At 40.0% G+C, this 63550-nt stretch overlaps 2 protein-coding genes across 15 annotated transcripts in view; both read right to left on the reverse strand.

Moving 5' to 3' along the window:
* Nucleotides 1–25274: 25274 nt before the first annotated feature.
* On the reverse strand, nt 25275–60416 carry elac2 (elaC ribonuclease Z 2). The gene is made up of 24 exons (XM_017708103.2): nt 59951–60416; nt 58675–58725; nt 58479–58549; nt 54760–54824; nt 52281–52338; nt 52065–52133; nt 50776–50889; nt 48303–48358; nt 48155–48213; nt 45815–45887; nt 44501–44613; nt 44284–44376; nt 43533–43671; nt 43001–43086; nt 41714–41835; nt 40362–40458; nt 39880–40018; nt 37433–37471; nt 37102–37211; nt 35364–35463; nt 35158–35278; nt 33264–33342; nt 29997–30141; nt 25275–28524 (listed from the first exon to the last, which is right to left on the reverse strand). The coding sequence occupies exons 1-24, from the start codon at nt 60265–60267 to the stop codon at nt 28303–28305; spliced, it is 2538 nt and encodes an 845-aa protein (XP_017563592.1). The 5' UTR covers nt 60268–60416; the 3' UTR covers nt 25275–28302.
* Nucleotides 60417–62234: 1818 nt separating this feature from the next.
* Nucleotides 62235–63550, reverse strand: part of map2k4a (mitogen-activated protein kinase kinase 4a) — a 30538-nt gene continuing 29222 nt past the window's right edge. For all 14 annotated transcript variants that reach the window (XM_017708090.2, XM_037539358.1, XM_037539354.1 and 11 more), the window contains one exon: nt 62235–63550. This exon is cut by the window's right edge and continues 979 nt beyond it. The gene's annotated coding sequence lies outside the window, so the exon portion shown is untranslated.

Below are 63550 nucleotides of genomic sequence, written 5' to 3' on the forward strand. Positions count from 1 at the left end.
ACTCCAGAGAACACGTCTCCACTGCCCTAGAGTCCAGTGATGGCACTCTACACCGCTGCAGTCAATGCTTTGCCTGAATTCAATGATTTGGACGGGTGAGTGAATACTTTTGGCAATATAGTGTATGTAGAAGCCTAGAGTCATGTTTTTTTCTCCTGAAATTGGTCTCACCCACTGGAAGTTCTAACATGGTTGATGTTAGTGACATATTCTAGCCTTCTGTTCAGCTCCTGAAGTCCTAATAAATTAGAGAGCTACCTTGGTTGTATCTACCTAGATGAGTGTTGCAATAATTTAACTATTTTGTTTCCAATTAAAACTTAACAATTAAATAAATGTATTACTACAATAATTAGAGAGTTTAAATACAACAAATATGATGACACTATAAAAGTACAAGTGCTTACAAACAAAACAACTGAAAAATTTACAGATGTGTATTTTTACATAAATCATTAGGCCTTCCCCGAGTGACTGTGATTCTGGCTTGAATTTTTAAATAAATAAATGAATAAATAGATAAGAATAAAATTCAACTGGTTTCTTATTTAGAACACATAAATAATAAGTGCAACAGTGACCTGTTGTTCGCCTAACAGTGAACCCTCATTCATTTACACTGATAAACCTCAGATTTTACTGGTTATTTATTTTACTTTTTCTTCTTCACTGGTCAGCATTAAATGTGTCAGCATCATCAGATACTGAAGTGTATCAAATATAACAGGTCACTTTTGCTCTTTATAGGAATGTGTCATAATTGTTTATTAATGATTTTGAGGTATTTATGACCAATCACAAAATACTTTAAAACCATTCATAAACCTTTATAAGGGTCATGGTACTAATGAGATGGATGTGCTGTTTTACATAATGCAGGGGAAAAGAAATTTTAAATTAACTTTAAATACTTGTGAAATAATAAAATAATTTTGCTGTTTTTTCCTCACTGTAATGTTTGTGTTTAACGCAATCAATTAAGTCTGAAATCATAACATTATATATAAAATATTATATATATTACGTATAAAATATTTTCGCCTTACAATGCAGTATATATAATTTAAAAATATAATACTCTCTGTATAACACAAAGTATCATAATTATTATTATTATTATAAAAAGTATCATAATACATTTTTTAAAATAACATAAAATCTTTATTCTGCTGGTTAAAAAAATCAATCATGAATTCAAGAAACATACAACCAAACATCGCTCTTTAAGAAATTAAAATAGTACATATTTTGAAAAACCTATAAACTCTCAAGTTAAACCGTTCTCACCAAGAGTTTAAGTCCCAAGACTTAAGTACAGAAAAGTGTTCGTCTGAAAGAGAACGAACATCCACAAAGCAAAGCAATGTTTCTGAAGCAGCTACATTTGAATGAACAGAAATGATTTCAGGTGAGCTAATTATTCTGCTCGAGAACATCAAACACAACCCCCCATACATTCAGCTCAAATACAGTCCAAAGAATCAAAGTCTTCAAACACCTATGGAAACACAGAGTCTTGCAAAAGTACTGATTAAAAATGACAAAAGTTTCAACAGGGAATCCAGAAAGTTCCACATCGGGAGAAAAACAAATGCGTAAAAAGAAGAGAAACCTGAAAAAAACTTTCAGGCCTGGCAAGGACGGACCTTTTTTTAACATTCTCCCGCACTGCATGTTTCTCATTACTGTTTTAAAACAAAGCAATTAGCATGCTCTCCCTCGCTCCACTGCTTCACTATGTCACTCATTTAGGTGAGGATTAGCACTGGAGCTGCTTTCCTTAGCCATATTTTAATGACTGCTGCAACTCCAGCTAACACCACTCATTCGTTTCTCCATTGTCCTTATGTTTGTCACCATTAGCACACCGGAAGCTGCAGATAAATCAGGTCTATCAGGCCCTGTCCAGACCCCATTCTTCACTGGATTAACCAACACTGTCCATCAATCACGCAGAGAAAGTCTTGGTGTGTCTCAATGTAAACAGCAATTGTTCTGTAATTAAAGTAAGCCATGGACTATTTTTGCTTCATTTAACTTCTTGTAAACACAATAAGCTTGATTTTATCAATTATACAGTACTAAGGTGAGTAGTTCATAGCCTAACACAAGCATAGCAAATAGGGTGCTTTTGCATATTAAACACAGATCAGATTATAGGTCACTTCATGGAAAGACATTAGATTAATCTGTATGAATTAAGTGTTCACTACAGGAAGGATTTGAGCCCTGCCGTTTTATCTTCATAGGGTATTCATGTCCTCTTGTTTGGCATGTGTAATATTTCTTATATATGGCCACCATCACTGCCTAAGATCCATTTCTAAGTCTCTTGTCTTCTCTTCTCCAGACTTCAGAGCCCATACAGAGTCCTTAGCCATGGAGGAAGACCCCTTTCCATTTCGGAGGCCTCATGGCTGGGGTGTAGCATAGCTCCAGTGGCCAGTCCAGGGAGCTTCATAGCTGCAGTGTAGCGTAGCTACCAGTGGCCGGCAGAGAAAGCCTAATCGTCCGTAAAGAGGTCTTGGCCATGAGGGAAAGGTCCCTCTCTGCCTAGGATGTCTTGTAAATATGGTGTAGCGTAACTAGACCAGCCCAGACAGCTTGACTGCTGCAGTATAGCATAGTTCACTCGGCCCGGGAAGCCTCATACCCATACATCCTCAGCCATGGAGAAAGACACCTCTCCACCTGGGAGGCCTTGTGGCTGTGGTGTAGCATAGTGACCAGCCCAGGGAGCTTCATTGCTGCACTACAACATAGTTCACTCGGCCCAGGAAGCCTCTTAGCCCAAAAAGAGTCCTTAGCCCTGGGAGAAGGTCGTGATCAGCCTTCTAAACAACCTTGTAGCTTCAGTGGTAGCATCGCTCAAGCAACCACTCCGAGAAGCCTGTGAGCCAAGGGTGAAGTCACGCTACAGATTGGGATTCAAGTCTCCACTCGGCTCAAAAACATTACTGATATAGGCTGCCTGTAGTCCCTGGGCAAGGTTCCTAATATAATCTTTGCCTTCATCTGGAACATGATTAGACTGTCTCTCTGGATAACAGTGTGCTCACTCTTTTTTTTTAACCTCCAGGACCCTGCCCCCAAAAAATGTCTGCGCACAGGCTTGTTCACCGTCTTGAAACTCTTTGCAGAAACACTGAAGCAAAATCATTCAAGGTCAGGCAGACGCTGCGTGGTAGAAGAGAGATGATATCTCCATATCTCACCAGAGATAGTAATCCCCAGCTATTTTATCACTTTAGACGGAAGGTCTAAGCTCAGCAAAACACTCCATTCATTACAGTGAAACACAGCAGTTCTGACATCCACTCAGGTCCAGGCACTTCTGGGCAATTTAAGGAATACTTTGACAGAAATACCTGAATTTACATAATTTCTGCTACACTCATGTATATGAATGGACAAATGTTAAACAGTTCATGTTATCAACAGAAATTGACAAAGGTACTGACAAAATTGAGGCTTCAAGACGCCCCTGCTACTATTGGGTTCAGCTAAGGAATTAACTTTTGTCCAGTTTTATTGATTTTATAAATCAAAAACAGTATGTCATACAGTGTCAGAGACCCCATAAGCGAGTCTATTTGAGATCACATAACAGCTCAATGTGATTTGAAACAAGTGCGTGATGGTTTAGACATGCAGATTGCACAATGCTTATTGGAAAAGTTTAAGCTTCCCTTAATTGTCATCTACATTAGCCTCACAGCGCATAACCAAAGAAACAAACTTCAGTCACTAAATTCATCTTGCCTCAATGCCTACATGTGGGGTACGGCAGAAATTTAGAGGCCAATACTTCACCCAGAATTGCTTACATGGCATACAAATCAGCACGGCTAAGCTTATGTTCGCTTGTAGCTGTGGCTTGTTAGCATTACAAAACAGATAATTGTTAACTGCTCCCCACAAGCTTTCATTCACTGTTGGCCACATTAGCATGTGTGAAATACTCCTTTAATGGAATTGTGACTGGCCTCTATCTGCAGCTGAACCAGCACATTATTTGCAGCTAAGCTATGAACTGAAGGCTACACATTGTTCATATTTCAATTTACAGCATGAATACTCTCGCATGGAAATCGAAAGATTAGGCCATTATCTGCCATGAAGCCTAAAGACCAGTTTGTTTAGCTTAAATTAGCTCTGCGAAGGGATGGAACAACAGCGTTGGCCCCCACAACTAAAGAACGGCTCTAATGGGATTGCTCTACGAAGAATGACTTGGCAAAATCTGCTCATTTCTATCCCGTCTTTATTCATGCACTGTTGTAGAAAAGACAAGCTGACATAAGCGAATGAATCCCAGACAATCTCTATAGAATCAGCACAATCTCTATAGAATAAGACTGAGAGAGAGAGAGAACAAGAACCTACGCTATGAGATAGTGCGCAATGTAAGTCCACACCAACGCTGGGCAAATATTACCACACAATGTCACTGAAGCAAGAAGCAGGGTCATGGAGGACACAAGAAAGGGAAGTAGTAACTTTGGTTTAAACTTCACAGGCATCAACAGATGGATGGATGTTAATGGAGTACAGGCCTGTTTCAACAGCCTAAGCTGGATCCCAGACGGCTCCTTACTGTGTCCACTTACTGTCCACTTCATTAGAAACCCCTACCTTGTAGCTCCATCTACCTGGTGCATAGTTAGAGCCTCTAACCTATCTACTGATGCACAATTCGTGTTAGACATCCTCTTGATGTGTTGATCTTCATGTACTGACTTACAATTCTCAGGAACACTTCTTGTGTTCACCGAAAACACTTACCAGAACCACAAAGGCCTTGATCTCCATGCTATTGTAGCTCTCCCAGCCTATGGGGACTTAGTCACCAAAGCTTTTAGCACATCTAAACCTGCAATAAAAATGAACATAGCATGCTGCATGTTTCAATGAATATATCCCACTGCTCACAGTCTTCAACTGCTGATGAGATTCAATATTACATGGCAGTGTGGGCTGGAGGTTAGGGATCCAGCCTCATGACTGGAAGGGCGCCGGTTCGATCCCCAGAGCCGACAGCACATGACTGAGGTGTCCTTGAGCAAGACGCCTAACCCCCAACTGCACTGAGGATTGGGCTGCCCACCGCTCTGGGCAAGTGTGCTCACTGCCCCCTAGTGTGTATGTGCTCACTAGTGTGTATGTGGTGTTTCACTTCACGGATGGGTTAAATGCAGAGGTGAAATTTCCCCGTTGTGGGACTAATAAGGGTCACTTACTTAAAGAAATACACCTTACTTCTTTGGTAGAGGGACTAGTTCTAGAAAGCTCTAAATTATTCCAAAACAGAACTTATCACTGACTGTGTTTACAGGCAAAGATTTTTGCCAATCTGACTGAATACATTCCGATTACAGATTAAGACCGAGGTGTTTATATGCTCACTCTATTCAACAGTCTGATGGAAAATCTTCGTTTGCATGCTCACTACAAGTAATCCAATCCAGAATGATGCGCATGCGTGGAGTACCACTTAGAGTACACGTTACCATGACAGCGAACATCATGTTAGGTCCAGTCTGAGTGAGATGAGTTTCCAGTTGGTGCGCTTGTGTTTTTAATTGCTTTAAAACGATGTCAGACTCAGAAAAACGTACTTCACATGTACTTATAAAGGAAGAGTGAGAGGAAGACTTAGTGTTCTGATACTTATAAGCTGGACGCCCGATCAGAGCATAAACTTAGTCTCCTCTGCAGACCAGTTTCTGCTCCACCATGTTGAACATTCGCTATGACGTGACGCACATGCGCAGAACAGACTTGCATGCTCTGATTGGGAATGTAATCGGATACAGGCGTTTACATGGCCATTATTCTTCTATTTAACGGATTATTTAAAGGTTTACCTTCCTCATTCAATCAGATAGAAATTGTATTCTGAATGGCCTCGATCAGACTAGGCTATTCCGACTGAGGTGTTTACATGGACATATTCTATTCTGATTGAGCTATTAGTCGGATTATTGGTGGATTATTAGGCTGCATGCAAATGGGGCTAATAATGTGTCTATAAAATGATCAAACAGAACCTCTCAGACCACCTTGGTGTAATCTTTCTAAAGGTTTCCAGCCAGTAACAAGGACTACTATAGGGTAATGTAATCAGGGCTGTAACTAGGATAAAGATGTCAGTGAAGTCCATTTTGCAGAAAAGTCATCCACATCACACAGTGAATAAATGAACTTATGTGTGTTACACTAACTGTCTTTTTCCTTGTATTTCATTTACCTCTCTCTGTCTCTCGGTTTCTGTGCCTGTCTCTTTTGCTCTCTTTCTTCTCCTCACAGATTAATGAAAAAGGATACATTAAAAAGCCTGAACTGAGCAGCTACTGGAATCTGGCTAAAGCATGCTGATCACGCGCAACGTGAGGGGTTCAAATAAAAAGCGAGTTATAGAGTTCGCATTTTACAATTGTAATCTCATAAGAAGCGAGAGTCACTCTGGGTGGCGTTAATATGGCGTACCTGTACAGAGAAAAACACAGCGGGCAGTTCAGTCTATGGCCGAATTGGCCGAACCACCACTACTCTGAGGTCAGGCAAGAACCAGTTCCACTGAATGGATGGTCTCGTTGCTGATTCCACTTAGAATTTTAACACTTCATAAACTCCTGAGTGCAAAATGATCTGATTGGCCACAACCCTGCAACAGAGCTCACAGAAAACAAATCAAATGTCACTGTCTTTAAAAATATGGCTTAATATACATTTATTTCTCATTTGATTGCGTAGACTTCTATGGGCTGCGCCGCTGAATGGCTACTACATTATCATAATGTGTTTCCACACCATAAATCATGAATAGATATTCGTGAATAAACCCTTCTGAAACTACCGAGATCCAGTGAAACTACCAGACTTCGGTGTCCTCATAGTTACAGCCATGAATGTAATTGTAAGTATATTATATGCATTTTGCATAAATCTATTGAAGTGATGATCTACAGCTTTTGCTGCAACCAAATAACAGTTGTTATGTTATTCATAGTAACTTATTATGTTTCATGTTTTATTGCTTAAGCATTTACCAGTCACAAATGTGTATTTTATAGGTCTATTTTTCAAATTAGTTCTTTACTGAAAGGTTGTGTGCTGTTAACATGTTTCTATAACTGGAATACATTCTGTACTCATTAGAGTACGCTGAACACCTCACTCGATAACAAGCTAACAGGCTTCTCCAGTAATATTCAGACAAAGGCATTAATTTGGGGAGTCATACTGCATACAAACTTATGCCAGGTTTACAGGTTTAATATGTCCTCTCTAGAAATGTCCTAAAGCTAGAACTTGCAATACACAGCAGAAAACAGAAAAATTCATCCCTACTAACTTGGCACTAACATCCCATAGATCACTAGGAAAATTATCATTAGGCTAGTGGTGAATAATTAGATAAAAAGGGCAATTAACAAAGTAAATTGTGAGGTTTCCCCATTAAACATTGCTATTTGGCAGCTCGGCTGGCACATGTTCATGATGTTGTGACTAACGTTATTCAGATATTCAATGTGAGCAAAATTAAAGAATGAAAAAATGTTTTAAGCCCTTCCAACTGAGCAGCTAGCATGAAGACACATCAGAAAGTAAGTCTAAACAGCATCATTTTTTTCAACTAATGAATAAAAAAAAATTATTTTGAGGCGGTAGAAAAAGTTCTCCCTCAGGCTGTTTGCCAAAAACGTCTTTAAAAAAGCCTATACAGTTCTGAAAGGCACTGCACAAACAAACCACCTCATCTGTCAAGCATGGTGGAGGTAGTGTTATGGAGTAGCCATGTATGGGTGCCAATGGAACCGGTTCCCTTGTATTTATTGATGAGGTGACTTCTGACAAATGCAGCAGGACGAATTCTCAAGTTGTATATGGCTATAATAATTTGTTAGGTTCAGCGAAATGCTTCAAAACTCATTGGACGGTGCTTTACAGCATAGATATAACAACTTGAAAAACCAACTCAAAGGCAAAAAAGTAGAATGTTCTGCGCTCAAGCATACATTTCACTTACTGAAAGCAAAACTGAAGGATAAAATGTCTTGAGAACAAGCAGGAACTGATGACAGTCGCAGATCTCATATTTGTTATTTAAATTTAACTTTATATACTGTAACAGACAGCAAAAATAATAATAATAATAATAATAACTTTGTTGAGATCTAAATACTTATGAGCCTGACTGTAAAAAAAATACATTGTCATGCAATTAATTACAATTGCATTTACATTTTGTTCTAACCAGTATGAGTGCAATTATTGTAGGTCTGACAACAGCGAAAATACAGAAATACATTTTCAGTGAAGTATTATTGTTTCAAATTAAGTCTAGTAAGAATAAGAACAACATTCATACTCATAATGGCTTGTACTTAATTACCAAACTTTCTTGTTGAAAATGGTCAACAGAAACAGTTTATTCTCTTCCAAGTACTTTTCCTGAAACTTCACTGGAACAGATGATAAATTTTCATAATATTCATAATTAAGCAGAGCAGTGGCCTTTCCCACCCACACACTTGAGCAGTGTACCCTGATTCAGTTATACCACACTGGGGCCACTCATCACATTTATTAATCTATTAGATTTACTTATTCTTTCTCTCCACCCCCAAACCCCCACCTCCCAATATTACTCTGGCTTTGCTCACTTGCTCTTTTCTTTTTCTCAAACTTTGTAATATTAATTATGAGTGATTACTAGGTTTGGTTTCCTACTTACAGGGAAAGCTCAGTATGTGGAAATATACATAAACCTGACATAGATTCAGTGACAACGATAATACATAAAGAAAAAACTTTACAGTAAATGAATAGAAAAGAACCTTTGAAGCCTAGCAAGAGTTTACAGGGTCAAGGATTACAGATTTAACAGACTGTCAACACAGCACTGATAACAGGGAGGGGAATTAGTACGAGAGAGTGTGATAGAGGTTTTGCTGTAAGGCTTATTATCACTAGCCCCAGGGTGAGAGTTTATGGGTCAGGTCCACTCATCTGTGTGAGTCACCAAAAAGTGACAGGTGACAGAACCATCACCTAGTCATTCGTAACATTCATGTCTCAGCAGTGAGACCACGCTGATGCTATTGCCCTCCAATCCGCAAAAGCGCCTGGTCTCCTATCATACCCACACCTACCTATTTTCAGTTTGGAACATAGTGAGGATCATATCTGATACCTGTGAATCAGTCAGCATGGCCTTCTGAAACTTCCTCTTCTGCCTGTAGAGAAATTCTCCAGCCAACGAAAGGCCCCCTTACAAAGCTGGATTCATTGATTTACAGTTTAACACCTTAAACCTAATGTAGTCTGGAGTGGTACTGCAATGACTTGCTGACCCATAAATCTGATTTCACTGTATATGCTGCACAAACCTGATCCGACTAATTAATCCCAAGGTCTTGCTTATTAAGCAAAGCGTGTGATATGCCAGTACTATACCTAATAAGCACACCGGACAAAAAATTTGTCACCTGTGACTAAAACTAATAGTGTGTAATATCTCCCTGAGCACGAATAACAGCTGCAATTTGAGTCGGCATGGACTGGACAAGTTTCTGGATGTAGGTGACATCAATGTTTAGCCACTCTTTCATCAAAGAATTGTGCAGTTCAGCCAGATATCATGGATGTCTATCATCTTGCTTGTTATTCCAGATAGTCTCAATGATTTTCAAGAGGATTCAAATCTGTGAATTTTGCAGTCCAGTCCAGATGTGTGAATGTTCCTGAATGTTCATCATGCCAGTCAGTCACATTTGTTGCCATGTGAATGTGAGCACTGTCATGTTGGAATACAGGGAAGGGAATGTTACATTCCTCGGTAAGATAATGAGCAACAAGCAAAACCTGGTTGTCCAGTGGCTCAGTGTAGGCACTGTGGTCCAAATTTACTGTCACCTCAACAAAAGAACCCATTTCTGCTTAATTAAAATACTCGAGAACATCACAAAGTCTCCTCCAGCTTGAACCACACCTTGCATGCAGTCCTCATTAAGAGAGAGATTTAGAGGTCATTACAGGTCTACAATGAACACAACACCTAACATCATTCACATACAGGCAGAAAACCAGATAACACGTTTCTAATCATGAACTGTCCAACTTTTACATCTCTTCACCCACTGTAACTGTAGCTTTGTGAGCAGGAGTGAGCAAAGGCCTCCGTGAAACACACCAGCAGCCTGAGAAGAAATTCCTGTAGACTGGGATTTTTGTCCTGTGGCACACCCAAACGCAATATTTTTTTTTTTTTTTTGCCAATCATTAACATCTGCTTTGCGATCCATTTTCTACACATCATTCACTGCACTCTACCACCTTTTCTTAATCTATGAATTCTGTTGCTCACTACGACATCATCAATGACACTGCCATGTTGAGAATGGTCCACTACCCAAACACACACATACATCATCCAAACCGTTTATTCCTCTGGGTCATTGGGGTGCTGAAGCCAATCCCGGCTGTCGCTGGTTGTAAGGCAGGATACAGCCTGGACAGGTACTACCCAAATAATATCTGGCACATAACAGTTATGTGGTCAGAAACTGATCAGCGATGAATGGGATAGTAGGCGCTGTATTTTCTGTATGACAACAAAGACTCTACAATGTAATTATACACCTATGAACAGGATCTATTAGTTGGCTGGAAATAAAACAGCTAAGGAGTATAAGTAGAAGTGGACAGTTAGTTTACTTCAGTGATGAGCCAGTTCTGAAACTGGGAAAACTGCAGACAAACATGACCTTTAGAAATAAGAAAACTTAACATAAAAGCGTCTCTTAAATTACTGAAATAAAAAACTAAAGCTAATTTGCAGAAATCAGCAAAACTGTTGATTTCAACTTAATTTGACCACACTGCTTTGGTGGTGTGCATGGGTTCCTTTTTTCGTTGTTCACCACTGGCCAATGCTAGATTATATCAACGTTGGCTGGATCTGTCACCATTCCATTATTTCCAGCATTGTGGCCTAGGAAGCTGACACTTTTTCGGGGGGGGGGACCAAAGGCCAGGATGATGGGTGGCTAATACCTTTAGCAAGATCACTGGTTAAGGTAGGTACATTTGCTTTATGGAAATCCAGCCAAAACATATTCAATTAGACATAAAAATTGCAGCAAGGCATTACATTAACCAAATAGCACGACTCAAAACTGCCCTAAACCCTCTCCTAAGGTGAATGCAGTCCTGGCTTCTAGAGACAGTGCTACCTGCCAGTACCCACTGCAGAGATCAAGAGAGATAAGCCATCTGGATCCTGGATCCTTTCTTGATCAAAGAAAGACAATGGGGCAGAGGCAAATAGGAGGTTCCAGTATCAGTAGAGTTTTGGACAAGACTTCTCTGGCTACAGTCTTCATCCTGGACAGAGAATGTATAAACAAGTCCCATCAGCTGATGGTGTTGGTGCAGGTCCAACCCTTCCTTACTCCACAGACACAACAGATTTACTGTTTGGCAGGTGTTGGGTTAGGGTGCCCCTGGCTGATCTAAAGTTGGAAGCAGCTTTTCCGCCTGGCATTGACTCTTGCTCTGGCCCCCGAACAGGGTCTCCAGTGTAGAGGCTGGACAGGAGCCTGAGTTCTCAAGCCTTGGTGTCTAGGCTCGACCAAACACTCACTAGTGGTGTTTTTGCCACTCCAAACATCAGGAGGTGCTCCCATTTTGACCAGAAAATACAAACATTTTGACTTTAAACAGCAAGAACTCCTGGTCACACCCAAAGGGTCTGCATCTCATCATCAGCCAGTCCTCTGATTGTGCAGAGATGGACTTCAACGGGTGCCCAGCCCGGTGGCACTGCCACCTCTTTTCCCTGGCAGTAGCAAAATGACAGAAAAGAGATTGTCAGCCCCCCCACAGCACTACAAAATCCCCAAATCTCAAACAAGTCTAAACAGAAAATCACAGGCCATGTCATCTCATCAGGTGTTACAACATCAGCAAAACCCCAACCCAGCCACCACTGCCTCCCTCTCCCCCGTCTCTCTATCTCTCTCTTTCACTTTGCAATGTTGTGAGTTTGTTGATGTTGGTTCTTGCTGTGAGTTTGAGTGTTTTTGCTGCTGGAGGTTTGTGAGGTTTGCTGATTTCACATTCAGCACCAGGAGGGAGTCTCCACACACAACCTGCTGAGAGAGAGGAAGGGCAGAGTGAGGAACAGGGATAAGAAAGAGAAATGAAAAGAAAGAAAGAAAGAAAGAAAGAAAGAAAGAAAGAAAGAAAGAAAGAAAGAAAGAAAGAAAGAAAGAAAGGGGAGGCAGAGTGAGAAACAGAAATGAAAAGAAGGAAGAAAGAAAGAAATAAAAGAGAAAGAAATGGGAAAAAACAGAAAGAAAAGAAGAATGAAAAAGAGATAGAAACATGGGAATAAAGAAGCGTTGATGGAAAGAAAGAGAGGAGAGAGAGGAAGAGAGAAAGAACAAGACAAAAAAAGGACAGATTTTGAGAGGGGGCAGATTAAGAAGGAACGAAAGGGGAAAAAAATTAAGAAAAAGAAAAAATAGGGATCAGTGTGAGAAAGAAAGAAAGAAAGAAAGAAAGAGGGAGAGAACAAAAAAATAAGTGCCAGAGTGACAAAGAGAGATAAAAACAGAGAGAAAGAAAGAAAAAGATAAAAATAGAGAGATGTTTAAAAAAGGGGGGGAGTGAGGCAGAGTGAGAAAGAATAAATAAATAAATAAATAAATATGGGTTAATGTGAGGAAAATAGAAGAGAAAGAAACAGAAAAGAACCAAGAGATAGAGAAAGAAAACAGAGATAAAGACAGATGGAAAGAAAGAGAGATAAAGAAAGACAGGGATGGAAAGGGGGGGGGGGGCAGAAAGAAAGAAAGAAAGAAATAAAGAAATAAAGAAATAAAGAAAGAAAGAAAGAAATAAAGCGAGAGAGAGAGAGAGAGAGAGAGAGAGAGAGAGAGTGTGTACTGGTTAGAATACTAATGTCCTATGCAGTGATCCTACCCCCCCCCCCCCCCCCCCCCCCCCTCTCTCTCTCTTTCTCTGCTGTATTACTAAAAGTCTGAAAGTTCTCTTAGGCCTGTGTTATCAAACGTCTGCCCGGGAGTGCTCATCTCAATTTCACACTCATCCTCCTCTCTCTCTCTCTCTCTCCTTCAGCCATCTCTTTCTATATTTCACACTTCTTTCTTATCCTCTCATTCTTTCCATCCCTCTCAGTCTCTGTCTCCGGTCATTTCACCTGTGATGCCATGTCCAGTACAATGCTGTAATGGTGGTCGAGTGTAACCCAGCGTTTGATTGACAGTCAGAGGGAAGGGGATTCTACAGGGCAATCAGCACCTCTTACACTGCAGTCTGATCACATTAACACCAACCAGAGAGGAGAGAGGGAGGGAGGGGTGAGTGAAAAGGAGGGAGAGACAGCGAGAGAGAGAGGGGTGGGGGGGGTTGTTGAACTACTGAATTGCATTGGAAATTGAAGGAGAGAAAGAAGGAGAGTGAAAGGGAGAGAAAGAGAGAGAGAGAGAGAGAGAGAAAGGGAAATACAGAGGGAGAGAAGGAGAGTGAAAGGGAGCGAAAGAGAGAGGATAAAAAGAATTTGAGGAAAAAGTAAATAGTGAGAGAGATAAAGGGAGTGAGGAGAGAAAGAAAGGAAAGAGAGAGCGAGAAAGAGAAAAGAGGAGACAGAGAGTGAGCTGGGGAGCCAAAACAATATGGTTTAAGACATCACCAGGCATTATTTTCCTGTCTTTCACAGAATTTGCATGAGAAAACACTTGGAACTTCAATCTTGTACTTCAGCACAAAAAAAGAAGCAAATTTTAGACACCAAACATGTCGTGGCCGATCGTCCTACTTCAGAGGGTGAAGGTGTTTTCAAGCCTTGTTTGTCGCCAAACTTCTGAATCAGGCCAAATTTTAGCTTCATCTGCCATCATTTGAAATGCAGTAATGTGAGGGGAAGCGATGTATGATTGTCTAAACATGCTTCAACTGAGCAGTCAGATGACTGGATGAATTTTTGACAGTGCCAGTACGGCAGAAATGTTGGTCACTTGCCTTGCAGTTTGACAAACCAGTAACATGCAAACCAAACACACTGATATAAACATGATCACTGCCCCTATAGAGGTGACCACACAAAGCCTAACAATATATATTTAGAATATATCGCTGATGTGGGAACAAAACATCATCTCAATTTGTTGTCTTTCAGTTTTTGACATATTTTCAAAATCCGTACTAATCCTTTATACTGTGTGTAAATTGGACCAAAAGAAATGGCTCTGAATTACTTGGGAAAATGACTGGTATGTTTTTTTCCTTCTCCTGTAAAGTTACCATTCTGGAATTAGCGAGGTTTGGACAGACAGCAGCAATATATTATATATGTGTGTGTGTGTGGGTGTGTGGGTGTGTGTGTGTGTGTCTGTGTGTGCTGGAGGGACATAATTGCGCAGTTTTGGCGATTGGATCATGTTCACATTTCTCTTGAATGCATGAAAAGCCAGGTTTACACACATCAGATTGCAATTGCTGTGATCAGGTTACCTTCAGATCACTCAAACACAGTGGTGGTCAGGAATGGATGTTGACCGGTTTAAAATGGGCTCTTCCGATATTTCACAGTGTGTAATGCACTGGTAGGAACAAGTAACAACGGTGTGAATGTTACTGGAGATGAAACGGTAATACTGTATGTGTTGATGTGCTTTTTATGCTGGAAAGTAAACTCTGATCTTATCAGGCCACAACAAAATAGGCAAAAAAGGTCAACATTATATGCAGTCCCGTCCACATATCTGCCTTTGCTCTGAGTGGAACTACAAGGTATAAAAGACATCTGTGTTTAGAAAGGCCTTCTTGTCAGCATGTACATCATGCCCTGGTTTTAGTTTCAGCACATTGGGTGTCACACTTTCGTGACATGTTTTGGTCAGTACTCAGGGCCATGTATTGGATGAGACAGCATTTTTGGAAAGTAAGCATAGACAGAGCTGTCTACAGTGCTTACAGTTCAATGTGAACACCCTCACCACAGCATGCGAGTCAGAAATGAGGTTTTTCACCAAACTATTAGTTTACATTGAAATTAAGGTGCATAAACAGTGATCACAGGTTTATCATTAAGTACAAATATGTGGACAGTCAGCAAAAGTGTGATTTTAAAATGGAGAGAGAGAGAGAGAGAGAGAGAGAGAGAGAGAGAGAGAGAGAGAGAGAGACGCACTCTATTTCATTAAACTGAATTTAGCGAGGATCCCTTAAGGACCTAACCCACATTCACTAATACATACTGTACAAGACACACAAAGTAACACCACACACACACACACACCGAAGATGAGTTAAGAACCCAAAGTTTTTTCAGTTACACCTCCATCATCTTACCTTTATGTATGTCATACAGTGTTCTCACACTCAAGCAAACGCATACACAAACATTTATCTCATACGGGATGCTTTGGAGCAGCTAAACATGGGCATAAGGTCATCATGCCCAATGCCAAGTGTCAGCTATATAGGTAGAAAGCCCACCAGTACTGTGTTGAAGAGCAGTGGAGCTGTGAGTTGGAGTGACATTTGTGATCCAGTTGAATCATCCAACATCAGTACCTGACCTCACTAATGCTCTTGTGGCTGAATTTGTGGGGAATTTAGAGGCCAGAGGAATATCTTGAATTCTTCATTATGTTCCTCAAATCATTCCTGAACAATGTATGCAGTGTTTCAGGGTGCATTACCCTGCTGAAAAATACCACTGCTTTATGTTCAGGAAGGTGGCATGTGTCAACTTGACATCCACATGAATGCACATACTGAAGAGTTTCCCAGCAGAACATTGCCCAAAGCATCACTCTCCCTCCACCAGCTTCCCCAGATAAATGGTGCACACATACCCAGCCATGTGATGTACCAGAGAATGGGACTAGGTGACCTTCTTTCACAGTTCCAAGGTCCAGTTCTGTGTCCATTGTATGCTCTCTCAAATGTGGAAAGGGGTTAGCATGGGCAATCTGACAGGTTTGAGGCTACGAAGCCCAGTGCAGGGTACAAAATTATCTTAAGACACATTCCCTATTTCCTCTGTAAGTTCATTAAGTTGATAAAGAGTGGTTTTTAACTCCACATATCTGTGTGGAGTGGGTACCTTACACTCGGCCTCCCCATGCATTTTCAGTAATTGCATCAAGTTCGGATATCTCTTGAATGCAAAGCCAAGTTTATACAATCAGATTATGATTGCTGTGCTCAGATTATGATCGGATCATTCAAGCCACAGTCAGAGGTGGTCAGAAATGGATGTTGACAAGATTAAAGTAGGCACTTCCGATATTTGACAGTGTGTAATGCACTGGTAGGAACAGTCAAGCAGCTATGTTTGGTGTGAAGGTTACTGGAATGATATATGGTATCACACAAAAGTGAGTACACCATTCATATCCATTCAGACCATACGCATCAGCTCATTCTGCATGGCCGTCATCCCAGAAGGAAGTCTCTTCTGAAACTGACGCACAAGAAACCTCAGATGGTGTCCAGCATGTGTGGTGGCGCCCTGGTAAGAAGCACCAAGACAACTGTCTCTTGCCTACAGTCAAGCATGCTGGTAGCATCATGGTCTGGAGCTGCATGAGTGCTGCTGGCACTGGCCACCAGCTCTGTGATGTCATCATGGAGGAGTGGAAGAGGATTCCAGTAGCAACCTGTGCAGTTCTGGTGAATTCCATGCCCAAGAGGGTTCAGGCAGTGCTAGATAATAATGGTGGTCCCATGAAGTATTGACAGTTTGAGCAGCATTTGGACATATTCACTGTGAAGTGTAGTCACTTGTGTTGCCAGCTATTTAGACATTAATGGCTGTGTGTTGAGTTCTTTTCAGAGGACAGTAAATCTACACTGCTATACAAACTACACTGACTACTTTAAGTTATATCCAAGTTTCATTTCTATAGTGTTGTCCCATGAAAAGATATAATAAGATATTTGCAGAAATGTGAGGGGTGCACTCACTTTTGTGAGATACTTTATGCTGTGGTATGTGTTGATGTGCTATTTACGCTGGAAAGTAAAATCTGATGTTATCTGGTCAGACTGGGGATAAACATTGTGAAAAGTGAAAAGCATAAATTAAATCTGGTAAAATTATTCAGATACAGGTATTCACAGAATCTTCAAACATAAACACACAAATAAATGCATGATAAACACCATTAAATCTGGCAGGAGAGTGACAGACCTCAGGTGGCTTCTAAAGTGAAATATAGACACTTATTTGTGATGCTGTCTGAAATATGAAAGCACACTGTCTGTCCCAACCTGAACATTAAATATAAAATACTATTCCCATTAAACACCATCACTAAATCTGAGAGAGATAGAGAGAGAGAGTTAATGAAAGAGAATGAAAAGGTAGAACAATGAAAAATTAGTTAATAAGTGCAGGAGAGAGAAAGAGAATGAGAGAATATGAAGTAATGAAAAGGACAAAAATGAAAAATTGGTTATTAAAAGTTTAGTTAGGCTGAAAGAGAGCAGGGAGGGGGAGGGAGATCCAGAGACAGAGAGAGAAGTAAAGAGAGAGATATAAAAAAAGACAAGGTGGATGAGAGACAGATAAAGCGAGTGAGGTAAAGACAGGGAAAGAGAGAAATAGGCACAGCCCTGTTTGGGATTTATACCCTGTATGTAATTAAAAATAGTACATAGAAACGTTGAAAAATTTTATTGTTTTTTGAAAAATATAAGCCCATTTTGAATTTGATGCCTTTCAGTTAGGACAGGGGTAACAAAAGACTGGTAAAAATGCTTAAAAAAAAACACCTGGTAGAACATCTCACAACTAATTAGGTTAATTGGCATCAGGTCAGTAACATGATTGGGTATAAAAAGAGCATCTCTGAGAGGCTGAGTCTTTCAGAAGTAAAGATCAAAGACTGTGTGAGCAAATAGTGCAACAATTCAAGAAATTGAAACAATTTGAAGGCACGAAAGAGAGAAAGAGGGAGAGAGAGAGACAGGTAAACAGATAAGCAGAGAGAGAGTAAGAAGGAGAGGGGGCAATTACAGAGAGAGAAAGGGTGAAAGAGGGAAAGAGAGGTATAGATGTAGAGAGATAGAGGTAAGAGTAAAAGAAGGACAGAAGGAGGTAGGGGGAGAGAGAGAGAGAGAGAGAGAGAGAGAGAGAGAGAGAGAGAGAGAGAGAGAGAGAGAGAGAGAGAGAGAGAGAGAGAGAAATAGATATGGTGAGGGTCATGCAAAATGGGCACACACTGCAGCAGAATCATTGGTGTTACATCTCAGTGCTTCATACCTCAGGAAAATGGGCTAATCAGCACCACACACACGCCCCTTTAACTCTGTCGTACAGACACTCGCATAAGCACAGCACAGTGTGCTCTCAGCAGGCACTATTAGCTCCATGCTGAAACAAATGGGGGAAAATTGGTGCACTGTTAATGTGCAACTGCCCAGTAAAGCACATCCAGTCCAGCAGAAAGAACTTCAGTAGCCACAGGAGCCTAAGATCTAAGTGATAGAATGTACAGTTTTCCCTTTTACCTCAAGTGTACTTGATCAGCAAGGACATGTTTAGTGTCTAAAGTTTGTCTTTTAATTCTGCACAAAAGCTACAAAGCTAATGTAGGTAACAAGTAATGAGAACTTGTTAATCTGCATTGTGTAAACTGCAGGCCTAAATCATCACAGACATGCCTTAAACTGTGTGGAGTTGGGGGTGACAGGAGCCATCCAAAGCATCCTAAAAAAGTTACTACAGGACATTTTACATGAAATGGTAAAGAATATGCTGCCTCGTTGATCAGGATTCTTTAGAAATAAGACTTATGGCCTAAAACATACTTTTTACGATGGTGGAGAGGAACATGCAGGGGTCTGTAAGGCAAAATAGTCCCCAAAGAAAACTTATTTCTTCAGTGGTTACACATGCACTGTAGACATCACGCTGCCTGGTTCCTATCAGCACCACTGTAAAGAAAGTCTGAGCTGACACATTTTTCTAGGACAAACCATTTTCCCTTTAAATATTTTCGAATAGACCTGCTTATGTTTCTGACACTGTATGACCTTCCGTAAACCAGCCATTAGGGGTGTACTTTGTGTACCTCTGGTGCCGGTCCCAAGCCCGGATAAATGGTGAGGGTTGCGTCAGGAAGAGCATCCGGCGTAAAACTTGTGCCAAAACGATCATGCGGATCACAAATATGATTGCCATACCAGATCGGTCGAGGCCCGGGTTAACAACAAGCGCCTCTGGTGCTGTTGACCAGCAGGGTGCCGGTGGAAATTGGACTACTGTAGGTCGAAGACCATCAAAAAGGAGAGGATGAAGGCGGGTTAGAAGGCAGCGAGAGAAAAGGCAGGAGTTTGGAGGTTAGAGTAGGGACTCTGAACATAGGGACAATGACTGGTAAAGGCAGAGAGCTTGTAGACATGATGGAGAGAAGGAAGGTAGATATTCTGTGTGTCCAAGCATGGCCAGGAACATTGGAGGTGGATTCAAACTGCTTTATCATGGTGTAGAGAGGAAGAGAAATGGAGTAAGGATAATCCTAAAGGAACAGCTTGGGAAAAGTGTTCTGGATATAAAGAGTGTCAGACAGGATCATGAGCCTTGGAGGTTGATGGTGTAATTTTGAATGTGGTCAGTTCATATGCACCACAGGTTAGTTGTCAGTTAGAGGAGAAAGAGGAATTTTGGAGTAAGATGGATGAAGTGGTAGATGGTGTCCCTAGAGAGGAGAGATTAGTGATTGGTGCACACTTTAATGGACATGTTGGTGAAGGGAACAGAGGGGATGAAGAGGTGCGGGGTATGTATGGTGTGAAAGACAGAAATGCAGAAGGTCAGATGGTTGTAGATTTTGCAAAGAGAATGGAAATGGCTGTGGTGAACACGTATTTTCAGAAGAGGGAAGAACACAGGGTGACATACAAGAGTGGAGGGAGGTGCACACAGGTGGATTATATCCTTAGCAGGAGATGCCACCTAAAGGAGATTGGAGATTGTAAAGGGGTACCAGGGGAAAGTGTAGCAAGGCAGCATAGGGTGGTTGTCTGTAGAATGAGATTAGAAACAAAGAAGAGGAAGAGAGTGAAGACAGATCCAAAGATTAGATGGTGGAAGCTGAAGGAGGAGGATGGTTGCAGGCAGTTCAGGGGAAAATTGCAACAGGCCCTTGGGGGCAGTGAGGAGCTACCTGAGGACTGGGAAACTGCAGCTAAGGTGGTGAGAGAAACTGGCAAAAATGTGTTGGGTGTTTCGTCTGGTCAGAGGAAAAAAGACAAGGAAAGTTGGTGGTGGAATGAGGAAGTCCAGGAGAGTATTCAGAAGAAGAAGGCAGCTAAGAAAAAGTGTGATAACCAGAAAGATGAAGGACGTAGGCAGGAGTACTGTGAGGCTAGTCGCATAGCAAAAAGAATGGTGGCAAAGGCAAAGGCTCAGGCCTATGATGAGCTGTATGAGAGGCTGGACAGTAAAAGAGGAGCAAAGGACTTGTATCGTTTGGCTAAACAGAGAGATAGAGCTGGAAAGGATGTACAGCAGGTTAGGCTGATAAAGGATAGAGAGGGAAATGTACTAGTGAGTGAACAGAGAGTGTTGAGTAGATGGAAGGAATACTTTGAAGAATTAATGAATGAGGAAAACTAGAGAGAGAGGAGGACAACAGGGGGAGAGATGGTGGATCAGGAAGTGCAGAGAATTAGTAAGGTGGAAGTGAGAGCAGCTTTAAAAAGGATGAAGAATGGAAAGGCAGTTGGTCCAGATGACATACCTGTGGAGGTATGGAGATGTTTAGGAGAGAAGGCAGTGGACTTTTTAACCAGGTTGTTTAACAAAATCCTGGAGAGTGACAGGATGCCTGATGAGTGGAGAAGCAGTGTACTGGTCCCTATTTTTAAGAACAAGGGTGATGTGCAGAGCTGCAGTAACTACAGAGGTATAAAGTTGATGAGCCACACCATGAAGGTATGGGAAAGAGTTGTTGAAGCAAGGCTAAGGCGAGAGGTTCAGATCAGTGAGCAGCAGTTTGGTTTCATGCCCATAAAAGAGTACCACAGATGCAATTTTTGCGTTGAGAGTGTTGGTGGAGAAGTACAGAGAAGGTCAGAAGGAGCTACATTGTGTCTTTGTGGATCTAGAGAAGGCATATGATAGGGTGCCAAGAGAGGAACGGTGGCACTGTATGAGGAAGTCACGTGTAACTGAAAAGTATGTTAGGGTGGTGCAGGACATATATGATAGTTAGACAGTGGTGAGGTGTGCAGTTGGAGTGACAAATGGTTTCAAGGTGAAGGTAGGGTTACATCAGGGATCAGCTTTGAGCCCCTTCTTGTTTGCAATGGTGATGGACAGGTTGACAGTTGAGGTCAGGCAGGAGGCTCCATGGACCAGGATGTTTGCAGATGACATTGTAATCTGTGGTGAGAGTAGAGAGCAGGTGGAAGAGAATCTGGAGAGGTGGAGGTTTGCACTGGAGAGGAGAGGAATGAAGGTCAGTAGAGAATACATGTGTGTGAATGAGAGGGAGGCAGGTGGAAAGGTGAAGATGCAAGGAGTAGATGTCGTAAAGGTGGATGACTTCAAATATCTTGGGTCAACCATCCAGAGCAATGGACAGTGTAGAAAAGAGGTGAAGAAGAGGGTGCAGGCAGGATGGAGTGGGTGGAGACAGGTGTCAGGGCTGATTTGTGACAGAAGGATAGCAGCAAGAGTGAAAGGGAAGGTTTACAAGACAGTAGTGTGTCCTGCTATGATGTATGGTTTGGAGACTGTGGCTCTGTCTAAAAGAGAGGAGGCTGAGCTGGAGGTGGTGGAGATGAAGATGCTGAGATTTTCGTTGGGAGTGACAAGGATGGACAAGATTAGAAATGAGCAGATCAGAGGGACAGTGAAGGTGGAGCAGTTTGGAGATAAAGCCAGAGAGGCCAGGTTGAGATGGAGCTGCTGGGCAAAAGGAGAAGAGGTAGACCTCAGAGAAGGCTTATGGATGTAGTGAAGGTGGACATGGAGATGGTTGGTGTAAAAGTAGAGGAGGCAGTGGATAGGGCAAGATGGAGGCAGATGATCCGCTGTGGCGACCCCTAAAGCGAGCAGCCGAAAGAAGAAGAAGAAGACTGTATGACCTTCCGTCATCTATAAAAATGGACAAACACACATTTCATAGCTGAAACACAGTAGTCACAGCCTCACTGATAGTTGAATTGAGCATGTACTTTTTCTTCGTAGCTCCAGTGTAAAAGTAAAGAGGGAAAGTGTCCTGGCAGACCGACTACATTTCGGCTGAAGAGGAAACTGTAAATGTGATTCTGGCCTTGACCTGCATGCAGTGGAGTTAGCCGGCACTGTAAGGAATGGACATGTCACTATACTTATTTTCCTTTTTTTTTGCTTCTCCTTTTGGCCAGTATTGCTGTCCTAATGAGACCATGTTTGAAGCGTAAAGGCGATGAATGGACTGTGTGGATCAGAGGACTGGAAAGAAAATCCAGCAGAAAGCACAAGCTAACAGAAGTAGAGATGTGCATTCCAGAAAAACACTCTGATTATCTTTTACATCTGGCTGATTAGAAACAGCGGTCAAGTATCGTCAAGATTTGAGAAAAGCAAAGCTGTTGGGGGTCCTCCACCACGTCACTCAGTAATATTGACTCCCATAGAGCGCAACTGTGTCATGTATTCACTTGTACACAGTGCCCCCTTGTGGTCAGTATGAATACAGCCTTTAGAAAGAGAAGCGCAGGCTCAAACCTGATGATACAGAATGTAAATCTAATGTAAATGTCATTCATTACATAATTGTAATTACATACCTGCGTATAAATAAATATGTATGCTATAGTGAATTACATGTATTTAAAAATGTCAATAATAACTCTACATAGACTGCCAAGGGTTTTAATCGGTCGGATTAAACTGGATGTTTAAGTCTGCCGTGTTTGCTCATTTTCCCCTGTCCTACATGGACAAGAGAGACCACAGAAGAACTGGAATTTAAGGTTGTCTTGATCCAATCTGATCCAATCACCTTACTAATGAATAACAGCTGATTACAATCCTTGTGTTTTCCTAGAAATTTACCACACAAATTTAGAAAGATAGGAAAATCTGCTCATGAACTGAGCACACACAAGTTTCACTCACAGTTTTGTCATTCATCGGTTTCATGTTCGGTGTATCTGTATGCAATCAAACTTGCATCTGGGAGGAGTGTGTGCACATTTGAGTGTAATATTTTAACCTCAAAAATATACTTTATTTGCAGTGAACCAACAATTTTGTCAGCACCATCTATGATATCAATAATAAACATAAAAATAGAAAATAATCTAGAAAATACAAAATCTAGCACAAACATACATGCACTTATTTTACATGCACATTGGCACAAACAAATGCTGCAACTATTCAAAGACCTAGTAGTGTGCTTTTGTTTTACTGACACCACCCAAAAAATAAACAATCCAAAACACAGCTGGTGCAAAATCACCTCATACACTGCAATAATATACCTTTTAAACATGTTATGTTAGGGAAATAATCACTACCCACTCACATCATTCTGCTATCTTAAAAAAAACACATTTTGTTTATTTCACATTTTCTTCCTAATTTCAACACTAAAAAATCTGATCAGTAGGTGGAGCAGTGCATTGACTGCTACACCTCAAACTCCCCCTATAAGCACTGACTGTTGTCATTTTATCGACTCCCTACTGATACATCTCCATCACCTAGGGTGTGCTTCATGAAAATGATATGTAATTGGTAGGCAGGTGCTTGATTTCACGCACTGAAGCTGATTCACCATTTGCAGTAAAATCTGTGACTTTCATGTCGTACGAAGGTTTCAATATTCAGGTGCAGAGTCATTTGTACATCATTAAAACTCTATTTTGCGTAAGTTTGATTAATAAGGTCCACTGTGACATTCTGGGCTTTTTTTGGCGTACTTGTTTAATGAGCATTTTAAAAAGTGTTTAATGCTGATCATCATCAGAGACATCATCACACGAAGAGGAGACAGCTCTCTGGTTGAAAATGAATGGGACAGCTCTACACTCATCATGGCAGCTACGTCACAAAAAGACCTGCCATTGAAAATCAATCGTCTTGTTGTGCAAGGATGTATATTGTACCAGTGGTTTTAAACACATTTTTGAAATGTTAAGGTTTTAGTTTTGGGCTTATAAGTCTCTTCCCATGCATGCTTAGGAAAAAAAAACAGCACATTAACATATACACCCATTCAGCCTATAGCAGTTCAGCCCTGGCCATTGACACAAAAGTTACAGGAGAAGTCAGAGCCAGGTGCTCCAGTTGCTTGCACCAGTTAATTTCAAACAAAATTCAAATTAATTTGTCACAGAATGTCAAATCTGATTTGTGAACACCATGACAGCTGCTGGCTCAGGTGGGGTGCTGCCAGTAAAACTGTTCTGCTTGACTGCTCTCCTCACCTGACAACAAGCTACTCTTACCGACCACCAAGGAGAAGTGCAGTTCCCGAGATAAAGCCTGACCCTACAAAACTTACATTTTTCAGGCCCATGTTTACATGAAAGGAGGCTACATAGAAATACCTGGATTGAAGTTTTCATTATCCACTTCAAAATAGCTTCACAATGCTGACATTCAGTCTCTGTTAACTTCTGAAAATGCATGTCATTGCTGCACATTAAGAATTATTTGGATGTATGGATCCACTATGTCAGGGGAGTCACCCGAGGCAGAAACAGAAATAAAGGTTTGGAAGTAGATCAGACTTAATATAGCCAACCCTGATCCACTAGAAAACGACTGGATCAGCAGAGACCTCAATCCATTAGATCAGACTGGAACATTCCTGTCCAAATGGCATATTTTTTGTGGCATAAAAAACTAATGAAATGTTAAGTTCACATTCTGAAGGGTTCTCTATTGTCTTTTACTTGCAGCTGAAAGACTATAATTTTTTTTTTTTTTTTTTTTTTTTGCAGGATGTGATTCAGCACACATTCCTCAGTAATATCAATCCTGACTCTTGCAGGTTCTCACTCTGTTTCGCTGTACAGTTTCTGTCTGATATCGGGAGTCACTTCTCCAGCTGTTTCTTTAGCCAAACCTACTGGCTCTGTTAACACTGAACAGTGCTTCCTTGAGGAATATGGGCTCATTCTGCTTTCTATGTGAGATACAGTTACAGCGACCGTTGGGTTTGTACAAAAGCTGCATGTACACTTAGAAATCAAAGAGATACAAATTCTCAGAGCCTCATTACTATGTTCACATACACACAGCCAGCACTTTATTAAGAACACCTGTATATCAACACATTTATGAAGTTATCTAATTATCTATTATCTAGCCAATCATGTGGCAACCATGCATATTCAGGCCAGCAGCTTCAAATAATGTTCATATCAATCATCAGACTAGAGAAAAGCATGATCTAAGTCATTTTTACCATGGCATATTCCTTGGTGACAGACAGGCTAGTTTGAGTATTTCTATAACTGCTCATCCCCTGGGATTTTCAAAGACTTTACTCAGACTGGTGCAATAAAGCAAAAAATATATAAATAAAAAAATCCAGTGAGCAGCTCTTCTGCAGACAGTCGCCTTGTTTGTTGATCAAAGAGGTCAAGGGAAAATGGCCAGACTGGTTCGGGCTGACAGAAAAGTTACAGTAACTCAGATACAATGTACACTCTTCAATTGTGGTGAGCAAAAAAGTCCCAGAATGCACAATACGTTAAATCTTGAATTGGATGGGCTACAACAGCAGAAGATCACGTAGAGTTCCAATTCTGTAAGTCAAGAACAGAGAGCTGAGGCTGCAGTGGCCACAGCCTCACCAAAATTGGACAGCTGAAGAATGGATGAATCTCGATTTTTGCTGAGGTACACAGATGGTAGTGTCAGAATTTGGCGCCAACAGCATTAGTCCATGGGCCCAACTTGCCATGTCAACAGTCAAGGCTGATGGAGGTGGTGTAACGGTGTGGTGAATGTTTTCTTTCTGCCTGTTCATTTCAAACTAGTTTCATAAACATGACAATGTGCTCAATGTTCTTCCGTGGTCTTCCCAGTCACTGGATCTGAATCCAATGGAACACCCTTGGGATGTGGTAGAACAGATTTGCAGCATGTGGACCTGAAAAATCTGCAGGAATTGCATGATGCAATTGTGTCGACAAGGACCAGAATCTCAAAGTAATGTTGCCCACATAAGCCACCAAAAGAGAGTAAAGTGAGGCCACAGCCAGTTTTAGTATAGTGTTCCTAATAAAGTACTTAGTGAGTATATTTGTGTATGTTTGGATGCCGAATGAAACTGCTAATAACCAAATGGGGTTGAAAGGCTGTATTTAAACAGTTAATCAGATTTGTCTTCTCATGCTGGTCCTGGTGATCACTGGGCCACCTTTAGTACTTTATCAATGTTTGTATCAAAAAGATAATCCAGTTTCATTCTTCAAATCACCATCAGTGCAGACAGTTAAGGGTTTTCTCTTTAGTCAAAATTGGGTGATAAAACAAGACTCATGAAAACAGGTCTAGAAAAACATGAACATCTTACTATAAACACGAACTTAACATTTCCTATATTTTTTTTTTTAAACCCAATTTTCTCCCTAATTTAGTCATTTCCAATTCAACCCACTAGTTAGTATTGTGTGATTGGGGGAGTCCTATCAATGCTAGGAGGGTGAAGCCTAACACAGGTCCTGAGTCCTGTGAAACCAACCACCACATCTTTTCAAACTGCCGCTCACGCAACGTCACTGGACAGCCGAATGTGGAGGACAGTGCCAACCATCAGATCTGTTGCGCCAGCTAACAGACACCTGAGCTAACTCGCATTGCATTGAGTGATGACAGAGAAGGGGGGGCCACCCTACCCACCTAGAGAGAGCGAGGCCAAATATGCTCTCTTGGACTCCCGGCGACGAATGGCTGTAGCATCATCAAGGATCAAACTCCTAATGATGGGGTCAACGCTTAGATGGTTGTGCCACTTTTCTAATGTTAATGATGTGATAGAGGTATCCCTCTATCACACCATACTACCAAGCTGGAAGGATGAAGGATAGAATATACTTTCTCAAACATGTGAAGCACCACCAATCTTGAGCTCAATATGCTATAAGGACTTTGTAATTTCAGCAAATTTAGGTAATAAATAATAGGTCACTTTATTGAAATGCAGGCCATATTCTGCATTGCCTTTATGTTCAGTAAATGCCCCCTCGGTTCAGTTTTAAACCCTCTTGATAACTTTTCACCTTGTTCTTTAAACCAGATGTTTATTTCCTTAAAACAAAAATCAAGTTAGTCTGTTTTTATGTACATAAATAACATAATATTACATACAAAAAAAATACACTCGCATTCACACCCTGGAAACAGGAAAAGAAAGCTGCCCTGTTCAAGCTAAACTCATTACACTCACTCAAATCACTCCAAACTCAAAGTCCAATTCATAGTTGTGTTAACCCAAAGCTGCATCCCCCTTCAGAGATCATGTTTGTTTTAAATCCACGTGTAAGCTTTCAGAAATGAGTCACATTAGCAAAACAGCACAAGGTGGGAAAACGTGGCTGGTTCAATCACTTCTATGAAAGGCAATCTTCCAGGACAGGCTGTGTACTCACTCAAATCAGATGAAATCCATGTTCTTAGAAAATATTCCAACTAAGGAATCCATGTGATGCAAAAGAAATAGTGATCAATGTTTACAGTCTCCTTTCGTAGGTTGGATCATATGTAGCACTGCGTTCACATTGTGTTGTCTTTTCTGAGCCAGATCTAGATTGATCTTAAAGGAATATGTCAGTGTTTTTCAAGGTAATCTCCTCATAATCATAGTCATTTAACATGGACAAATGTCTGTTTTTCTGCACTTACAATAGAACAGAGAACCAATAAAACACACTTATATCAGAAGCTAACGGGCAGCTGCTGAAGTTCAAGATGGAAATCTGTAATTACATAACATGACCTGGAAACAACCGTTACACTCCAACTATACATGTGTTGACAATGAGACAATTTTAAGGCTGTTTTTATGAAATGTTTGATTTTCCAACATTCCAACACAGCAACATTCACTTAGCAGCTTCCCATTGACTTCTACTAGGAATGTGTTCAATGTGTTTTCTGTTCTTTTCTAAGCACAGAGAAAAACAGCATTAATCTGTGGTGATGTACACTATAGACGCAGCTGATGGAGATTAGGCTGAAAAAAGCTCAAGAACATCTTTAAACATCCTCCATCATACTAGCTGAACCCAACTGGTGGATGCTCAGTTAGCTTTTAGTCGTTTAGAGGCCATATCCTGGTTAGGCTCCTCCTGTTCTCTTTTAGCTCCACCTCCTGCCTCACCATTAGACTCCACCCCTAGAGTCTTCCCCGCCCTCAGCTCCCTTCTTTCTCTCCTCTCCTCCATCTCCTCAATTTCCTCTGCAAACAGTGCTTTGAGAGGAGCCAGGAGCCGAGGAAGGATCTGGAAATCTCCTGGCCGGATCTGGAACACATATTCCAAACACAATTTGAATGTATTAAATATTTATAAGCTTACTGTAGAGGCAGCAGACTTGGCCAATAAACCTGAAATATCAACAGGTTAACCTTTAACGCCATTACACTTGCTTACAAGTGAAATTAGTGTCCTCGACCAACAGGCTATAAACAAACACATTAAACAGAGACAACATGCTGTGCAGTCAGTCATTAGAATGTATTACATAGTATAACTATCTATAAGTGACTTTAGGCGATTTAGCCAGCTTGCAACAGCTGCAATGTACATCAGTTATCGACACCTTTGTTTTGCAACAATCAGTGTGCATCAGTATAGTTATGCTTCCTTCTGTGTTTTCACTGTATATGCTCAGTGAGATTGCTAGGTAACTCCTACATTAGCTCTTTTGGTAAACGCAGCTATACAGTAGTCACATCACTTCTGACAATCACAGCATTTTCGACACTTTTTTACTGCAGATCGGCATGCAGCGCCAGGTTCTCTCAAGTATGTTATCAGGTATAACTTAGGCTATGTTCTGATTGACAGCCCAAATCAGATTTTCAGGATCCAAAGCATATTTGGAAGTGGTTTGAAAGGCAATTCCAGTCGATTTTTACAGACCCCTTTCAGTCAGCACTAGACGCTCTGTTCTGTCACTTGCAACACAACGTACAATGACAATGTCAAATCCAGATGGAAGTGCTTGGCTTCAACAAGAGCAGCAAAGATTCACGCTAATGCCAGAGAATGTTGAAGAGTTTGGTTGGTGAGATGATGCACCTCCATCTCTCCTGCATCTGTGTTTCAAATTTACGTCAGCAGCGTAGCTACGTAGTTACTGATGCCTACGTTGTTTCCAGAGCAACCCACGCAGATCGGTTGGTACACAAAACTGATCACATGCAAATGACAGTGTGAACAGTCGTCTCAAGAGATGTGATTTGAGAAACAAACCCAATCACAACATGGCCTTACAGTCATGATGCCTTGGTCATGCCTATTTTGGAAGGCAATACAAACTGCTATTTTCTAGTTATTGCAGCTTTTAGAGCCACAGTTATTGGCAGTGATAACAAAAGCATGGTGCAATTTTATTTTCATCATTTCTCATTTCTAATACATAGGAACAATTCTTATAAAAATGAGGCTCAATGAAGCTTTCAACTGACCCCATGTTTGTGTTTCTAAGGACAAAATGAGATATTTCATTATGATGTGAATTTAAGTTATTATTCTTGTTTTTCAGAATTAAAAGTCATCTTTTACATTTCTGCTGTGCTTTTGGAATTTCATGGCATCAAGATCTTAAGAGGTTAGTGCAGACTCAAACTAGCTCGAATACAAAAGGTAGGCAAAACGTAATTCAGTGTGTAACTATGTAATTAACTGTGTAATTCATTTTAAATAATTGTGTAACAAATGTAATGTATAGCAAAACAATAATGATCTCAGTGATCTGGGAAATTGCTCACCCTCATGTGGTCGAAGGAGATTCCCACACGCTGATTGAAGTCGTCGCTAAAGAGTGGAATCTTGGCGTATCTTTGGCTGAAGTGGTTCAGCATAATGAACTCTGCATTCATCTTCATCCCGATGTCGATGGCCTGTGAGGTTGTGCTGCTCAAACCGAGAAGAAAACAGTGTTAGTACAGACAGGAGGCACATTCTGTAACAGCATCATGTCAGAGAGATCGGATGTGAGCAACGAGGCTCGTAATGTGAACATAGCCCAAGACTGAACTTCTTAAGGTTTGGTAAAAGCTCTGAAAAACTAAAAATCTGATATTTAATTGTTCAGGCTGCTGAATAATTGCCTACTGAATATGAATTTTCTGCTGAAAAATGAATAACTTGTACTCAATGGCAGTTCTGACTGGAAATCAAATAAAGGGTTAAAATCTAACTTTTGCACATCAAAAAGTTCATTTTCAGTAAATTGCTCTAGTGCCTAGGCCTCACTCACAATGATAAACCAACAGAAAAAGTAATCAAACTGGAGGAGTTCTTCCCCGTTCTTCCACCGCTTCATCCAACACATCCGCTGCATCTCTTGAGAGCTGAAACAGGCTGTGATAAATTGATAGTTCTGCTCAACTGGGCTAAAAAGCTGAAATGGTTGGATGCCTTCCAGGAGCTGCAGCTGACTAATTGGTCATTCTGCCAATTACTATAACAAAACCAGCAGAGTCTGTACACTTTAAACTCCAGTGTTAAAAAAAACGTCACCGCGATGTAGACCCAGGGTTCAGAATACTTCATTCTCACCACTTTCTCAAAAGTGTTGCTCACAGGGCATCTGATCTACACAGACCATCAAACATTGGAAGAGCTTTTCAGAAAGTTTTTAAAGTAAATGTGCATGTTTTCATGGTCAATTTTCTATAACTCAACATACTATTGAGTTATAGAATGTGGTATAGTGGTATAGCTAGTTATACCTAAAGGATTAGCATGTTGCTGTTATGTGCTAACAAAACATTTCATATTTACTTTTTTCTTTACAAAACCCACTCATGGCCAAAAATTTTAGGATGATAAACAGAATCATTCCAGAGCTTCGAACAGCGACTACTACATGTGACAATGACCACTTGAATTTCTCTCATCAGGTAATTTTCATACTTTTATTCAGAATTAAATTCAAATGTTCTATTGTATTGTTAAAAATCAGTTCTGTTAAGAAAAGACCGATTTTTAATATAATAAACGATAACAGTCATATGTTTAGCCATATACAGGCTACTGAATTTTTAAAATCACATTCAGAGCCTTAATATCTTTTTCAGACGTCAACAGATGAAAAATATATTACATATCGCTGTTTTTGACTTGATTTGAAAATGCCCATAGTCCTTTACATCATATGTAAATTTCATGATAAATGGACTAAAACAAATGACCCAAAATGACTTGGAAAAAAGTCTGGTTCCTTTGGCTTCCATAAAACGTAAAGTAGACTTTTTAATGATCTAAAGGAACCCTCAGATTCAGACCTGGACATTAATGGAGTTGACCGAAATGTAATCAAACATTACTTAGAAAGTTTCTAAACTCAGGACGATGTCCTCAAACTTTTGACAGGCAGGCAACCTTTACTTGACACATGGGTTTCCAATGGACTGATTCTTAATACCCATAAAAGATGTGGTAGGTTAGAGCAGTGGCCATTGGGATCAATTTAATCTAAAAAAAAAACCCTTCCGAAATAAACGACAGTAAGCTTGCTCTATAAAACTTTTTTTTTGACAATTCCTTCTTTTTAAAGCTCATTATTCTTATGATAAGGTCAAACACTTCTTTCTTTCTGTTTCCAGCATGATTCTATAGCTAAGAACAATCCGAACGTGCTCCAAAACACACGACAGAGCAGAGACAAATCGAAGCCAATCTCAGTCGAGAATCCAATAAGATAAAAGCGTCCACTTCAGACACGGCCATCTAAAGGCAATGTGAGCAGTTAGGAGCAGAACCCATTTATTTCTAGAGTCTTTTGTGTTTCAGCAGCCGAGGACTGGAGTGGTATGTAACTGAGAGAACAGCAGGATACTTTGTTACCCAGTACCATACGGACACAAAGATTCTAGCCTTTCCACATATGTGTCTGCTTTTCTATCTTTCTGCACTGTGTTAGTGGGAAATCAAAGGTTATTAGTGTAACTGCCACTCTGTGAAGTTCTTTAAGGTACACATTACACTATAACTGCATCACAGGAAGATATGGAGAAAATAATGTCAAATAAGAAGTCATGCCTGGCAACACCGTCGCAGTTGCAGGCACTTAGGCTTTGTTCAAACTTCAGGACAATCTGGATTGTTTCTTCAATCTAACTGAACATATCGTTCAGATTTCAATGAACAAGTAACCAAATCTGATTTCTATACTCAAACTGTAGTCATACTTGTTGGCATTCCCACACTGATTGTAAAAATGCATGTGTGCATATACTGATTAGGTCAGGGCAAAACTAAGCAAACCTAATGACAACAACTAGCTAGTAGAAAGGTAATGCTATATTTCGATCCATATCAGATTCAAAATCATATACAAATGTGGCACAAATCCCATTGGAAAAAGTCAGATGTGGCCTTTTGCCGTTCAGACTAGATAAAATCTGTCCTGCACAAACCAAATATGTTGGAAAATTGAGGAATCAATTTCAGTTCGTCTGTTCACAATAAAATTTGGATTTTCTAATGTTTTATTAAAAATCGGTAGACCCTTAGTCATCCATCTCTTAAATCGCTTGATCCAGCTACGGTTGCTGTAGCAAAAGGGAAAGCAGAGAATCCCAGACGACGCTGCGCCTCTACTTCCTCCAGCTTATTCAGCAGACCCATGTAACCCAAAGACCCAATTTAATATGATTAAATTAAAGACTATAGAGCTCATTTGGCCACATGGTCTAACAAGTTTGAAAATTCTTCATATCTGATGAGGCAAGATCAGAGAAGATACAGACCAAAGCAACTGTCACACTTTAAATATAGATATTAATGATTTGACATTAACTGAAGTTGAATTTTGTATGTTTTGAATACCGTAATCAAATAATATCTGATATTTCAATTGATTTTTGCTTTTGTCAAATACAACATGTGCACAGCCAAGTGGACTTTTTGAACGTGTATATTTTTCCCAACTTTAACTAAATATCTATTCATTAGCATTTGCCAGAACCAATTTTGATTGTGTGAGAAGTGTATAGGCAGCCTAAGAGTGTGAATGCTTGAACAGTTACCTGTGTCTTTTGTCCATGGCTTCCTCTTCCATTCCATCTTCCAGTGTGGCTTCATGTATCAGCAACGTCGCATTTTTTCCTGCAACACATCACCACATACAGTGAAGAAGCGCAGCTGGCCACGCACGCGCACACACACACACACACACACACACACACACACACACACACACACACACACACACACACACACACCTTTATACATTTTGAAGACATGGGGTCATACAGTACCAGTGCCAAAGTACAGCAAAAACCTATTTATTATTCGTCATAGAAACAAGCCACGTTCCGCTTGTAGATTTCACATTTTATTAAAATAAACACAAATGTATGTTTTTCCAATTTTTATATTTTATTAAATTTTATTTATTATATTTTTAATATTTTTAAACCCTACATAGCCAGGATAATTTAGCTGTTTCTGTAGGTTAGCCTTGTTTACTACAATTTTTCTAAAAAATGTATAAAGCGCACACACACACACTCACAATCTGAAGCAATCAATCACTGTATTTGTGTTAGATCACTAGTACTGCAGTAATAAAGGCTGTGGGTGAGGAAGTGGAGCTTCAGCCTGGGAGAGATTCAGCCGGCTAATTTGGAGACAGTCGATGGAGCAGCATTCTCTCTTCCTCTCCGTCTCTCTCTCTTTCTCCCGCTCTCTCTCTCTCAGGCTATTAGAGGAGTTTTGGGCTTTAGGGAAGCCTACAGTGCTGATCGATAACAGAGCGGAGAGAGGAAGCAGAAAACCAAACTGCGGCTTTAAAAACAGGAACATCCCTATTGATCCGAACCCACTCAGGACAGAACAATTACAGAGATACCTACACTCACACGCACCCACACTGCTCGATTACACTGCAGTGACTTTTCATAGTCTGCTTTACCCAACATGGACCACCAAATACAAACTGAAAATTTACAGTGTCACATCATAAATCAGTTCAACCCACATCAACTAAACCAAACAGGCCTTCTGACCCAATTAAAAGGTTTTGTGAAAAATATAATTTGCCCATTTTTTCCACTTTTGCAAATTTAGCGCAAATATGCAATTAGTCTCCAACTGTCATAATACAGACAGTAGAAAGATTATTATAACATAGGTTTATTGATAAAAGTCTATCTGAAATAAAGTATGGTTCACAGTATTACAGCATTATAACCCATTCAACCTAGCTGAACAACAGCAAACTCATCTTGTCAACTCGCAACAATAGAGCTGTCAGATGTTTGCAAAGTTGATGTTTGGTAGCTGATGCTACCATGTTTACTTTGCCTTTGGTAGCCAACTTGTTCGATATTACTAACAAGCAATGCTGCCTGTGGTCACAATTGTTTTACTTCACTCTCACTTTCTAATTATGTTGGTTGTTGATCTAAAGTGGAAGGCCTTCAGTTCAGCTTCTACAGTTCTAACCAAGCATATAACTCACTTAACTATATCTCCCTAGATACCAAAGGATGGGGCCATTTTCTGTTTGGCATTTCAAGATTAACCCTTTCGTATGGAACCAATACTTCGCCATAAAATAAGAGCATTACCAAAATACATACAGAAACTGAATGCAACACAGTGATTCTATTAAATAAAATAAACTAAAAATGATAGACATGTACATGCGTTTAAAGTTGCTTCAGTCAGCATCAGTCTATCTATCCCAATAAAAACAAATGCAAAGAAGCACCCTGGTCCCCAAACTATGCGTACAATGTGACTCCCCTCCTTAGCTAACATTAGCTGGCGTGAATATTACCATCAGCAGCTGCCAGACAGAGCTTGATTGTCCTATAGCTAATGGAAGCTACCAGCTGCCAATAAGAACAGTGTGGTTGATTTTGTCGCCACAACAGTAAGTGTTGCTTGTGCATGAACAGGGTGTGTAACACTCACCCATGTGTACAAGGGCGTCACAGGGCATGGTGTCTCCAGAGAACACAATCCGCCAGCCGGACTGATGGGTCAAACTGCAGGCAAATGCATTCTTGCAGTGCCGCACCAGACAGGTCTGAAACTGTAACATATACACAGGGAAAAGTTTTAACCTAGCAAAAATGTATTGTACTATAAAGTTATGTGTGTGTTTCAGATTGTCTTACCTTAGTGAGGTCATTTCTCTTCAGGACGGCCTGAATGAAGGATTTGGTTTTAAACTTGGGCATTTCCGCACCTTCACACAGACACTTGGCTGGGATGAAGCTAAAACACGCACAGAGATAGACGGTGGATACTAAAGCATCATGACGTTAATTTATCATGGTCACAATCTTGATTTATTACAAAGTGTGATTTGATTAAAGAACAGTGTCAATTCTGCAGACCAATGTAGGGTCACAAGGACCTCCGCAACACTGTAATGGCTAGGTGAACATATGGGATAGACGGATGAATGGGTGAATATATGTGACTGATTAATGGAAACAGGTGAATGTATGGAATGATGGATGGATGGATGGATGGATGGATGGATGGATGGATGGGACAATGAATTGGTGAACATATTCCTTTAATGTACTGCTTTGGTCATTTGAGCATTAGTTATTTTAACTAGCTTTTTTAAGATTAAACAGTATTTATGAAATCATAATAAAATAATAGTATCATAATAAATAATAAAAACAATAAAAATCCACATAAGGTTGTTCTATAACCAACATTTTGACTAACTGTCGACATCTAAAAGGAGTAAAGACCCAAAGCAAAAAATATAACAGGACTACAATCAATTTGGACAAAAATCTGCTGTATAAAGAGCCAAAATATGAGCTCTGGTCTCTTTACACTGTGTCTGCTCATGTTTTTTCAGGCTTTTCCTTGCCAAGACGACAACTGTTCTGAGAAACGTACACAAATCTGGAGCTCTGCGTTGGTGGCTCCCCCCTTAATAGAGTATCGAGTGTATGTTGCAAGCTGAACTTGAAAAAATATATATTAATATATAAAACAAAACGGAGATGGAAAAATGGTGAAAGCACAGGCACTGGGATTCCTGAGAGGGACATCAGTGCTGAGATGTCTCTTCCCACTGCAGTGCTCTATCACAGACTCTATCACTGAGAACTAAGAAATCTCTTCAAAATGCCATAATCCTCATATGGTCCATCCATGTCTCTTTGAGATTACAGGCCTAGACTGCTTCACACAGTTCTCCAAAAACGCATTTCTGATGTTCAATTTAGATACTTGGATGTTGAAGCTCTTTCAGAGAAGTCATATCTATCACATAAGTATTTCTTTCATTTCAGGTTCATCATCATTGCCCAGCATTCAACAAGGCTGTAAAAAATACCTTCCAGTTAGGTTAAGCTATTTGCTAAGCAAGGTCTCAGAATTCTGAATTCTAAAATAAACTGGTACCCAAGCGCAGTGCTGCTAAAACATGCGCTAAAAGTGCTAAGCATTTAAATAACAAAGTCTGGTGCAACACATTCTGCCTTCTAGTCTTTTTCCAATATCAATCATACTTATTTCAGCAGGACAATGGCAAGCAACATTCTGCACAAATTACAACAGCATCTCTGTATAATCAGAAAGTGTCACTAGAATTTTGCTCTCAGACTGTTTTTATCATTTCAAATATCAAAACCTGTACTGTGATCATCATCAATCATGCTACAGACCCAAACACTATTCACTACTGCTGATCAAACCTGAGTTGGGAATCAAAGATCACAAAAATTCCAAAAAAATTTGCATGAGATTTGCCAATGTGTAGTAGATGGTATCTGTGTCGAACGTCCATAAAAGTGCTTGTCAATGACAAAACATGGCAAGCATGTAAAGTACATTTTTTTTCATTGGGGTGTAGTGCAGGTGTACTTAAGACAGTGTCCATACTTGACATGGCTGAGGATTTCTTGGCAGTGGTCATGATACTGGTTGAGCCACGTCATGATCTGAGTAGGAGCCACCAGATAAACTGGAGTGAAAGCTTTCCCCAGACTGTTCTACAGCCACACAGAGAAAGAAAGTATGGTAAAAATATGCAAGATCAAATTCAAAGTTAAATAAAATTTTCATTACAAAACATAAAATAATAAACAATGATTAGCAGCTGGTAGAGAAATAGTTCATATTCCATTCAAATAAGTATTAAAGCTAAAATTATTCATGTACTATGAAAACAATATCTGGATTTTGAGCAAAATAAAGAAAGAAATGCACTTACAAGAGCTCGCTCTCTCTGCAGCAACAAATTAACCAGCCCCTAATGAAAGAAAGGAGGAGAAGAAAAGAAAAACATTAGTGTGTAAGGTTTTGGGAGCCATAGAAGACACAATGAACATATAACAAAGGACTATAATACCAACATAGTTCACATATAGATGTATGTATTATTCAGAGCTGTCAGTTATCAATCATTTATTTTCCACATACAATATGCTGTGGTATAGAGCCAAACCAAAAGATTGTCACTGTCCAGTGACTTTGATTGTATACCATTTCTGGTTTAAACACCAAGAGCCAGTTTTGTCTTTGGATGTAATATCTGTTTCTGTAATCCTTAAACACAGGTAATCTAGTCCAAATCAAAATCTGGCTAAATTTCAGTCTTGATTTAAAGTCTGTCCTGGAAACAGCTTTAGTTAAGGATAAAGTAGGGCTTATAAAACAATAGCATTAACTAGATGTGCATTTCCTGAAGGAACTGCAAGAGTGCTTGAAAACAGCAGCAAGTGTGTGTGTTTGTGTGTGTTTCTGTGTAGGTGAACAACACCTCCTTATGTATGTCTGTGTGTGTGTGTCTGTGTGGTGTGTGTGAGAGGGAAAGATGTATGTGTTTGAGGGGGGAGGGGGGAGAGTCATTCAAATTAACTGTCACTCTTATTATGCAGCTCTTAGTGGAGAAGCTTTGTTTGAGTCCCTCTGAACAAACAGTCATAACTCGGGAAATGTTCACTCTATCGCTTAACCGGATAGATGGTGTGAGATAAGACCCCTTGAGTATTATTTGAGGATGGTGTAATGTTGTGTGTATTGAGAAGAAAATGTCTGAGTTATGACAAGTTAAACACAGAGAAAATCTTGAAATAAGCAGATTCTGATTTTGAGAAATTTACATGGGAGTGAATGGGGCAGTTTTCTGTGCCTAGTGCCAAATAAATACTCATAACTCTAAAGCTAATTGATAAAATGATGAGATATTTTGAGGTTTCAGAAAGGAGAAGTTTCTCTACTATTTACAACTGAACTGGAGTTCCTAGGTGAAAGTTTAAGGATTTTAAAGCAGATTCCCTGCGTGATCAGCTGTGTCTGTGAGACTGAGTGGCCTGCTGTGACATCATCGATGTCAGCTAGAATTTGAAGCTCTGAACATTCCGCCATTCATTCTTATGGGAGGTTTTTAATTTTTAAACTTAATTTTATTAAAAACTACCAATCCGATCGACTCCAAAATACATAGCACAAGTCACAGCGCTGAGACCTTCGAATCGCAGTTTGTACGGAGTCTGTACGTTAAGCGGTTTTGGCAGTATTAATTGCAGAAATGTGTAAGAAGAATAAGTATGAGAGATAACAATAGAGCGCTTTTTCAAGCTCCCTAATCACGTACAATATTTATGTAAATACAGAATGACATCAGTTTCCTAAAAGGGGCATTCTGACCTATTGGTAGCATCTAATATATAATATCTATTGTTATGTACTATTCTGCAGGACAGCACTGGAATTTGTCATACAACCATTTGGACTCCCCTCGCGCAAAAAAGATATTTTGAATCGTAATGTAGAAAGTAATGCAGAGACTAATCAATACAGATGTGATATTCAGCTACCTAGCAATAACACTACTTATCTGGCTTTCTTCTGCATTAGTAAACTAGAAGGAAAAAAATGCCTTCAAGCATCAACCCCAAAGCGGCCGTTTTCAAAAGCTCCTCCCACCTTCAAAATCCATCAGAAGATGCTATCCTAGTTTTTAAATCAAAAAAGTCTTGCTCTAGTAGAGACTACTGCAGCACCTCTGTAGGAGATGAGTAAGCATGTTTACAAAAGATGAAGCAATAGTTAAATGTTTCATTTTTGGCCAGTGTCCCTTTTAGTCGGCCCTTTAGACAAACGCCTTCTTAAATAAGTGGATCAGCGCATCTTGTGCTTAAAAAGGAGCACACTGTTTGTGTTAATGCATTTAATTGAGTAAACATGACACAGCAATTTGAGAGAACGTGAAAGACCCTGATAAGCAATAAACATTTAGTAATGGACACATTTAGAGTAAATACAAAATTCTTCTTTATGGTCAGATCCTGGTAAGCACCGTGTGGATGCTGGATGAGGGACTGACTAGAGAGATATTGATTGTTTAGCTGTGGATTGTGTGCTGCTTCACATACAAAAATAAAAGAACATGCTTGAGAGGGTTTAAAAAGCTGTTGCCTGAGCACCTTCTAAGTTATCTGTAACACAGAGCACTGTTTGCAACATTTGCTGGCGGTGTGTCGCTACTCAAACGGGCAACATCACCAATATGTAAATGCACATAATAATCATGAATAAAATTCTATAATGAATGAGACATTATAGAAAAACATGACAGTATTATCGGCCATATCCAGCACTGAGTTTATTTGGTGTGTTTATTTGGCTTTCTGAGCGCTTGCTGCTTGCACTTACCGTGTGATGATCAGCATGTATGTGAGAGATAAACACAGTTGACAACTTGGTCAACATCTCATCCACATGGTTGCCATAGTGACGGCACATCTGACCAAATGTGCCCTCGCCACAGTCCATCAGCAGAGACTGAGAAGAGCTGGGACAGGTAGACAGAGGTTGAGTACTCATGCAGCCACTTAACCCTTAGTACTTCACACTTTTTTATTTTACTGTTTAACATAATTACATACTAAAGTGAATTACATAGCTAGTTACACAGTGAATTACATTCAAATTTGTTTTACGTACTGTACACTTTACATACTGTGACGTTTATTTATTTCAATGTCAAGAAAAGGTGAAACCATGGCAAAATTGTAAAGGATGATTTTCTTTCCGCAACCCCAGAGTGGACACAACAATAACGATACATCAGAATCGTTCCAACCACAACTGCAGCCTATAAGGGTTAATGATGAGTAAGCATTTACTGTACCTACCTGATATTAACCAGAGTGCCGCTGACGTTTCTGATCTTCATCGGCAGAGCTGAGCCCGTCCCTAAAAACACCACCTCAGGGTACCGGTCCACTTTACCTTCAAAGCACACAGAGTCAGTCTAGCTACAAACTCATCTAACAACACAACACTACAGGAGAGCTTCTCAAATGGGGAAGTAAGGAGCATCAAGGATCCTGTTCTAAAATATCAGATTTAAAATCTGATATAATTAGCGTTTCTAAAAGGACGGTGAATCCTGTATAAACAAAGGTTAATAAGGGTCTTATACTCATTTGGGTTAGTTAGGTGAGACAAAGTCAGGGGTGTGAGTTGGCTGTACATTCAATTGATATTGTGGGTTGTATTGTATTTTTGTTCTTGTAATTTTTGTTAAACATATTGTGTTTTTAGTATTAATCACACCTCCCCAGGAACTGCAGATGGAAATGAGCTTCTTTTTTGAGATGAATGTATTTTGTGCATTGTCCCTGACAAAATAAACATAAAAAAACAAAAAAAAAAATTACATCTGCCGTTTCGCCTTTCTAATAACCCAAACAAACAGATTCACCCAAATATCTAATCTGATATACACAGAGTTATGCTTTCTGTTTAAGTCATACGGAGATGCAATCTGAATTACGGTTAAATAAAAATGGCTGAAATCGAGCTTGTTCTGCAATCCAACACCAAAAACACCAACATTTTCAACTGGAACACAGGCATAACTGTGAATTAACTAGGGTGGACAGAAAAAGGGCAGTACTAGAATCCATGCTAATAACAATAGCTGGCTATCTAGCTTGCTATTTGCCTAACATTACCAGAGTGAACTCTTTACAAAGTGATCATTCTGAAAATAATAATCCACAATTCCATCAAGTTAACATTCTGGTGCACACAGGCATTTTTCTACCGCACATTCAAAAACAAGAACTGATCCAAAAGGGAACCAACAAAACATTTCCCCAAATAAAAGCTATGATAACATTTCTAATTTTAAATCGAAAATGTATCACATAGGCAGACAAAATTACTTCTTTTCAACAACAGGCTCCCAGATTATACCCCTGGCTTGCAATGCTGGCTTGACCAACCATGTAAGAACGCAACAAATGACCATTTCTGAACCACACATGGTCTCCAAACCCTGTGGAGGATCTGCAGAAGTGAAGAAGTGTTTGATTCAGCCGAGAGTGAAAAGGTCAGCAGGCTGCTCAGCTGAGAAAATGAAACGTCACCAAACATCAGTGTTCCTGTCCATCTCTCTCGCTCTGCTCTGAGCAATCACTTCAACCCCTCCACCCCACTCTTTTTTCCGACTCTCTATCACTCTCTATTTTGAACTCACCAGACAGGGCGACAGAATCAGTCATTTGGAACTGTTTGAACTTCTCCACTTCCTGCAGAAAGTTTGGCACCTCTGCGGCCTCCTTAACAAATTCCTCTTCGTCGCAGGGAGGGATGGCGTCTCTGCGAACACACACACAGATCACAATCAAACACTCTAAGTCATCTGAGCAAGTGCTGACAGAAATATAATAGCTTGGCAGCAATTGATGTGAATCCTTCATCAATTTTAAGGGAACATCTTTGAGAAACAGAGACAGAAACAGTATCCGGTCACACTAGAGCTCCACCGCAGAGAGCTTCTCTCTATAAGTCCTGTGACTCAACTTTAACTTTTAATCTGGAGATAGCAGACATACTGATGCAGCTATTCCGACTTTAGATGTTATCATTATTTAAGACAAAGCAGTGCTTTTTTAACTGTTTAAGCTTTTCTCTAGACTTAGTGTTAAGCCTAGTCATAAACTCAGTTACAGTGATAGGGACTTTCTGATACAAATCATTTTCAGCCTTTAGTTTTTTGTTCAGAAGTAGATGATTTAAATGAGAACCATGAAACAGTGAATATTAGACACTGGAACTCTAGATCAATGTAATCTGACACAGTTCACACAAACTCTGAATTAGCATAATCTGGAGCAGTAAGCATTAACCACGCATTAGTGCAATCTGCTAGTTTAGTGTAATCTAGAGTAGTAAATATATACTGTTGATTAATGCAAGCTTGTTTGGGGACTATTAACTTTAGATTAGTGCATTCTTGATTGGGGAACATGAGCTCTAAATTGGTGTAATTTGTAGTAGTATGTATGAACAAGTATGAACATTAGATTAGTGTAGTCTGGATTGGAATACGAACCCTGGATTCGAGTAATCTGGAGTAGTACGTATTTACTGTATATTAATGCAAACTGGATAGCGGACTATGAACACTATCAGTATAATCTACATTGGAGTTCATAATCCTCAATCCAGATTATTCTGATCTAGAGGTCTAGTTTTCCCTGGTCTAGTTTGTGGAAATAAAGGTTACTTTAACTGCCAGATTACATTAAACTTGAGTTTGTATTAGCCAACCCTGATGCTAACCTAGGGTTCACACCCCATGATCCAGATTGTGTACTACCCAAGACATATTACACCGCTCTGTAGTATTTCTTTGCTACTCTAGATTGCACTAATCCGTAGTTCAAATCACCCAGTCCACTCCACATTACATTCATCTGGTGTTTGTTTTGCCTGCATCAGATCTAGAGTTTATATTCCCTAATCTGTAACAGGGTCTCACCGCTGCCACTCTGCTTTGGGTCTTAGCTGGAACTTAAGCAGACACTCCGCTCTCACGTTGGGTACATGCAGAGCAGCCTGAGACTCCTACAGCAAACAAAGAAAAAGAACAGACAATGCAGATTAATAAATAAAAGCATCCTTTTTCTTTTATCGCATTTGCAGGTTTTGAAAGTAACCAGTGGCTTAAACTGCCCTGCTTGGTGATTTAAAGAATGTGCTTTGCCTTTGTTAAACAATTCCAGGCCAATGTTTGAGTACACATGCATTTTTCTTTAAATGCAGCATCATCATCATCAAGAATCTGTGAATTACATTTTAAAATGTATATTTATTAGTGAAGTAAGAAATACTGTATACTTTAGTTAAAGAGAAAGGATTTTGGTCTGAAGCTGTAACAGAATGCACAGCATTTGAAGCTCTTTTTAAAGGCAAAAGTGGGACAATACAGATTTAGACAGATTTAAGTTTTCAATTACTGTTTTGATAAAGCCAACATGGCCATCAGCGCTGGGCTTTTGTAAATGTGGTACCGTGCTTTTGTAGTGCTGGAGTTGAGGGAAGATGTCTGTGTGGATGAGGTTCAGCTGTGTTTGGATCTTCTGGCTCCTGACGTTGTGAATGCAACATGCCTGTTCGTTCATAATCATGTGCTCCGTACTGGAAGGGAACCTGAGAAAGAAACGAATTCATAAAACACAAAACCTAAGCCTGATTTATTAATTTTTCATTTATATTATTACAATATAAATTGTGTCATTGTGCCACAAAATGCTGCCTGGAAACTGTTTCATGAGCATAATTAGTCAATAAATGCTTAACTGAATGTAATGCAGTGCAGTATGTAAAACTTGAAATTAAAATGAAAATAAAAAAAAAATCCCTGCACTCATTCTTGTTTTTTTTATGTGGCACTACTGGTGCTCTCTTGTCTGACCCAACATATCATACTTCTAAAAGCATAATTTTAAAATCAAATTCTGTGCTTTTCAATAACCTTGTTTTTTGAAGACCATTGAAGACTTCAAAGACAAAATAATACCATTTCCATGAAACTCAAATACAACAGGAGCTTAGATATACACATTCTCCATCTTCTAGCTTTTTATCAGTGGTCAGTTTGTGTCCACAGACGCAATCTTTTCGGAATTAGTTTCATACTCACAATGATTCTTTTCAAACAAGTCTTTAGTAATCAGCTTTGAATAAAGCAATTCTACAGGACTGAAATCACGCTGAACACATTATTATTAATTGTAATACTGTAGTGGGAGCACTGTGTACCTCTCTATCCAGCACTGATACTCCTCTGTTTTCAGCACTGATTCTGGGGTCATGTGCACCACCAGAGTGGCTCCATCTTCCCCACTCTGATATCTGAGACAGACAGACAGACAGACAGACAGACAGCTTACATTATGAAAATCATGTGAACATAGTAATGTGTCCCATACACATTACTTTAATGGACAGTAAAATGGACAGTCCAGGGTGACCGTACCTTTGGAGGACCTCGTTAGAGCAGAGCGGTTGAATAAACTGTACGGAAGGGCAGTCAATCACAAGGAACACTGGCCCTGGGTCAGTGGGTGTACACACTTCCTCGGGCTGGATCTGAAACGCACAGTAAAGCAAAATGTGAAGCTACATCCCAAACCTCCTCTCATTCCAGACTCCAGCACAACCTTCTGTCCAGATAGGAGACTAAAACTAAAATTAGGGCTGGGCAATGTGACGATATTTACTGTGATACATCACAATACGCTTGTCTAAGCATATCATCTGTACTTCTAGAAAACATAACAGCATGTTTCATTAAACGGAAATCATAATTAGTGCTGTGTAATTGGAATTAGTGCGGCACAATATGTGAAATGTTGAATAAAAAAAAACTGTAATCATATTTTTTAACAGTACTTTTAAACCTGGCAGCACTGGTGCTTTTTTGTTTGTTCCATCTTATCGGATGTCAGGAAAAAAGTATTATGATGCTGTGTATCGTGAAAATTTCTTGAAATACTGTTGTGTGTTTGTCATAACACCTAGCCCGAACTCTGACGGCATAAGAGCCGGAGAGGCTCACAGATGCAGATCCTGTGAAATCTCTGCTTTACAAAAGCCCATTCTGTAACCACAAATGCTAAACAACTGTATCAGAATCAGATATATGACTCTGGCAACCTTAAAATCACTGCAGAACTGCAAGTCATTTTATGGGCGGCAAATCTCTGACCTCAGAAAGATTATAGTTTCACTGACTTTCACCACAATTTGATTTGATTCAACTATTTTTTCAGGAGTGTAGCCATAATATTTACAGTTGAGTGCCAAGGTTAGACCCACTGATTTTATAAGGGTGGAAAAATGAGTAAAAAGGGTTTGTGCACATCAGACCCGGGATATGAGTCCCTTATTTCAATAAGATACTGAAATATTTTTTAAAATATACTGATTACACAAATGTAACTGCAGGAATTATTTGATAAGTAACACAGTACATAGCCTTTTGAAAATAGCCTGAGAATTTTATTTCGGCCAAAATATAGCGTATGCTCCACTGAACATTATTATAACTGTTTTTAATTACAAATGCAGTTTAATTATCAGTCGGTTCAATCACTATTAATAAAACATTAATCTACTTGTATATTTCTGAGAAGACACCATTGTTAAACAGTACAACTTAACGGACATTGCAAGTGAATTTTCAGGTTCTTTTTGAACAGCGTTCCTTAACATCAATACTAAACAAATGTTCGTTATATCTCTGAGAAGACAAAGTACAAGTTTATTAGTAAAATATCACCCTCCTTACCTCTTTTCCCTCATAGGTCACACTTTTTCCATCTTTTAAGGCAGCTATGATTGGTCCAATAGCAGCTGTCCCCCTACAAATAAACAACAGAGCCATACAGCATTGTTTTACCATCATATGAAGACTAGAAAAGTGAATAAACATCCAGGGTCCACTATCACTTCTCAGAGTAAGAACACTTCATCATGAGCTTGCCTCACACAGCATGTTCATTTCAGTCACTCCTGACTCCACTTCAGCTTCACAAAACCTAACAAATGCAACTGCAGTTGTTTTTCAATGGTGGTTAACAGCTTGGTTAATCCATGTTCTTACACTAAAGCTACGATCAATCCATGCCGCATACACATGAAAAACAACAAGTAGCCAATCAGATGAAACGTGGAGAGGAGTTAAGTGGCCGAGTTTTACGCAAAGTAACAAAACAAAACAAAAAAAATACAATATATGAAGAAAGTACAGCATTCATGATAGAAAAATGCATGGAATTTCCAGCTTCCACAGTGTTAACAGTGTCACTTTTGGTTGACATGATTACTATATATATTTGTAGTCTTCTTCTTCTGGCTGCTCCCTTTAGGGGTCGCCACCGCGGATCATCTGCCTCCATCTTGCCCTATCCATTGCCTCCTCTACTTTCACACCAACCATCTCCATGTCCACCTTCACTACATCCATAAACCTTCTCTGAGGTCTACCTCTTCTCCTTCTACCCGGCAGCTCCATCTCCAATATTCTTTGCCCAATATATCCACTATTCCTCCTCAACACATGTCCAAACAATCTCAACCTGGCCTCTCTGGCTTTATCTCCAAACTGCTCCACCTTCACTGTCCCTCTGATCTGCTCATTTCTAATCTTGTCCAGCCTTGTCACTCCCAATGAAAATCTCAGCATCTTCATCTCTGTCACCTCCAGCTCAGCCTCCTGTCTTTTAGACTATATATATTTGTAGTAATCTTTTATTTTTCTCCTCTGAAAAGCAACATTTTTCACATGACCGCGAAAAACATTAGGAAGAGCCACTTTGTGGTTGATGTGCCATCTTTTCTTTCAGTGTCTTGACATTATGTGCATTATAAATGAACTAATAGATTATTATTTGCAGCAGTTTGCAAAAAAGTAACTGGAGAGTGTCCGTCTATGCCAGATTCTCAGTCCTGATTGGTCAAAGAGCTGTTTACAAACCGTAATCCTGAAATTAAATTGAAGTGGGGCAGTTAAGGCCGCTGAGGCATAAATTGCCAAGGCAATGAAGCCAGGTACGTTTTTTTTTCATCCTTGTGAGATCTGCGGAAGTTGAGGGAATCCAGAGCTACACTGAACTAAGTTTAAAGTTAGCTGTCTATATAACAAATCCTGCGCTGCGAGACTCCCTGGTGTCTTCAGTTCATGTAAGTCTAATCAGTTTTGCATAAAAGACGTAAAATAATCCCAAATCAGTATTCCTACTCTGAGAATTTTGATAAATGTGGGCCCAGACAAGATAAATTATTCCTCTTCCTGTCCTCGTCTGAAATTGATACAGTTCAAACTGGCCCACAGTGCACACTTTTGCGATGCTAGATTGGCTGGCATTTACCCAGGGGTAGACCCATCATGTTCTCGCTGTGGTGGAACACCTGCCAACTTGTTACACGTTTTGGGCCTCCACAAAGCTTAACAGGTTCTGGTCTGCAGTTTTTATTTCACTAACTGAGGCCTTCGAATGCACCATAATCCCCTGCCCATTGCTTACATTATTTGGGGTCCCCGCAGAATCTCTTCTTTGCAAGCCCCAAGTAGCTGATTGAGTTGTTTATGTCCTCCTCTTAGCTAAGAGAAGAATCCTTTTGGCACGGAAATCCACCACCCTACCCTCACACGCTCTATAGCTAACTGATGTCATGTTTTTCTTGGACTTGGAAAAGATTAAATTTACCCTGAAAGGCTAAAATGCCTATCTAACTTAAATTCTGATTAGAGGATGTCCTTATCCTTTCTATATTATTTCATTTTTATTATTATTATTTATTTATTTTTAAAAAAAAATTTGGCTGGAAGAGACTGGATGAGGGGGACCCAGGGTTGGGTGGGAATGGTGAGTAGGATGAGAAGGGTGAGTAGGGTGGGGAGAGTGGGGCTAGATGGTTACAGGATACTGTGGAATTGACATTATAATTATAACTGTTTACTTTCAAGTTGTGGAATAAAAGGGAAAAAAGTGTGTCCTGACAGTAATAAAGCACAAAAAACATTTTTTAAAAAAGTCATTATATAACCTGAGCAAAGACTATTTTTGTAGTAGAATCACCGTTTGTTAGAACAAATGTGAAACCACAGAAAAAAAGCTAAACTTACACAGGTAATCCCAGCTCTTTCGCTTTTTGCACAAGAAAGTTTCCTTTTTTCGGATGGAGCTAGGAATGAACAGAGAGAATTCTCGTCACATAAAGCTTTAACTTGGACACAATTAAACAGGTGTTTGCTGTAGCCGGAGATGATTTACCTTACAAACGTAAGCGACGACCAAAGAGGGATCCCGTGTAGTTCTCTCTTTGCCTTCTGAGAAAAAATGCAGACTTTACACATAAAATGACCACATCTGCCTGCCATTTGTGGAATTTATTCAGCCACCTTTTCACCATTTTATTTATTATATTGTATGGTGTTCAAAGACTGGACCTCATAGACATAAAAGGATATATACATTATATACGTAAGGAAAAAGAGTTCGTTTTCAGACTTTCAACGATTCTGCTTCAGTCAATTCACATTTTTTGCTCTAGTTCAGTTTCCACTAGTACTAATAGTCACTTACAGCGCTGTGAAAATGTATTTGCCCCCACTCAATTTTTCTCAAATGTCAAATTTGAATGTTTCGGATCCAACTAATATAAATATAAGATAATGGCAACAAGAGTAAACACAAAATGCAGCTTTTAAATGAGCATTCCATCTATTGAAGATAAAGATTTATTAAAAACCTGTATTACATGTGAAGTAACTGTCCCCTACACCTAATAACTGGTTGTTGGACCCTTCGCAGGAACAACTTCAATGAAACATTTGTGATGCGTATTTTTCTACATCACTGAGGAGGAATTTTGCACAACTCTTGGCAGAACTGTTTTAGTTCAGCTACATCAGAGGGTGTTCAAGCACGAATTGTCCGCTTAAGGTCTTGGCACAGCTTCTCAATAAGATTTAAGTCAAGACTTTGACTCAGCCAAAGTCCCAAAGCCTTAGCAATGGCTTTGTAACCCTTTCCAGAGCATTAGATTCAATTACTTTGTCTCATATCTGTATGTGAACCTCTTTAGAACGGGGCATCATGTGCTGCTTTTTGAGACCATCTAGTCTGCTTCACATCGCCAGACAGGATCTATTTAAGTGATGTTTAGATTAAGCAGGTCTGTCAATGAAACTGAACCCAATAGTCAATTGAATTTGGTTAACTGGCCAGGTAGAGCTGAACAGTGTTTTTCCTTCAGTAAATAAGGTCATAATTTAAAAACAGCCTTTTGTGTTTGCTTGAGTTAACTTTCCCTAATGATAAAAGCAGTCTGACGATCTGAAAAATACCAGCATGATAAACATGCAAAAAAGACGATATTGGGATCCTATGTCAAATACTTTTGCACAGCATTGTACATCAGAACTGCAAGCACTTTTTATGCACTAAAAGACTGAGAAAACAATTAAATATACAGAGGATTCCAAAATTCTGAGGCAACCAGTGAAAATGCACCAACTTTGCATTCATTTCTGACTTAATACAAACTTTTCAAAAGCAAATTATATTATGAGTAAAAAGTAGAATCTTTGAAATATTTAAATGAATTTCAGAATTTTTTTTTTTTTTTGTATTAGGCATCTCCTTCTTTTTGCTTTAGAGACAGTGTCCACTCAAGCTGTTATGGACTCTACAGGTTTGTGCAAAAGCCACTTTGGTGGGTTAAAGTAGAGCTACCTAAGGACAGACCTCCACTTGAGTAAAGGTACAAAAGTCTTTGCCTTCAAATGTAATTAAGTATCAAAAGTAAAAGTACTAAAGATTAATTATGGCTCTAATGTGCTATTACCATTTTTGTAACAAGACTCTGGCTTTATTAACTCATTTTAGGTGAAAATGCTCATTGTCACTCTGAGTAAACCAGTCTTTTAATAGAATGTCATTAATTAGTCTGATGCTGATGTCTATTAAAATCCTCATAAGCACCAAATGCTGAAGGTAAACAATTTCCATTAGGTAGAACCGAGTGGCTCTGAAACAAGCAAAGTTTTATTTGCCACTTAGTTACAAGTTTACATTTAATAACAACTCTAAACAAATGAGTTTTCCTTTACTATATTGCATCTGTAGGTCTCTGTTCATAAACAAACTAGTAAAAACAAATTTACTATAAAATGAATGTGTTTGTATAAATTCAGAAAGAAGGCACAGTCACGACTGCATGTGTGTACATATTTCTATATTATAGTCTATTTACACAAGGTTAGGTTAGTTCCATCATTTATGTTGAATAGACACTCCCAAAATTTTGGTACTCGATATGACCAACAGGCATCAAACTGCTATTATTGTTAGCCCAGTAAAAGTCTCATTTTCATTGTTACTAAGACAATATTGGTGTAGTGGGGATAGTGGGATAGTGTAGTGGTTAACACCTCTGCCTTCTACACTGTAGACTGGGGTTCAATCCCCCACCAGGGCAAGCACCCTACACTATACCAATAAGAGTCCTTGCGCAAGACTCCTAACACCACCTTGGCCTACCTGTGTAAAATGATCAAATTGTAAGTCGCTCTGGATAAGAGCGTCAGCCAAATGCCGTAAATGTAAATGTTGTTTACTTCAATGACAATCTGCACCTGCTGTATGGGATTTTCATGTATGGGACTTGTGTTTTTTGTAGTGGTATTGAATAGACATTTAATGGCATTTCTATTAACTACAAAGACTCCTCAATTTGCTGTACCTGGACTTGTGGCTCTGTTGTTGGTTTGGCTTTCCTCACAGTCATCAGGCCGCCACAGCTCCCTCCGCTGGCTGGATGTGGGACTGCTGTTCATTCCCACAGCTTTCTGCTCAGCTACACACACACATAATATAGATAGATAGATAGATAGATAGATAGACAGACAGACAGACAGACAGACAGACAGACAGAGGTACCTCAGTTTAAGCTATGAACCTACTTGTAAACGCTAAATAGCATTTTATTTTACAATCCACTAAGTTCTAAGTATTAACCAGGCAAGTGCGAGTACTAGGTAATTATTTTGTATATATAGTATATTATTATGTATATATATAATACTAGGTATATATTTTTTTAACATGATGGTAAGTTCCAAGAGAGTTTAACTAAACTAGGCTGAAAGGAATCAACAGAGTGTGTTCTAAATATTTTGGGTAAAATGATGATAAGTATAAAGACAGTCTAAATGAATTACACTTAAATGAATAAAGCACTATTTGGAGAGGATTAGGTTTACACGGTGAGGTGCCAATTTACCACAGTACATCTGTAATGTTTATGACCTATTCTTCAAAACAACATTCAATTGAGTCATTATATCATTTACCCTAACCATCTACCTAACTCTCTTAACCCTCCTATTATATCTCCGGGATCAATCTGACCACATTCAATGTTTAACATCTCTAAATAAAGTGACTGGCATCATTCATTGCTTCATATTCACTGAATTCAATGAAATGTTTTTAATATTCTGTACATTGGTATGCATCAGGATCAATTTGTCCCCAGGCTGTATTAGCCATATCAAACATAAACAACATTTCATGCTCATTTTATTGGATCACGTATCATGCAATTTTAGAATCTTCAAAAACACCTCCCTCAGCTTTAAGGCCCTAACCTAACATAGTCCTGTATTAGTCTGAGAACCACTGATAGTTCACATAACACGTAGAAGAGGAAAACATTATTTTAGGTTTTAATTACTGGAGTCAAATTGACTCCAAGGATAAAACAAGTTACTAAATTTGAAGATAACAGGTGGGTTAAGTGAATCAATGTGCTTACATTTGCACAGGATTAATATAACCTGAGATTATTTTTATGGCTAGTTTTATAGAATGTAAAAGGATCAGATTTACTGTTTTGCACAAACCCAATTTTTTGTGCGACAAAGCGGCTGTCACGACAACAGCCTTTTAGTGTCCATAATAAGATTAAGGGGTGATCGTTGCTCATTTGCACTCTCCATCTGGAACCTAAAAAAAACAAAACACACTTACCAAATATGGGCACTTGGGTGACGGTCATGGTGTCATCTTTATATACTGAATCAGTATATGGCCTCACAGCTGTGCTCCAACACAAAGGGAGGAAAAGATTTAATATAATGGACTGAAATGAATGTGATTCTAAACTCTATAAGCATTACAGTTACTCTTCTAGAAAAGATATGAAAACCACACACAAATGAGCACAAGTCTCAGAGTTTGTCTTACATAGTTTGATGTCCTCTAATGGTCCAGAAAACACTTTGATGGCATTCAAATACTTCTCCTGCAAAAAAATAATAATAATAATAATAATAATTAATCAGACTGGCTACTTTTTTTTAAATCAGTTTTCTCCTTTAAACTACAAACCAAGTTCAAACCCATTCCAAAAGTTCGGACAGTACGTAAAATGCAAACCAGAACATGACGTGGTGATTTGTGATGTCCTTTACGTGTATTTAAAACAGCCCAATAAAGAAATATTTAATTTTATTACCATATCAACTTTATTGATTTGTGTACATATTAACTTATTCCAATTGATGCCTTTAACACATTACAAAAAACTGGAGCAGTGGCAATGTGAAATCATGAAGTTTGCAAAACGATCAAAAATAACTTCTGGAACTTTCCACAGTTAAACAAGTGAAGACATAACAGGATGGATCAATATTCGGCACTTTGCAGTAAAACACACGAGAAAACAGTTTACCAGGTTACGAATAACGTTTCTCAAAGCATGATGGCAAAGAATTTTGGGATATCATCTACAGTCCACAACATTACCGAAAGATTCAGATAATCCAGATAAACGTGTGGGCACATTTATTTATGTGCATTTTTCATACCGTCCCAAAGATAGAGAGAATGATAAAATGAGAGAAGAGAGAGAGATATAGAAAGAGAGAGAGATCTATATATCATCAAGCACTTTATAAGGAACTACTATTTTTATAGCATGGATTTCACAAGATGCTGTAAACATTCCTCTGAAATTCTGGATCATGTTGAAATGATTGCATCATGCAGTTCTTCAGGTTTACTTTCACGCTGCAAATCTCTCGCTCTACCACATCCTAAAGCTGTTCTATTGGATCTGCAACTGTAGAGATATTCACATCATTCTGTAACGTGCTGTACACAGTAGCCTTTATAACACACTTTACAGCATGTCTACTGAGACCTGCATATGTAGATATTCTTATCTGTGATATTCGTATCCATCATGTACAGATATTCACACATTGCACCTTTCTCTTGACTCTTGCTTTCTTTATTCTTTAGTCTTAATTCCATTTTTCTCTTTAAATGTTTCATACTTGTTAACAGTCTGCGTGCTTATCTGGTCTGTTGAGTATGTTACACGGCACACGTGCATTCACCAAGACAAATTCCTTGTTTGTGCAACATGTGATTCTGATTCAGATCCCGTGACTGGGAAAGCCACTGAATAAAAACTGAACTCATTTTCATGCTCATGAATCCAGTCTGGATGACTTTTGCTTTGTGATGGTGCAATTAGCATATGGGTAAATTGTGGCCAAGAAAAGGTGCACACGGTCAGCAAAAACACAAACAGGCTGGGGAACTGAAGCAGTGATGATTGCTATTAACGGGCCAAAAGTGTGCTAAGAAAACATTCCCCACACCATTACACCACCTCCACCAGCCTGAACTGTTGACACAAGACGAGCTGGGTCCATGTACAGCCTGTGCCCATCTACACATTACACCAACAGGAGCTTTTATGACATCCCATTCTAAATGCATAGGCATTGATATAGTGTTGGTCCACCCGTTGCAGCTATAACAGCTTCCACTCTTATTATATAAGATCTTGGAGCGTTTCTGTGGAAATTTGTCCCCATCTATCCAGAAGAGCATTTGTGAAATCAGACCCTGATGGTGGACAAGAGGTCCTGCCTCTCCATTCTAGTTCATCCCAAAGGTGTTTGATGGGGTTAAGGTCAGGGCTCTGTGCGAGGCAGACTCCAAACTATTCCCACAAATTTGGAAGCATTCAGTTGTTCAAAAAGTCTGCTGAAGCATTTCGCTGGAACTAAGGGGTCTAGGGCAACATCTGAAAAACAAGCCCATCACATCATCCCTCCTCCACCAAACTTTACAGTTGGCACAATGCTGTCAGGCAGGCAATGTTCTCCTGGCATTCGCCAAACCCAGAGTCGTCCATCAGACTGCTAGATAGAGAAGTATGATTGGTCACCCCAGAGAATCCAGTAGTGGTGCGCTTTAGACCACTCCATTTGACGCATTGGCGTTGTGCTTGGTAATGTAAGGAAACTCATGCCATGAAGCTCCTGGTACACAGTTTTTGTGCTGATGTTAATGCCAGGAGAGGCTTGGAGCTCTGAAGGTACTGAGTCTTCAGAGTGAATTTTATGCACTATGCGCCTCAGCACTCAGCGACTTGTTATAATGATAGCATCCTATTAGAGTACCACGCTCAAATTCAGTGAGCTCTTTAAAATGACCCAAATGTTTGTAAAGAAACACTGCCTGGCTAGGTGCTTGATTTTATACACCTGTGGCAATGGGACTGAATGGAACACCTAAATTCAAAATTAAGAGGTTTGTCCCAATACCTCTGTCCATATAGTGTATATGAAGAGAGAGAGAGCGAGAGAGAGAGAGCGAGAGAGAGAGAGAGCGAGAGCGAGAGAGAGAGAAAGATACACATACACACCAGCTGTGGAGGTCCAGACAGGACACACTCAGGGACTCCTGTGTCTTTCAAGGTCAGAATCATTCCTGCACAAGAATAACCTCAGAATCAGGCACTAAACAACATTCATGCAAATTCACTGATGTAAAAATCACCACTTCCCAAAAACACTATGGCAGACTAATATGTTTTTTACAGTTCCATTGTGATTTCTATGAGCATTAATATTAAAAAAAAGTTGTTGTTGACAATATCTAAACATTTGTAGCCACATGCTCATCCAATGTTTCTTCTGAAATCAAGGGTATTAATAGGGAGATGTCCCCCCTTTGTTGCAGTAACAGCTCCTACTCTTCTGGGAAGGCTTTACAATAGATGTTGGAATGTTTATAGCAAATTTCCTGACAAACTCATGCATAACATTATTCACATACAACTTTGCATGCACTCTTTTATAGCCAAGGTGTGGGTTTCATATATACAACCCCAATTCCAATGAAGTTGGGACGTTGTGTAAAACATAAATAAACAAAATACGATGATTTGCAAATCCTTTTCAACCTTTATTCAATTGAATTCACTACAAAGACAAGATATTTAATGTTCAAACGGATAAACTTTGTTTTTTGCAAATATTCACTCATTTTGAATTTGATGCCATAGAAGTTGGGACAGGGGCATGTTTACCACTGTGTTACATCACCTTTCCTTTTAACACACTCAATAAGTGTTTGGGAACTGAGGACACTAATTGTTGAAGCTTTGTAGGTGGAATTCTTTCCCATTCTTCCTTGATGTACAACTTCCATTGCTCAACAGTCCGGGGTCTCCGTTGTCGTATTTTGCACTTCATAATGCGCCACGGATTTTCAATGGGAGACTAGACCACTAGACCAGTCTAGTACCCGCACTCTTTGACTACGAAGCCACGCTGTTGTAACACGTGCAGAATGTGGCTTGGCATTGTCTTGCTGAAATAAGCAGGACGTCCCTGAAAAAGACGTTGCTTGGATGGCAGCATATGTTGCTCCAAAACCTGTATGTACCTTTCAGCATTAATGGTGCCTTCACAGATGTGCAAGTTACCCATGCCCTGGGCACTAACACACCCCCACACCATCAGAGATGCTGGCTTTTGAACTTTGTGCTGATAACAATCCGGACCGTCCTTTTCCTCTTTGGCCTGGAGGACACGACGTCCATGATTTCCAAAAACAATTTGAAATGTGGACTCGTCAGACCACAGGACACTTTCCACTTTGCATCGGTCCATCTCAGATGAGCTCAGGCCCAGAGAAGCCGGCGGCGTTTCTGGGTGTTGTTGATATATGGCTTTTGCTTTGCATGGCAGAGTTTTAACTTGCACTTGTAGATGGAGCGACGAACTGTGTTCACTGACAATGGTTTTCTGAAGTGTTCCTGAGCCCATGTGATAATATCCGTTACAGAATGATGTCGGTTTTTAATGCAGTGCCGCCTGAGGGATCGAAGGTCACGGGCATTCAATGTTGGTTTTCTGCCTTGCTGCTTACTTGCAGAGATTTCTCCAGATTCTCTGAATCTTTTGACGATATTATGGACTGTAGATGATGTAATGCACATTGAGAAAAGTTGTTCTTAAACTGTTGGACTATTTGCTCACGCAGTTGTTCACAAAGTGGTGAAGCTCACCCCATCCTTGCTTGTGAACGACTGAGCCTTTCAGGGATGCTCCCTTTATACCCAATCATGACACCTGTTTCCAATTAACCTGTTCACCTGTGGAATGTTCCAAACAGGTGTTTTTTGAGCATTCCTCAACTTTCCCAATCTTTTGTTGCCCCTGTTCCAATTTCTTTGGAACGTGTTGCAGGCATCAAATTCAAAATGAGTGAATATTTGCAAAAACAATAGTTTATCCGTTTGAACATTAAATATCGTCTTTGTCGTGGATTCAATTGAATATAGTTTGAAAAGAATTTGCAAATCATCGTCTTCTGTTTTTATTTATGTTTTACACAATGTCCCAACTTCATTGGAATTGGGGTTGTAAAAGCGTAATAAAGATGTGTTTGATATTGACTCGAGAACACGGTTACTTGTGCTGACTCGTTTCAAAACAGTCACATCGTATTGTGCCGTACAAAGCTTCGGATGTAATTGATCACGTGTTTTTGGAAAATAAACCAAGCATCTATATAGCACTTCAAAGTAAAGCAGGTTAGTTTTATGACACATGCTCCAGAGCTTCAGTAGTAACATCACTAGTGTCCACAGAGTTGAGAACGCTAATATCAAGGAACAGGTTAGAAAGCTGCATAACCGACACAAATTACAAGGTACTTCACTTCACACAAAGCTACTACAACTAGGTCCACTCCGAAGTCAAACAAAATGATTCACAACATTTCAAGCATTTCGCACTAACTTTAGACATGTGGTCAAGCATTAGTTCACAGCCATATTATAACTAAGTGGAAGTGATGGGGAATGACAGCGACTCAGCCACAAGTTGGTAGGCCACATAAAAAGACAGAGCGGGGTCAGCGGATGCTGAGGCGCATAGTGCACAGAAGTCGCCAACTTTCTGCATAGTCAATCACTACAGACCTCCAAACTTCATGTGGCCATCAGATTAGCTCAAGAACAGTGTGTAGAGAGCTTCATGGAACAGGTTTCCCTGGCCAAGCAGCTGCATCCAAGCCTTACATCACCAAGCTCAATGGAAAGTGTCGAATGCAGTGGTGTAAAGCGCCGCCACTGGACTCTAGAGCAGTGGAGACGTGTTCTCTGGAGTGATGAATCATGCTTCTCCATCCAGCAATGTGATGGACGAGTCTGGGTTTGGCGGTCGCCAGGAGACATGGATGAACGAGTTTGGTGTGAACTTGACTGGCCTTCAGAGTCCTGACCTCAACCCGACAGAACACCTCTGGAATGAATTAGAGCAGAGACTGCGAGCCAGGCCGTCTCGTCCAACATCAGGGTCTGACCTCACAAATGCGCTTCTAGAAGAATGGTCAAAAATGTCCAGAAACACTCCTAACCCTTGTGCAAAGCCTTCCCAGAAGAGTTGAAGGGTGGGCCAACATATTATTAAACCCTATGGATTAACAATGGGATGTCATTCAAGTTCATATATGTGTGTAAAGCCTGACGAGTGAAGACTTTTGGAAATATGGTGTGTGTGTGTGTATAATATATATATGGCTCCCTTCAGTCTGTAAGGAGATGGTGACCCCTAAGCAGAAAGCGTTTTGCTTTCTCCGCTTCAATAAGAGTGAATCCGTTACAACTGTGCAAAATAATTTTCATCGTGCAGTGAACCTCCAGCACCTCAGAGCATTCGGCGTTGGTTTTACAATACTGGATGATCTCCGAAATCACACTGACAGAGCCGTGAGTACAGTGACACCTGACATGTTAAACTGAGTATAGGATGAATTTGACTATGGCGCTGATGTTTTCTGTACAGCTGGAGGAGGATGATAATGAGCGATAGCAAAATTATGTAATAAACTTTTTGCTCACTTCAACCATTTGCAATTTACTGCATTGTTCTGTAATGATGTAGGACTGAAATAAATCTTTTTGAAATCGGATTAATCTATTTTAAATCACCCTGTATATACAGCTGCTGCTCTACGAGCTTCCAAAGTTGCCCTGCATCTCCAGTGGCCGTCAAAAAACCAGACCTGGCCGAGTCGTTTTGAGTGCAACATTTTAACCTAAGAAACGTCATAAGTATGCAACACTGGTACCTGACAAGCCTCCGACTGTCTCCCAGCTCATCCTGGTCAGGAAAATGTTGTCCAATCGAGCTGCCTTGAGTCTGAAAGAACAAACGTTTCTAGAGTTAGTGTGGTCCTGTAAGATATACGGCTATAACTGAAAAATAAACAACTCAGGGTTACTGAAAAGGGTTTTACAAATAAAATGTATTAATAATAAGATTACTTGTGCTCTTGCATCAGCCTCTGGGTCCCTTCCCCACAGTTGAACAGATACCTAAAAAGAAAAACAGCAACGTAAACTTATTTGTATCTACCTGTTAATGCAGACAACAGCACTCTTAGCAGATTATCCACAATAATCCCTGTCTGGTCAGTTCAGTATGTTACAAGTCATACATGTGTTCGATCACCAACACAGACTCTTTGAATAAGTAACATATTCGTTGGAATAAAGTGATTCTGATATTTACTGATACGTCTACATACAGTACAAATCAAACCATTTAATCTGGGTCATTCTTCGAGAGGGTCCGCAAAAACATTATTATACAAACAAACGACCAGGTAAACATTATTCACACACAACTTTAAACTCAGGCTGGACACACTCACACCCCTCAATACCCTAAATGAAATGGGTGGATGACCAGACCTGTGTAGAACCAACTGGGGTGAACTGTGTGAGACGTTAATGTCATTTATAAGTTTCATGGCCTGGTTGAAAAATGTTTGGGGCTTGTCCCAGAAGCAGAGCCCACGTGTACGAGAGCTGCTCTGGGGTCTGTCCAGGAGTCCATAGTAAGTTAAAGAGGAATCTGATCCTAGGTCAGCCCAGACTGAACAGCCGTTTCAACACCAAAGAAAGAAAAAGGAAACTAAATAACTGACAGGAGGTATTCATCAAGCTCTGCAGCCTCACAGCAAGAACGGCCTGGGTTCTTCATGGGCTTGCTCCGGGTTCTCCAGTCTCTTCCCAAAGTCCAAAGACACGCAGTCAGGCTAAGTGGACATGCTAAATTGGCCCTAGGTGTGAGTGTGATTGTATATGTCTGTCTGTCTGCCCTGTGATGGACTAGTGACCTGTCCAGGGTGTATTCTGCCTTCCACCCAATGACTGTTGGGATAGGCTCCAGCTCTCCCTGTAACCCAGGATAAGTGGTTTAGATGTGTGTACGTGGTACTCATCAAGAGCTCACTGGTGACCTCACACAGACGTGAAGGGGGATTTAGCTCTGGGGTTTTTCTCTTAAATGTGTCAGCTAGTAAGGAAAACTACGTTAAACAGGCGCCGACAAGGTACTAAAGGAAGTTCAACTCTGACACCTTTAATTTGTCCTGTTTATGAATGAAACCATCACAACAACAACAACAACAACAACAACAACAACGTGACCACTTTCGAGAGGCCCAGCGTCCTGGATGAGATTAGACCGTTTAACTCTGACTTCACTCGCATGCTCTACAGCGCTCTCGATCTTCAACCTCCTCCTCCTCCTCACCGGTTATATTCTGAGAAGACGTAAAGCGCGCTCCCGCTCTCTCTGCTTCCAGCGCTCACCGCCTGCGCGTGCACGGTGCTCGGTCCTGGGAGCTCCCGGTGCGCGCGCTTCTCCTTGGAGCGCACGTGCCGCAGCCCCGCATCCCTCGCAGGCTTCTTCCCCGCGCGCGGCAACATGCTGCTGCTCCACGGCCGCAAACACGCGGCGCGAGACACACCGGCGTTGACGTCACCGTGCCCGAGGAGGTCCGGTAACGGCGTCGCGCGCTTCAGAAACTGCCACGCGGTCGCGCGAGAACGCCGCAGAGCCGCAAGCATGAACACACCGCGCGGATATGAGACTACGGGAAACACCGGAGCGCGCGGACACGCATGTTTACCGAACAGCGCGCGAGAGCGGTCAAACGGTAGCGGCGCACGAGACGACGCACGAGACTGAGCAGGTTCGGCGTTTTCCGGCGCCGAGTGATGACGTAAGATAAAAACACTCCAGCGTGACACATGCGTGACGTCAAGCCGCGAGTAAAGACTGCTTTATCCGTGTGTGTTTGTGTTTTTATATGTTGCTCCTGACGTTTTTTTGAGAGAGGAGTGTCTGGCATGTTAATCCATGGATTTGACACCAATAAAACTTTTACTCAGAAAAACCGCCCACCAGGTGTGGTTTCTATGACGGTCCGTCAGAACCAGACCTTCTGGTTCTGCAGCCACGCAGAGAAGTTCTGCTCTGATCTGCTGAACTCACTTAAAAGAGGTTCTTTTGTTTTCTCATTTTCAAACATGTATTCCTCGAATTTCATGATTATTAAACGAGTAAAGTTTGTTTGCATTAAATATTATTTTTTTCTAGCAAAACATCATAATCACAGATGAAAATGCAGGAATATAAAACCTTGTTTCCCCTTAATTATAATGAACTAAAGCTGTATAGAAATATTGTGACTTCAAAAAATTCCACAGCTGCTAGAGCTGGTGTCTTACAACACTTTGGTTAATATATCTATTTTTAATTATTTTTGCTTTTGTATTACTATTAGTATTTTTATTACTATTATTTTTCTTTACTTTATGAGAATATTATTCACTGGAATTTATATTTAATCTTACCCGTATTCATTTACATTTCACTTCCATTTTTTATTTACTGTGTTTACACTCCCCTTTGTAAAATTTGGAATCACTCTCTTCTATAATGTAAAACCAATTTTGTTTCAGATGTACTTACAGAATGAATTCATTAGGATGCCAGTGCTCTACACTGGTAACTCATTTTTTTTGCAGCTGTGAAAAATGAAGAAAAGTTAGATGTGTCCGGAATGATGAACAGAACTGTTGATGATTCTACAAAGAGAAAGCTGTAGAACATCAAGAAGTAAGTTATGGGAAAATTCATATTCAGAATGCCTTATATATGTAAGTAGTAATGAAATCTAGAGATAACTTACAATAAATGCGGTTATTTATTGTGGGGCAGTCGTGGGCTGGAGGTTCGGGAACTGGCACTGTGACCAGAAGGTTGCTGGTTTGATCCCCAGCACTGACAGTCCATGACTGAGGTGTCCTTGAGCAAGACACCTAATACCCAATGGCTCCCGGGGTGCCGTTGATAGGGCTGCCCACCGCTCCAGGCAAGTGTGCTCACTGCCCCCTAGTGTGTGTGTATTCACTAGTATGTATGTGGTGTTTCACTTCACGGATGGGTTAAATGTGGAGGTGAAATTTCCCTGTTTGTGGGACTAATAAAGTATCACTTAACTTAAACAAATGAAATGATAAAAAAAGTGTTTTATCAATTATACATTCATGCAGAATATGACCTAAATAGTACCTAAATACTGAACAAATCTACATCTTTTGGTTCCTAGGATGGTGTTGATATAGTTATAATTGAAAAAAATGAACAGCAGTTAAAAATATTAATGATTTTGAACAGCAGCATATATTTACTTAAAAGTGACAGAGCATAACAGTCAGTGACTAAAGCTTTTATATTTACGTTTTCTTTTTTTTAATATACTTCCTTTTTACTTCAACTGGTTTACACATTTACAGTGCAGCACTTGCCATCTAAACAGAAATTAATAAACAAATTTCCCAGTCCAGTCTGCACCTGATTCAGCTGCAGGACTTCATTTTTACTGTTTTGGAGTTGAATATAGTTTGTCATTTGTTATTTAGCTAATGATGATGTTATTATAGGACTGTAATGAGCTGCCAACATCCAATGACATTCTGAAGTGTAACATACCTTAAATAACTGACAAATAACTGCACACTCGAGCGTCTTGCTTCTGAGTTTGTTTATTCATTTATTTATATATCAGAACGTGGTTCATTGTACAGTGAGGACACAGTCATTGCTAGGCAGAGACCAGGTTATGACAACAATTCCGCCTTCCATCCACAGCCAGTGGTTACCAATCCCCATGCTCTGCACATTTTTTTTGGTTTTGTTTTTGTTTCTCTTGCTCCAACACACCCAGTCCAGCTTACGAAGGGCCGATTAGACGTAGATACAGACGATTCGCTGATTATTTGAATGAGAGGTGCTATATTAAAGGAAAAGTTTTTTAGCCTAACCATCGTTTGCCGAACCTGTAGCATACAGTTGTTCGCCATTGGCAATTTCCCTGCAAAAGACCAGGAAGCTCGTTGACTCAGGACGACTTCGTAATAAAACCCAAAGGGGCAGTTGCTTCAGCACTAGTCTTGCAGGGGCAGACATGATCTCGTAATGAGAACATCTGTTGACAACTATGAGAAATTTTGGTCTAAATTTTGGGCTAAATGTGCAAACGTAGTCTTAATTAAAGGTGGGAACAAACCAAAGGTGAAGTTTCTAAACCAATTCAATGGCTTGTGAAGGTGGAGCTCAAAGCAGGGGGCAACCGCATGGTAGTCAGCATCATAAGATGGACAACAAGCCTGTAGTTAGCCCATGGATGTATAATGTAAGTTAGCATGACTGAAAAATACCCCCAAAGACCTCCGGTTAAGTATAAGCATGTGTATCACATGGGTATGGAACATATGAAACATTACCTCCTGCAAGAGAGGTGCTCCTTGTGTTACTGACTGTACTCTGGATTTTTAAAAGTTAATGGACTAAAGGAGTAAAGGGTGGATTTTAGAGAGGCTGAAACCCTGTTTGCTGTACGTTTTGCCAGTTTTCCTCCAAATGTCACCAGAAATCAGGAGGTCAGTAAGGAACTGAAGTACGACTACTACAACACAGCTCTACACCGAATAGACATCCTAAAGTTGGCAACCTCACCAAATACCCTACACAAACCAGTAAGCCTTGCCACATGTTCTAGTTAAGTTGCTCTGGCCGTTTTTGGCTACAGTTTATTTAGCGGATGTTGGTATACAACAGCGTCAAAGGTTAATAGTAGACTTACTTTCATTTACCATCATTACTGGATACAAGAGCATTAGCCTGTTTCCACTGACTCTTGGTAGAGGAAATATACATACAGAACAATGTGTTTCAGCTTTGGACTATTTTTGTTAACCACAAGACAAAACCAGCATAGACTATGAGCGCCTAATATGTGCGCCATGCCGACTACAGAACGAAGCATGACTTCAGAGGTCTATC

The sequence above is a fragment of the Pygocentrus nattereri genome, chromosome 1 (genome assembly GCF_015220715.1).
Source record: "Pygocentrus nattereri isolate fPygNat1 chromosome 1, fPygNat1.pri, whole genome shotgun sequence".
Lineage (NCBI taxonomy): Eukaryota > Metazoa > Chordata > Actinopteri > Characiformes > Serrasalmidae > Pygocentrus > Pygocentrus nattereri.

Coding starts and splice junctions, on each gene's coding strand:
- elac2 (XM_017708103.2), bottom strand. CDS start 60,267: ATGCTTGCGGCTCTGCGGCGTTCTCGCGCGACCGCGTGGCAGTTTCTG. Junction 37,472..39,879: donor TACATGCTGATCATCACACG/GTAAGTGCAAGC, acceptor TTCTTTCATTAG/GGGCTGGTTAATTTGTTGCT. Junction 35,279..35,363: donor AGAGAAATGACCTCACTAAG/GTAAGACAATCT, acceptor TATATGTTACAG/TTTCAGACCTGTCTGGTGCG.